The sequence below is a fragment of the Pristiophorus japonicus genome, chromosome 3 (assembly GCF_044704955.1).
Source record: "Pristiophorus japonicus isolate sPriJap1 chromosome 3, sPriJap1.hap1, whole genome shotgun sequence".
In the NCBI taxonomy this organism is placed as follows: Eukaryota; Metazoa; Chordata; class Chondrichthyes; family Pristiophoridae; genus Pristiophorus; species Pristiophorus japonicus.
The window spans coordinates 223,363,284-223,435,372 of NC_091979.1; positions in this window are offsets into that span (position 1 = coordinate 223,363,284).

Here is a 72,089-nt window from a genome sequence, read left to right on the forward strand (position 1 = left end):
CCATTGCCCGGTCACATGTATGGTGGCCGGGGATTGACTCAGACCTGGAACACTGGGTTCGCAGGTGCACGACATGTGCCCAGCTGGGCAATGCCCGCAGGGAGGCCCCACTCAGCCCGTGGCCCTGACCCACCAGGCCATGGTCACGTATTCACGTACATGGGGCATACTCGAAATGGATCGAGTGCATCATATTGAACTCGTGCACGACATCCATCACCGTGGAGAGTCTGCGTACGGTTTTCGCAATCCACGGCTTGCCGGACATCCTGGTCAGCGACAATGGCCCGTGTTTCACCAGCCATGAATTCCAGGAGTTTATGTCGGGCAATGGTATCAAACACGTCCGGACAACGCCGTTAAAGCCGGCTTCCAATGGCCAGGCGGAACGTGCGGTCCAAGTCATAAAACATGGCATGCTACGCATCTAAGGACCCTCCCTTCAGTACCGCTTATCGCGCCTCCTGCTGGCCTACAAGTCCCGCCCACACTCACTCATGGGAGTCCCGCCAGCAGAATTCCTCATGAAACGCACGCTTAAAACGCGGCTGTCCCTCATTCACCCAGCCCTGGCAGACATTGTCGAGGGCAAGCGCCAGTCCAAAACCGAGTTTCACGATCGAAACTCAAGGGTGAGGTGTATAGAAATGGATGACCCGGTATTTGTTCTTAACCATGCTTTGGGACCCAAGTGGCTTGAGGGCACAGTAATTGGCAAAGAAGGGAATAGGGTCATAGTGGTCAGACTAAACAATGGGCAGATATGTCGCAAACACTTGGACCAAGTAAAGAAAAGGTTCAGCATAGACACGGAGGAACCTGAAGAAGAGCATGAGATGTCACCCACACCACTGCCAGTGGACGAGCAACAAGGACAGTCCACAGCATACACAGTCCCTGTGGCCAGCCCGGACAGGCCGGAATCACCTCAGGTGACAGAGACGCATGCCGAGGCTCAGCCACCAGAGCCACAACTGCGGCGCTCCACGAGAGAGCGTCGACCACCTGAAAGACTTAACCTTTGACACAAAAAGATGTAAGGGGGGAGGTGATGTCATATGTTAGCGTTAGTGTTTTCTCTGAAGAATCACTCAACACTCAGAGTCGGTTCCAACGCCTGGCGGCCTTTATTACGCTCAGCGGGGAGGAAAAACTCAGGACCGTATCCAGGTTTCTCTCCACCGAACAAAAGGTTACATGCACCTTTATATGTTTCACAACAGTTACAAAACAGTTTACTACAGCTACACAGCCCATCACGGCTGGACACAAGCCAATCACAACGATTATAGATTACATATAGGTTCTTTTAACTCAATAGAATTCCCCTAGTATCCAGGGAACCATATGTTCGGTTATTGTCAGCTTGGGCTGATCGATGACTTTATAGGTTCTCTCCCTAGTTCTTTTATCTGGGAGAAATAATTGGTTTATAACCTTGTTTACAGGAGATGGTTTCCCTCTTATCTTTCTTCCTGGGGAATTAATTGGTTTATGACTTTGTTCACAGGAGATGGTTTCCTTCTTATCTCTGTCTTCCCGCATCCCAGGCATTCCTATAGTGGGCCTCACAGGGTTATTGCTTGGTCATTGAACGTTCAACAGTTCACAGCTTGACTACCTGATTTCCCATCATGCCTGGGCAGCCATTTTATGTGTGTGTCCATTTTAAGCTTATGTGAGTTTTAAATATCCAGCAGGTGCCTAATGCCTAGTTATATATATATGTTTCTACTCTCTACAACAATTCCCCCTTTCGGTAAAGGGACTAGTCCTAGTCCCCTTTTAACCGACCGTACTGCCTTTATCAGATATTTGTGCACGGCCCGGTATTCCTTGCCTCAACGTGCTGGCCAGTCACGCGGTTTCAGGAGTCCCGGTTGCTTAGATCAAATTAACAAAGGCTAACTCCTCCCGTCCCCTTATCAAACAGGCTTGTTTAATATCCGGGGAACGGTGATTGGTCCGTCTCCGCCGTTTGTGGCGCCTGCATACCTGGCAGGCCATCACGCCCCATGTTATTGCTAAGATCAATTGTATTCCGACCAGTATGTGTGAAATAATTCGAATCCATGGTGGATGTTCACATTTATTCCCCAGTCCCAGACCTTTCTCCACCAACTCTGACTTTGTAAGTCTACATATCTTCTTCCAGTTCTTTGATTTTAGTTTGCAGTTGGTGATAGAGTTTTACGGATTGACCCACTCTGAGCCTCAACTCTCGTAATACTTCGGTTAGATGTGGGATAGGGACCTGATCTGGCTCGTCATAATCCTGTAAATGATCATGGAGCTGATCAGTTACTTCAATAACTTCAGACTTCCGGCGCCTAACCTGGGTGATGTGCGCTTGCCCGATCGCGACAGGTCGTAGTGGTGTAAAGCAAAAGTTTGGCTGCGGTATAGGGCACTGCAGGTCATTATACGGTATGAACGCTCTGTGGTAGAGATGCAGTATCTTCCCCTCCCTCCGTAGCCTGCCCTCGCGAAGTGCATGTGTGCGGGCACTATTTCTAGTACACACCCGTCGGTTCGGTTAAACCCGCACTCGTCTAGCTCACCTCGGCCCACCGGGTGAGGGCATACTGTGATTTCCCCCCTTTGCTTGCAATCTGCTAGGGAAATCCCGGTAAGTATGTTGTTTCAACGAACGGCCGAGGTGGTGGTCAGGTAGTAGCGTATGGAGACATTTTCCCGTATTACTCCGATATTCTCTAGTTGGTATAGGGGGAACGGCCCTGAGTCCGGCGTGGCTATAGGGATCATCAGGACTATCCCTATCCCGGTAGTCCTACCCATCTGGCAATCTGGAATTGCTGGGTATACTCTGGTCAGTCCCTTCCGAGTACAATTATCCAGTGTCCCCCTTTGGTTAGCCAACTGAGCTAAATGTGAACTGTCTATCCAATCGGGTACTTCCCCGCGTTGGATCTGGTCGAGATTGTGGTGGATCTGTCCCACCATCCACAGACCATAAGCGTGACAGAGTTGCCCCTGTCTTTGCTTTCCCTGTATCTTCCTGTTCTCTATCAATGAGGTGATTGATGGTTCTGGCATGAGCTTCCAGGACTGAGATGCCATCCAGCTGGATTTTGGCACCCTCCTTTCCTAGGTTGGCTTGGTCTTCCTGGTTTTGCTCCACCCTCTCCAATAACCCCTTTATCACCTCTCTAAGCTGTTCCACCCTCTCATTTAATCCTTGTATGTCTATCGAGTTCACTACGGAGGTCCCTGTGTTGAAAATGGTAGCAACATCATTAACTATTTCCCTCTTCACCCTGGGGGCTAACCCCTGTCCCCGGAACTTACTGGCACCCATGGCATCGGCAGCCTGCTGCATTACGACTTTACTTATTACATTGCACATCTTCCTTGACTGTTCGGTACAATATTCCGGCATCTGGATGCCTGAAATATTGATCAGAACAGGCACAATTTCATGTTTAACATTATCATACAACAGTTCCCCCTCGTTGTACATTACAATCCCATTCTCTGGTCCCTTCGTAGTTATGGGGCAAGGCAGTTCCTCGGGCAATGTAGTGATTCTTATGGGGCGCGGTGTCGGAGGGGGTGAGAAACATACATACAATGATATTGCAGCCGCCCCCGCCTCCTCGTAATACCCACACAGCCCCACTCCCTTCTTGCGGATGACTGATTGCTGGGATTGTCCCGGAGGCGTGCAAATTATGCCGAAAGTACATTCATCAGGCCCTTTGACATCCCTCCGTTTAATGCATCTGCTCCTTATACCCGTGGAGCACTGTACACATACTCTTATTCTTATTAGGATTCTTATTAGGATTCACTTGTAACCATGCATTAAAATAAGTCCTGTTCTTGCTCCAGTCCTTGGCTGCTGGGATGCACATTCCGTCCGTTAAATTAAACAAGACTCCATAGTTCAGGTAGTTGTTTATTTCCAGCGTGCTCTGCTGTCTGTCGGTGTTGCCCAGGGTACGTGCATGTCGCAGGGCTATCCATATTGCGAGTAGCGCCTTTCGTATTCCCATTCCGGTAAGTATTATCTGTAATTTTAAACAGACGGCCTGGTCGTCACCAGGGGTTAAGTTTTTTGCTCTACGAGTGTCCTTGTCGCCCTGCAAAATCAGAAGCACAAGGTTATAATCGAACCATTTCGAGCTGAATCTGTAGGGCGTGCGCCCGTGTCTTTACCCACTTAAATATTACCCAAACTCCTATGACCAAGGCCAAAGCTATTCCTCCAAACATCGCTGTCTGCTTTACCGTTAGGTTGGGTTTGTGAACTACACCTACCCACCGTGGGGTACATTGGCTCTATTGCCAGAGGTGATGGTGCTATGGCTGCGCACTGCACTATCCGTCTAGTCCCGTTATCTCTTCCAGCCTGTTTATCTTAGCTTTTAACTCTTCAATTTGTTTTATTGAATATCTATTTCTTTATTGTATCAGGCAAGTATTATTACATAAGCTAGTTCTGTTTTTATTTTTGTTTCCTCTGTTAGGTGAGTTTTTTTTTCCTATTAAGAAATCCAAATTAATAATGTTCAGTATAAAACGGCTGTCAATGGAAAGGGTTAACTCCTTTCCAGGTGTGTAAGAAGACCTGATGTCATTACGTGACTTCACCTAATCATCTGAAAAAAAAAGTCTTTGTGCCTTCAAAACTGGCTTCGAAATTAGGAATCCGTTAAAAACAGCATAAATCATTCGAGTAAACTCCAATGTTTTCTGAACTTCTAATTCAAGTACTTGCCAAATAATTTTTTTTTAAATTGTTTTAAAACAAGACCACACATACAATAGCAATTTTGTTTACTGAAATTCAATTCTGTTTTTTTTAATTTCTCTCTTTCTCCTCGTTATCTTCAAAACCCTCCTGCTTGTTTAGACTGTTCGGGACATTTTTGATAAACACTGTCCATTTTGGAAATCTTTTCAAACTGCATTGAAACTTTTTCATAATTTAAAATTCGAATCCATGTCGAGTGTTTTTTACCTATTCCAATTTATTTTTTTTTCCTTCTAATTAAACCAATATCTTTTTCACAGCAAACATCAACTAGTATTTAGTAAGTTATGTCTTTTTCCATTTAGTCCGTTACATCTTTTTTTTCTTTCTTCAAATTAGGTTTTGTATTTTACACGGAGGGTTCGTAACTCCATAAAGTTGTTAATTTAAAATCATTTGTTTACTTTCAAAGTGGCGTCTTTATCTTTTTCTTTTTTTTCATAACTGGAATGGAGTCCAGCTTTGAGAGTTTGAGGGCTGCCTTTCGTTATCTCAAAATGCTCCAGTTTCAAAGACGTTACTAAAGCTTGCTGTTTTTTAACATTTTCCAAAAGTTCCTTTTACACCTTCGCAGATAGCTCACCACTCGCCCAGAAGTTTGACCTGATCAGATTTAATTTAATCTTTTTCTTTTTTTTAAATCCACCTCAGTATTTCCTGTGCCTTCTCTGAATATCTCAAAATCCCAATTCAAACTTTGTAATTTCAATCTTTATTTAAAACTTTTTTTTTTTGCTAGAAGCTCTTTTTTTTTAAAGCATTCTTTATCTCATTCCGAGACTAAATTTATGTCTTTCAACCCAATCAATCATTGCATGTTTTCTTTCGACAAGTAAGTGAGCGTGTCAAATAAATCTTTTGCTCAACAAACCTATCCTTTATACATTTGTTTACTTTCCTAGCTCCGTAACTTGTCATCCGAATAAATCCACACCTGCGTTTCTAACTTAAATGTCTTAAAACTTCCCACATACGGGACAACACTACAAAGGGTTAAAAAAGACTTTCACTCTGTTTCTAAAATAAACAGACACTTGCATTCCTCTTCCAACCAGGCTTTCGGAACATGAAAACATAAAAAATTCATTCCGCAGTCAAAAATCACACAGGCACTTCTCATTTAATACACACGTTCACAAAAGTCTCTCTTCTTTCCTATTAATCTTTTTCTTTGGCCGGTTCTATTCCTCTTCCATACTTCACTTAAGACAATCACCGTCAGTTTTTTTTAAATCTTAGTTTCCTATGTTAATTTACATGGGCTCGCAGTATCAAGACCACAGCCTTTTTTTTTCTTTTTGACTTTCCGTTCCTTCTCCCACCATTCCCTTTGCTTTGCTGGTAGTTCCTGAGGATTCCACACTGAGCTAATCATTTTTTTTTTCGATTAGCTTCTTTTGTTTTTTTTTCCGCCAGATGGCGGGTAATGGACCCTTCTGATCCCCACTCGAGGTTACTTGCTTTCATGGCCATTCCTAGGTAGGACTAGTACCGTTAGGAATCTACTCTCAGAGGTCCGCTTTCTACCTAGCGTAACTTGTAGTAAACCGTCTCCGAGCTACTGTCAGGTCACAAGTTCTGCTGTTACACAAACTTATACAATTCTTAAAACGCGTTTAAGCAATTCCCGCAGTGCTTACGTTAACCTTAACGACTACCTACCACCGCTCGGCCCGTTGGTCCGACCCTGTTCACAGGTTTGGATTCCGTTAGCCGCTGTACACCGCTTGGTTCTACCCCGGGGTATTTCAAATTACACTACTGGGTCCAGAAGATGTCTCTCGGTATCACGATCCCACGGTCTAAGTGTGTTCCCTACGCCTACTTGGTTCCTGGCCGTCACGTGGGACAAAAGTCCTCTTAATTCAGGCTCAGGCTAGGCGTTTGAGATATTAGACCGTCTCCTCGTGTCGATCAACCAGCTTCCACCTTCCGCACCCTTTATAATTAAACATTGTTTTTTATACTCACCCGGGTTTTTTCCAAGGGCGTCCAGCGACTCCGGGAAATCCCATCGACTACGCCATTGTTAGCGTTAGTGTTTTCTCTGAAGAATCACTCAACACTCAGAGTCGGTTCCAACGCCTGGCGGCCTTTATTACGCTCAGCGGGGAGGAAAAACTCAGGACCGTATCTAGGTTTCTCTCCACCGAACAAAGGGTTACATGCACCTTTATATGTTTCACAACAGTTACAAAACAGTTTACTACAGCTACACAGCCCATCACGGCTGGACACAAGCCAATCACAACGATTATAGATTACATATAGGTTCTTTTAACTCAATAGAATTCCCCTAGTATCCAGGGAACCATATGTTCGGTTATTGTCAGCTTGGGCTGATTGATGACTTTATAGGTTCTCTCCCTAGTTCTTTCATCTGGGAGAAATAATTGGTTTATAACCTTGTTTACAGGAGATGGTTTCCCTCTTATCTTTCTTCCTGGGGAATTAATTGGTTTATGACCTTGTTCACAGGAGATGGTTTCCTTCTTATCTCTGTCTTCCCGCATCCCAGGCATTCCTATAGTGGGCCTCACAGGGTTATTGCTTGGTCATTGAACGTTCAACAGTTCACAGCTTGACTACCTGATTTCCCATCATGCCTGGGCAGCCATTTTATGTGTGTGTCCATTTTAAGCTTATGTGAGTTTTAAATATCCAGCAGGTGCCTAATGCCTAGTTATATATATATGTTTCTACTCTCTACAACATCATATATGTAACCATCATGCAATGGTAATCTTCATGTAACTGTAACCTTCATGCAACTCCTGTACACTGTACTTATACCCTAGAAATGCACACCCTGACCACAGGGGGTGAACTTGTGGGAGACACTCCTCACCTGGGTTTCCAGGTGTAAAAGGGGAGGTCCCACCCAGGGTCAGCACTCCTTGGTCCTGGAAATAAAGGTTAAGGTCACGTAGTGACTGTGTCTACAGTACATGCCTTGTGTGAGTTTGTAGTAAGGTGCAGGGACACAACAGCTAGAGCCCCGGAGAACCCACGAGTGGAAGGTGGGAGACCAAGTAATGATCAGGACCGATGCCCGAGTAGGGGCATTCGAGCTACAGTGCATGGGGGCTTATAATATCACAGATAAGGTGAGCCCCATGGTATATGCAGTAAGACTCCTGAAATGTACAAAATGGTATCACATCAACCAGTGCAAATTGTTTAACCCCGAGGAGGGGAAGACAAAGGCAAAGAGAAACCAGGGCATGATAATGACCCAGGTAGATGTGGGTCTTCCTCCCATGGTGTGGGACGATGATGATGATGGCCTGGAGGATGGGACGGTAAGGAGAAGCAATCAGATACCACGGTCTAGGGTGCCACGGACGCCTCCTTACTCACCGACCACGAGTCGCAAGAGGCCCCGACAGGAGAGATTTTAACCAAGGGCACTCATAACGCAGAACAAACTGTATATAATATGTAAATAACGAAAGCCCGACCTGTGGAGGAAAAAAACACTCACAGAATTGTGGTGCTGTATCTGTTTGTCTTAATGTGGAAATCAGAAAAAAACAGAAATAAAATGGAGAGAACCCTAAGACTGAGCGTGCTCATAATTCTGGTCGAAATGGGACACATGGAAAGAGGGGAGACCGAGGTGTCCTTCCCCTACGGCTGCACAGGAGGAAATGGAACCACTGTGACACAGGGGAGTAGAACAGGGGACACAGACAGGATGGCTGTATACTTCCACGAGGGAAGGTGGCCGGGGTGGTTGGGGTCGAATTCGACTGGACACTCCAGTCACACCGGTTTCACATATGGGGAAGCATCCATACCATGTCCCAAGCTGCAGATCACAGCCACACGGGTTAGGGTGACTGAGGGGAAGTGTGTTTGCTTAGAATGTGAGGGACACATTCCCTTGGGAGGGTGGTGGTGGTTGAGAAAGATGAATCAGGCTAAGGGTAACAGATCCGCGGACTGGGAAACGACACGTACCGACAGATTACGGGGACGCAGGGGGGTGTGGAAGTGTGCTGGAACAAGTGGTGGAAGGAGTAGCAGGGCATTTACATGTGTGTGTGGGGGTCGGAACGGATCTGCCCGACGGGTGTGTCGATTGCCTTTTTGCGACAATGGCAGGATTACGGGGCTGGGATCGGATGGGATCGGAGTTTGGACTCCTGCATGATCCCAGACCCTCCCTAACAATAAATGCCACAGAATTTGTTGCACAGCAGAGGAAGCCCCTGCCCACAACCCCATAGGTACAGGGAACAGAGAAACAGGTTCGTGTTGGTCCCGACCAGAAAGATCTTGTATCAAGATGTACATTATGAGGTAGCGTCAGTCATTTTAAATTTAACTCGAGTGCAGCTGCCCCGGTGTCCAGTAGAAATTGAGAGACTTTATGAGACCTTGTTGAAAGAAATTTTCTGCCAGTTTTACAAGTTAAGTTAGGGGGAGGAGAGTCGGGAAGGTTTATATACATTAAATACAAACAGTCGCGTTGGTTCGGGGAGACAGAGGAGAGGGCTATTCACCGAGGCTGCCACAGCGTTTAGCACAGGAATGTCTCAAACAGTTTGGACGATGCACAGCTGCAGATCAATACTTTAAGGGACCAACTGCAAAAGATACTGGGGGAGGGAGGGTAACGAGCTCAAGGGGTCGGAGTTACGGGAGGACTAGGCTATGACCATACATTTAAAGGAGGTCATAGCCGAGCTGGAGGTGCATGCTCAGACGATCAATGGTTTGATGAGGGAGGATCGGAATGCATCAGCACAGGCAGCTAGAAATGGTGTGTGTGTAGTATGGTGCATGGTTGCTGAACAAAGGGCACAGTAATTTAGAGGACCTGCAGCAAGGTTGGGTTAGTAACCGGCACCTCACCGCACTGAGTCCGTATGATAATCTGATGAACTCGTGTCAACTCCAACTGGCCTCAGGCAATACCCGGTTCCAGTTGATTGTGTCCAGTCCAACCACACAGGGCCCAAGTTTCCAGATGATTCGCGCCTGATTTTTAGGAGCAACAGGTGGAGAACGGACTATTTTAGAAATCGCAATTCTCCACATTTTTTTTTCTGCAGTTCTAGTCAGGTAGAACAGTTCTAGTTTAGAACAGAATTTTTTCTTCAAAAGGGGGCGTGTCCGGCCACTGACGCCTGATTTGAAAGTTTCCACAGTGAAAACGTACTCCAAACTAAAGTAGAATGGAGCCAGTGAAGATTTTTGTAGAACTGAAAAAACCTGTTCTACACATTAAAAAATCAGGCGCAGGTTACAAATTAGGCGTCCAGAACGAGGTGGGGGGGGGAGGGGAAGGGAACTCGTTAAATTCGACAATAAATCTTTATTTATACTTCTACAAATATTATACAAATAAATCCAACCTGAATAAACATTTATAAGCCAAGAAAAGATTAAATAAACCATCTTCCTACCTGTGTGAAAGTGCTTCAGCCAGGGAGAATTCTGCAGCCGTTCGTGCCGCTGAGCGGGAGCGGGAGAGAGAGAGAGAGAGAGAGAGGGGGGGGGGAGAGAGAGAGGGGAGAGAGGGAGAGAGAGGGGGAGAGGGAGGGGGGGAGAGAGAGAGAGAGAGAGGGAGGGAGGGAGAGAGAGAGAGAGGGAGGGAGGGAGGGAGGGAGAGGGAGGGAGGGAGAGAGAGGGGGAGGGAGGGAGGGAGGGAGAGAGAGGGGGAGGGAGGGAGGGAGGGAGAGAGAGGGAGGGAGGGAGAGAGAGGGGGAGGGAGGGAGGGAGGGAGAGAGAGGGGGAGGGAGGGAGGGAGAGAGAGGGGGAGGGAGGGAGAGAGAGAGGGGGAGGGAGAGAGAGAGAGGGGAGGGAGGGAGAGAGAGAGCGGGGGGGGGAGAGAGTGAGGGGGAGAGAGGGGGGGGAGAGAGAGGGGGTTGGGATGGGGAAGGGAGAGGTCAGGTCGGATCGGATCCAGTCCGGGAGTCGGGTCCAGTGGGGGGGGGGGGGCGGGTTGGGTCGGGGAACAGGAGCGCGGGTCGGGTTGGATCTGGTCGGCGGGGGGGTGGGGGGGAGCGGGTGTCGGGTCTGGTCGGCGGGGGGGCGGGGAGTGGGTGTCGGGTCGGGTCTGGTCGGCGGGGAGCGAGTGTCGGGTCTTGTCGGGGGCGGGGAGCAGGAGCTGGCCGTGGGAGGAGCCTTATTCACGCAGCCCCAGTGAGGCCATTCAGCCAGGGCTAGGGGCTGCGTGCTTCGGGCCCCTCCCACACAGTTCGGCGCCTGGAGCTACTGCACTTGCGTGCCCACTGTAGCGCGCATGTGCAGAGGTCCCGGCACTGTTTTCAGCGCAGGGACCTGGCTCCGCCCCCCCACAGCTCGTGCTGGCTGCGCCGAGGGCCAGAGGACCTGTAAGTAGGTGGAGAATACCGAGGATTTTTTTAGGCGCCGTTTTAGGCGCGATAAACGGGCGCCCAGCTCGGAGGGGCGCCCGTTTTTTTTCTTGTGGAAACTTGGACCCAGTAATGGGGATTGTACTCCAGATGCCGGTAATGGGCAGGTTACTGCGGCCAGCACCAGCACACCGGATAGAAAACTTTGGCATCCTGAGGAACAGGGTGTACGTGCGGCATCATGGAGCCCCACCGTTTGTAATAAAGTGGGAGCACACGATGGCCGGGACTGACATCAAGGGGTGCCAGAGCAAGGGCGCACACATGGTGTTGTGTCCCCAGCACCTGAACGCGTTCGATTGACCAGGTGTGGGTTTGAATCGGAGAGTGCAGACCCCATCAATTGCACCATGGAGGTGATGGCCCAGAGCCACGTTCCACCCCAGGTAGCATACGCGGGCAATGGGACGTACTGCGTCACGATGAACATGGACCAGTATTGGGTACATAATGATACTTGGTGCCCTGTCGCTGACAAAACTTTCTGCTTCAAACCCCAAGGTTCAGGTGGCACAAAAGCGCATCATCCCCATTTCAGATTTCACCACGGTACACCTCACGGTGAACGACATGGCACAGGACCTGCAGCAATACGTAACACGGTTCGGGTATGAAATTCCTCCTCTGCCTCAAAACTAATAAGGAAAGTTGAACTCTATCAAAAACACGTCTACATCCTCGAGCAATGGAACAGGGAAGCGGGGGGAAGAAATAAAGGAAATGGCTTCCCCGCTCTGGCGGGACTTTGGTCTGAATGTCGAGATCCCTCCATGGATCCGAATAGTTTCACACACAATAGTAATAGTACAACTAATCATGGTGTTGTATCTGTTAAAATTATCCTGCAAAAAGGGAAGGAAAGTACTCCAAAATTGTTGGGAAGCCCGAATGAAAGGGTAACCAGGAGTTTTACTGTCTGCAAGTATGTTGACTTGAATTGTTTGTATGGTATAAGAAATGGGACCCCGGGTGTAATTGATAAGTAATGTACGGTTTGGTTGAGATCCGCAATGCACCTCCCACAGCAGAAGATGGCGAAATTCGTGATATTTCTGGTTTTGGTGATGAAATATCAAAGGGGGGAATGTAGCACCAGCTTTCTGGCCATTTTTATGAACAATGCTTTAAGTTCTTAAATCCAAATCCCCAAGAAAGAACTGAACTGCTTGGCATGCTTTTGGAGGTGGCACTAAGGTGCATTCATATACAAATGGTCATTTCACACTGATAGGCTGGGTGGAAGGGAATGCAGGCTGATTGATGTCATCACCATCTAAAGTGATTACTGGGAACAATACCCCAAGAGGTAACTCAGAGATACTGTGCCTTCGCATTATTAAAGCACAATGACGACTCAGTCCCAACCAAAACTGGTGCAAGGCAGGAAATGGCCAGGCCATTGTCTTCCAGGAGATAAGCCAGTTAAGCAAGATCGGTTTGAGATCGAAACCCATTACCTGCTAATGGGGGCCATCAACTCAGGAAACGACAGACATCCAATAATTAGCACCTAGTGTCTCCCTAGATGCAAGGCCTGGGAGCGGGAAAGCGAAATATCATTTTTCAAAAAGATTTCAAAGGCTACGAACCACTCCAGGCCACGGGGGCGGGGGGATGGGGGGAGTCCAGACAGTTTACCTGAGTCAGTATTAGCAGGAGAAAAGGTGGTGGGTTTTGAGGATTTAAGAAGCCGCTTTGCAACAAGCTGCAGCTCAGGAGGAAGAAACTCAGGAGAAAGAAAGTTCAGGAACAAAGCTCAGGAAAAAGCTCAGGAGCAAGACGTACAGGAAGAAGCTGCAAGCAAGACAACGGGCAATCAGGGTGAACATATTGCCTGCACCTACACATCCGCAAAACCACTTAGCTGTGTGAGGGGGTGATTGTAAGTCCCAACCAAACCCAAGGGGTTTAGTGCGGGGAGGGGTCCTGTGTTCATTTATTTCACGGGAGGATTCTTTTATTAAGCCGTGGTAACTTAGCACGGCAGGGCTTATTGGATAAGCCAGGGTTGTACTGTTTTGCACTGTTTATGAGTGGTGTTGTTAATCTTATTAAACACAATACGGTTGAGCCTGAAAAACGTGTGTCCGAGTCTGATCTGTTCATATAATCCCTATCATCCAGAACTTGTAGCAGGAGGTGTGCTTTCATATGCCCGAGAAAACCTTGATAGGACAGTGTAAAGGGAGCTGTACTCTGTATCTAACCCAAACTGCACCTGTCCCAGGAGTGTTGTATGGGACAGTGTAGAGGGAGCTCTACTTTGTATATGACCTGTGCTAGACCTGCCCTGGGAGTTTTTGATGGGACAGTTTTGACGAAGCTTTATTCTGTAACTCACCTGTGCTGTACCTGCCCTGGAAGTGCGGATCGGGCAGTGTAGAGGGAGCTTTATCCTGTATACAACCCATGCTGTACCTGCCCTGGTAGTGTTTGATGGGACAGTGTAGAGGGAGCTTTACTCTGTATCTGACCCTTACTGGACCTGCCTTGGGAGTGTTTAATGGAACAGTGTGGAGGGAACTTTACTCTCTGTATCTAACCCATTCTGCACGCATCCTGGGAGTGTTTGATGGGACTGTGCGGAGGGTGCATAACTCTGCATCTAACCTGTGCTGTACCTACCGTGGGAGTGTCGTATGGACCCATGCTGTACCTCTCCTGGAAATGTTTGATGAGACAATCTGGAGAGAGCTTTACACAGAAACATAGAATCATAGAAAATAGGTGCAGGAGTAGGCCATTCGGCCCTTCAAGCCTGCACTGCTATTCAAAAAGATCATGGCTGATCATTCCCTCAGTACCCCTTTCCTGCTTTCTCTCCATACCCCTTGATCCCCTTAGCCGTAAAGGCCATATCTAACTCCGTCTTGAATATATCCAATGAACTGGCATCAACAACTCTCTGCGGCAGGGAATTCCATAAGTTAACAACTCTCTGGGTGAAGAAGATTCTCCTCATCTCAGTCCTAAATGGCCTACCCCTTATCCTAAGACTATGTCCCCTGGTTCTGGACTTCCAAAAACATCGGGAACATTCTTCCCGCATCTAACTTGGTCCAGTCCCGTCAGAATCTTATACGTTTCTATGAGATCCCCTCTCATCCTTCTAAACTCCAGTGAATAAAGGCCCAGTTGATCCAGTCTCTCCTCATATGACAGTCCAGCCATCCCTGGAATCAGTCTGGTGAACCTTCGCTACACTCCCTCAATAGCAAGAACGTCCTTCCTCAGATTAGGAGACCAAAACTGAACACAATATTCCAGGTGAGGCCTCACTAAGGCCCTATACAACTGCAGTAAGACCTCCCTGCTCCTATATTCAAATCCCCTAGCTATGAAGGCCAGCATACCATTTTCCTTCTTCACCGCCTGCTATTCCTGCATGCCCACTTTCAGTGACTGATGAACCATGACACCCAGGTCTCGTTGCACCTCCCCCTTTCCTAATCTGCCGCCATTCAGATAATATTCTGCCTTCGTGTTTTTGCCCCCAAAATGGTTAACCTCACATTTATCCACATTATACTGCATCTGCCATGCATTTTCCCACTCATCTAACCTGTCCAAGTCACCCTGCAGCCTCTTAGCGTCCTCCTCACAGCTCACACCGCCACCCAGTTTAGTGTCATCCGCAAATTTGGAGATATTACACTCAATTCCTTCATCTAAATTGTTAATGTATATTGTAAATAGCTGGGGTCCCAGCACTGAGCCCTCCGGCACTCCACTAGTCACTGCCTGCCATTCTGAAAAGGACCCGTTTATCCCGACTCTCTGCTTCCTGTCTGCCAACCAGTTCTCTATCCACGTCAGTACATTACCTCCAATACCATGCACTTTAATTTTGCACACCAATCTCTAGTGCAGGACCTTGTCAAAAGCTTTTTGAAAGTCCAAATACACCACATCCACTGGTTCTCTCTTGTCCACTCTGCTAATTATATCCTCAAAAAATTCCAGAAGATTCGTCAAGCATGATTTCCCTTTCATAAATCCATGCTGACTTGGTCCGATCCTGTCACTGCTTTCCAAATGCGCTGCTATTTCATCCTTAATGATTGATTCCAACATTTTCCCCACTACTGATGTCAGGCTAACCAGTCTTTAATTACCCGTTTTCTCTCTCCCTCCTTTTTTAAAAAGTGGTGTTACATTAGCTACCCTCCAATCCATAGGAACTGATCCAGAGTCGATAGACTGTTGGAAAATGATCACCAATGCATCCACTATTTCTAGGGCCACTTCCTTAAGTACTCTGGGATGCAGACTATCAGGCCCCGGGGATTTATCGGCCTTCAATCCCATCAATTTCCCTAACACAATTTCCCGCCGAATAAGGATAACCTTCAGTTCCTCCTTCTCACTAGACCCACTGTCCCTAGTACATTCGGAAGGTTATTTGTGTCTTCCTTCGTGAAGACAGAACTGAAGTATTTGTTCAAAGGGTCTGCCATTTCTTGGTTCCCCATTATAAAGTCACCTGAATCCGACTGCAAGGGACCTAAGTTTGTCTTCACTAATCTTTTTCTCTTCACATATTTATAGAAGCTTTTGCAGTCAGTTTTTATGTTCCCTGCAAGCTTCCTCTCGTACTCTATTACCCCCCTCTTAATTAAACCCTTAGTCCTCCTCTGTTGAATTCTAAATTTCCCCCAGTCCTCAGGTTTGTTGCTTTTTCTAGCCAATTTATATGCCTCTTCCTTGGTTTTAACACTATCCTTAATTTCCCTTGTTAGCCATGGTTGAGCCACCTTCCCCGTTTTTACTCCAGTCAGGGATGTACAATTGCTGAAGTTCATCCATGTGATCTTTAAATGTTTGCCATTGCTTATTCACCGTCAACCCTTTAAGTATCCTTTGCCAGTCTATTCTAGCCAATTCACGGTCGAATTCTTGGGAAGAAGAATCGCAGCAAACAGCATCAGACTCACCGACGCCAAGATGGAGGCCATCAAGAACATGCCGCGACCACAGAATGTGACGGAGCTGCGGTCATTCCTGGGACTCCTTAACTATTTCGGTAATTTCCTACCCGGGTTAAGCACCCTGTTAGAACCCCTACATGTGTTACTGTGCAAGGGAGACGACTGGGTATGGGGGAATTCACAAGAGGCTGCGTTTAAGAAAGCCAGAAATCTGTTGTGTTCAAACAAACTGCTTGTCCTGTATGACCCTTTTAAACGATTAGTGCTAGCTTGTGATGCGTCGTCATACGGGATCGGGTGTGTGTTACAACAGGCTAACGAATTGGGGATTTTGCAATCGGTCGCCTATGCATCCAGGAGTTTGTCCAAGGCCGAAAGAGCCGACAGCATGATTGAAAAAGAGGCTATGGCGTGCGTTTACGGGGTAAAGAAAATGCACCAGTACTTATTTGGCCTCAAGTTTGAGCTTAAACTGACCACAAGCCACTCATATCGCTGTTCTCTGAGAGCAAAGGGATTAACACCAATGCCTCTGCCCGGATTCAAAAATGGGCGTTCTCGCTGTTGGCATACAACTATGTAAACCACCACAGACCGGGCACAGAGAACTGCGCAGATGCTCTCAGTCGGCTGCCATTGCCCACCACCGGGGTGGAAATGGCACAGCCAGTGGACTTGCTCATGGTAATGGATGTATTCGAAAACGAAAAGTCTCCCGTTACGACCCGCCAGATCACTACCTGGACTAGCCAGGATCCTTTACTGTCCTTGGTAAAAAACTGTGTCCTCCATGGGAGCTGCTCCAGCATCCCAGCGGAGATGCAGGAGGCAATTAAGCCATTCGACAGGCGCAAAAACGAAATGACCCTGCAGGCGGACTGTCTGTTGCGGGGGCAATCGTGTGGTCTTGCCCAAGAAAGGCAAAGATACGTTCATTTTTGAACAGATACAGCACCCACCCAAGCATTGTAATGCTGAAAGCCATAGCCAGATCCCATGTGTGGTGGCCCGTCATCGACTCAGATTTAGAATCATGTGTGCGCCAGTGCAACACTTGCTCTCAAAAAGGAGTTAGGTGCAGTCCTTACTACTAGGGGGATCAAGGGGTATGGCGAGAAAGCAGGAATGGGGTACTGAAGTTGCATGTTCAGCCATGAACTCATTGAATGGCGGTGCAGGCTCAAAGGGCCGAATGGCCTACTCCTTCACCTATTTTCTATGTTTCTATGTTTCTATGTTTCTCTCAGCTGAGCAATGCATCCAGAGAGGCACTGCTAAGTTTGTGGTCGTGGCCCTCCAAACCGTGGTCGAGGATCCACGTGGAATATACGGGTCCATTTCTAGGCAAAATGTTTTTGATTGTCGTGGACACTTACTCAAAATGGATTGAATGTGCAATAATGTCTGTAATCACGTCCATGGCCACTATTGAAAGCCCACGAACCATGTTTGCCATGCACGGTTTGCCTGATGTCCTAGTCAGTGACAGTGGGCCATGTTTCACCAGTGCTGAATTCAAGGAATTCATGACTCGCAATGGGATCAAGCACTTCACATCTGCCCCGTTCAAGCCCGCATCCAACGGCCAGGCAGAACGGGCAGTTCAGCCCATCAAGCAAAGCCTGAAACGTGTGTCGGAAGGCTCCCTGCAGACCCGGCTGTCCCGAGTGCTGCTCAGCTACTGCACCAGACCCCACTCAGTCACTGGGATTCCCCCAGCCAAGCTGCTCATGAAAAGGGCGCTCAAAACAAGGCTCTCTCTTGTCCACCCTGATCTCCATGATCACGTGGAGGGCAGACAGCATCAACAAAGTGAGTACCATGACCACGCAAATTTGTCACGCGATATTGAAGTCAATGATCCTGTGTTTGTATTCAATTATGGATATGGTCCCAAATGGCTCACTGGCACGGTCATATCCAAAGAGGGGAGTAGAGTGTTTCAGGCCAAATTGGCCAATGGACTAACGTGCAGAAAACATTTGGACCAAAGTAAATTGCAGTTCAACAACAGCTACGAACAACTCGAAGAAGGTCACCAACTTTGACCCTCCAACACACACACAAGTGGCAACTGACATCATGGTTGACCACGAAGCTGAACTCATCATCCCCAGCAGCCCGGCAAGGCCGGCTGCCCAACAGCCCAGTGAAGAACTAACCAACTCACCCACATCCGCATTTGTACTGAGACGATCGACAAGGGAGCGAAAAGCCCCAGATCGTCTTACCTTGTAAATAAGTGCACTATTGACTTCATGGGGGAGTGATGTTATATATTTAACGCCTTGTAACCTGTATTACACTACCACCAGAGGGCCTACCTGTTGGAGTCCCAAGGGATCCCAGTAACCCTTGGGAGCATAGTACATAAGTAGGTCACCCACGAGGTACCTGTACCCTGGAGTCTTATTAAAGGAGCTAAGGTCACACTTAATCATTGTACACAGTACTCAGTTTCATCCTTTATTTTAAACGTATCACAAAGGTCCTCCACCAACCTGTCCTCGCCGCATAGCACTACCCCCCAGTCATCAAGATTCACGGCGCGGCCCTGGACAATGTGTACCATTTTCCACATCTCGGAAGCCTTTTATCAATGAAAGCAGATATTGATGACTAGATTCAACACCACCTTCAGTGCGCCAACACAGCCTTCGGCCTCCTGAGGAAAAGAGTTTTCGAAGACCAGGCCCTGAAATCTACCACCAAACTCATGGTTTACAGGGCTGTAGTAATACCCACCCTCCTGTATGGCTCAGAGACATAGACCATGTACAGTAGACAACTCAAGTCGCTGGAGAAATACCACCAACGATGCCTCCGCAAGATCCTGCAAATCACCTGGGAGGACAGACGCACCAATATTAGTGTCCTCGTCTAGGCCAACATCCCCAGCATTGAAGCACTGACCACACTTGATCAGCTCCGGTGGGCAGGCCACATTGTCCGCATGCCAGACACGAGATTCCCAAAACAAGCACCCGACTCAGAACTCCTTCATGGCAAATGAGCCAAAGGTGGACAGAGGAAACATTACAAGGACACCCTCAAAGCTTCCCTGATAAAGTGCAACATCCCCACCGACACCTGGGAGTCCCTGGCCAAAGACCACCCTAAGTGGAGGAAGTGCATCCAGGAGGGCGCTGAGCTCCTCGAATCTCATCGCCGACTGCATGCAGAAGATAAGCGCAGGCAGCAGAAAGAACGTGAGACAAATCTGACCCACCCTCCCTTACCCTCAACACTTGTCTGTCCCACCTGTGGCAGGGACTGCGGCTCTCGTATTGGACTGTTCAGCCACCGAAGGACTCGTTCTAAGAGTGGAAGCAAGTCTTCCTCGATTCCGAGGGACTGCCTATGATGCTGATGATGAAACTAGCTTGGCAGAGGGATGGGAACCTGAGAACGAATTCAAAAGGGAAGGAAGTAAAGCAGAAATTGGATAGCAAGTATTATATTCCTAACACAGATGAGACTGCACACAGGGAGGTTAAAGTAACAGTGACATCAGTCTTTATTAAGACAGTCCAGAGTCAGGAGCAGGCCTCAGGGGCCGGCTTAAATACAGTGCTCCCAAGGGATGCTGGGATCCCTTGGGACTTTAGGGGATGTGCTCCCTGGTGACGGAACAGTGGGAGTGAGATAGAGGAGCAAATATGTCGGCAAATTGCTATGAAGTCCAAAAACCATAGGGTAGTAATAGTAGGGGATTTTAACTATCCAAATATTGATTGGGGCAAATATAGTGTGAAGGGTATAGAGGGTGCGGAATTCTTGAAATGCATTCAAGAGAACTTTTTTAGTCAGTATGTAGCAAGCCCAACACGAGAGGAGGCAGTCTTGGATTTAGTTTTGGGGAACAAAGCTAGGCACGTTGAAGGGGTATTAGTGGGAAAGCACTTGGGTACCAGTGACCATAATTTAGTCAGATTCAAGTTGGTTATGGATAAGGACAAGGATAGGCCTGGAATAAAAGTTCTAAAGTGGGAAAAAGCTAATTTTGCTAAGTTAACGAGTGATGTGGCCATAGTGGACTGGAAACAGCTACTTGTGGGTAAATGTGTCGGAACAGTGGGAGGTATTCAAGGAGGAGATCCGGAAGGCTCAGGCCAAACATGTGCCCTTAAAGAAAAAGGATGCGAATAATAATTCTAGAGCCCCCTGGATGTCTAGGGACTTAAAGGGGAGGATAAAGAAAGAAAGGAACGCTTATGTCATATACCAATGGCTAAATACTATAGAATCTTTAGAGGAATATAGAAAGTTAAGAGGCAAAATTAAAAAGGCTATTAGGAATGCTAAGAGAGAGCACGAGAACTTCTTGGCCAATAAAATTAAGGAAAACCCAAAGATGTTCTATAAATATATTAAAAGTAAGAAGGTAACTAAAGAAAGGTAACTATTAGAGACCATGAGGGTAATCTTTGTGTGAAGGCGGAAGATGTTGGTAAGGTTCTTAACAAATATTTTGCATCTGTTTTCATATAGGAAAGGGGCAATGCAGATATAGCTATCGAGGAGGAGTGTGATATGCTGGATGAAATAAATATAGTGAGAGAGGAAGTATTAAGGGGTTTAGCAGTTTTGAAAGCAGTTAAATCCCCAGGCTCAGATGAAATGCATCCCAGGCTGTTGAGCGAAGTAAAAGAGGAAATAGCAGAGGCCTTGACCATCATTTTCCAGTCCTCTTTGGATCTGGGCATGGTGCCGGAGGATTGGAGGACTGCTAATGTCGTACCCTTGTTTAAGAAGGGAAAAAGGGATAGGCCGAGTAATTACAGGCCTGTCAGCCTAACCTCAGTGATGGGAAAATTATTGGAAAAATCCTGAAAGACAGGATAAATCTACATTTGGAAAGACAAGGATTAATTCGGGACAGTCAGCATAGATTTCTTAAGGGAAGATAGTGTTTGTCTAACCTGATTGAATTTTTTGAGGAGGTAACCAAGAGGGTCGATGAGGGTAGTGCATACGATGTAGTATATATGGACTTTAGCAAAGCTTTTGATGAGGTCCCACATGGTCGACTGGTCACGAAGGTTAAAGCCCATGGGATCCAGGGCAAAGTGGCAAGTTGGATCCAAAATTGGCTTAGAGGTAAAGGATAATGTTGATGGATGTTTTTGTGACTGGAAGGATGTTTCCAGTGGGGTTCTGCTGGGCTCAGTACTGGGTCCCTTGCTTTTTGTGGTATATATCAACGATTTAGATTTGAATATAGGGAGTATGATTAAGAAGTTTGCAGACGACACTAAAATTGGCTGTGTGGTTGATAATGAAGAGGAAAGTCATGAACTGCAGGAGGATATCAATCTACTGGTCAGGTGGGTAGAGCAGTGGCAAATGGAATTTAATTCAGAGAAGTGTGATGTAATGCACTTTGGGAGGGCTAATAAGGAAAGGGTGTAGGCATTAAGCAGTAGGCCACTTAATAGTGTAGATGAACAAAGGGACCTTGGAGTGCTTGCCTTAGATCCTTGAAAGTAGCAGGCCAGGTGGATAAGGTTGTTAAGAAGGCATACGGAATGCTTGCCTTTATTGGCTGAGGCATAGAATATAAGAGCAGGGAGGTTATGCTTAAATTGTATAATACTTTGGTTAGGCCACAGCTGGAATACTGTGTGCATTTCTGGTCGCCATATTATAGGAAGGACATGATTGCACTAGAGAGGGTGCAGAGGAGATTTACTAGGATGCTGCCTGGAATGGAGAATCTTAGTTATGAGGACAGATTGGATAGGCTGGGTTTGTTCTCTTTGGAACAGAGGAGGTTGAGAGGAGACCTCATTTAGGTATATAACATTTTGAGGAGCCTGGATATAGTGGATAGCGAGGACCGATTTCGATTAGTGGAGGGGTTTATTATGAGGGGGCATAGTTTTAAGGTGGTTGGTGGAAGGTTTAGAGGGGATTTGAGGGGGGGCTTCTTTATGCAGAGGGTTGTGGGGATCTGGAACTCGCTGCCTGGAAGAGTGGTGGATGCAGAAACACTCACCACTTTTAACAGATGGTTGAATGGGCACTTAAAGTGCCGTAACCTGCAGGGTTACGGACCTAGAGCTGGTAATTGGGAATAGACTGGATAATCTCTTGGTGGACGGTGCAGATATAATGGTAAGTCCTGCAGGGAATAGAATACGGCCAGGGTGATCTCCTGGACTGGTTTCGATTGCCTGGATGGGTCGGAGAGGAATTTTCCCAGATTTTTTCTCCCTAAATTGACCTGGGTTTTTACCTGGTTTTTGCCTCTCCCAGGAGATCACATGGCTCTGATTGGGGTGGAGTGTAGAATGTTTCAGTATCAGGGGTGTCGTAGTTGTGTGGGGTGGAATGGTTGGGCTGGGTGCTCTTTGTCTTTCCGTCATTGTTCATAGGTTTATATGTAACCTTCAGGGCTGCTGACCGAGGGCTGTGCGGCTGTTTGTCGGTCGGCGCCGACACGTTCAGTCGAGATGGCCTCCTTCTGCGCTGTGAATTTCTATGTTTCTATGTTTCTATTTCCTTTAACAATTTTTCATATAACTTTTCCGTTTCTGGTGGGCACCACCGGGGTAATTGTAACTTTGTTAAATTTAGAATAACCGACGCTACTTCATAAAGATACAACATCTTCCCTGTTGGGATCAACACCAGCCCGTTCTTCGGCCTGGGTGTTAGGACAGGACATGGAATTTCTTGGTTTGGAATCTCCAGCATTTTAGAGAGAGGTTTTAATTTGCTCGCGATCAGTTCAGTTGCATTGACTGTTTTTGGAGGGTTCAAGGTCACACATATATCAAAACCCTGCGTCCAATTAATTCCTGACCCAGAATCCTGTCTTTCTTTCTCGAAACTGGCTACCTCGCCTTTTAACTTTTTATTCTCCTCCTTCAGCTTTCCTACCCTTTCTCTTAACAGTTGTGCCTGCAGGCACATGAACCAAACTGCCTTCTCTTTTGACCCTTTGTGGATACTACTAACTGCTCACTCTGCCGCTTTTTCCTGCGGCTTCCCAGAGTGCAGCATTTCCCGTGCCCATCGCTCTGAAATGTTCAATTTTTTGGCATATATATGCAGCTACTTTAACCTCCGTGGACTTTCTACGACTGTTCTTAGCTGCAGGCTCTATTGTGTTTTGCTGCGGTGAGTCCATTTCCAGTGCCTCTGGCTGAGAAATTCTTCCTGACGACCTTGGTCTCCCCTGAGACCACCTCGCAGTGACTTGTGGTTCCCGTTACTCAGGCTTCTCTCTGTGGCTACCCTATTCAACCCGAGACTACTCTGGCCTGTCAGAGACTGTTTCTCTCCTGGTCCTCTAGTCGCCCTTGAGATCACCCCTGGCTTCCCTGAGACCCCTTCGCAGAGCACCCGCGACTACTTCTCCCGGTGACTGCCCTGGTCAGCCGGAGCTCTTCGGCTAACCTAGTTGCCCTTCGGAGTACTTGGATCTCCCTGAGACCCCTTCGCAGACTACCTGCGGCTTTCTGGGTGGCCACTTTATTCAACCCGGGATTACTCCAGCCTACCCAAGACTGTTTCCTTCCTCTCCTGGTCTCCCTAGCTGCCCCTGAGAAGATAACTTTTGGACTTTCTCAGACCCCTGTGGAGACTACCTGCGACTTCTTTTCTCTGTGCCAACCTAGTCAGCCTGAGACTACTCTTGCCTGTCAGAGACTGTTTCACTCCTGGTCGCCCTAGCTGCCCTTGAGAAAATAACTTTCGACTACCTTACCTGACCTTAGACTTAACCAAGCCTCCCTCGGGGTTCTTGCCCTGGTTTTGTGTCTGTGATCCTATTCCCAATGCCGAGTTCCTGCCGCCAGTCGCCAATTTCTGTAGCGTGTTTGTTTTTCACTTTACTCTGATTCTTAGACCGGCGTCAGGAACTCGGCATTGGGAATAGGATCATGGACACAAATCCAAGGCAAGAACCCTGAGGGAGGCTTGGTTAAGTGGGAAAGGACAACACGTGGCACAAAATTTAGGATTAACCCAGTGTCAGTTTTATTACGCACAAAATCCGACTAAAATTACAGGACTAGACTTCTGAGAGAAACTGACTGAAGTCATACAATCACCATTCCTGGCTGTAGCTATTGTAGGTTCGTGGTCATTGATTCTGTGACCTGTTGGTTCTTCTTCCATCCATTCTGTTCCCATCCCTGTCCTTCTGTCTCTCTGTTTGTCCTTCTTCGTCATCTTTCTTCCTTCTTCTGTTCCTTCCTGCCCTTGTGTTTCTGTGTCCGTATATTTATATCCATAGTATGAATAAGTTTCCCGCTGGGCCGGGGTCCGATTAATGTGTCTGGATCGATGCGGTGATTTGTTTAACTGGCTGTGGTGATGAGTTTGAACGGCTACTAATTTGCACACGGCGTCGACTTACAAGGTTTACTCTGTATGTAACCCGTACTGTACCTGTGATGCAGGCTCGAAGGACCGAATGGCCTACCCCTGCACCTATTTTCTATTTTCTATGTTTCTGTCCTGGGAATGGTGTATGGGACAGTCTGGAAGGAGCTTTAGCCTGTATCTAACCCATGCTGTACCTACCCTGGAAGTGTTGGATGGGACAGTATAGTGGGAGCTTTACTCTGTATCTAACCTGTCCAGTCCCTGCCCTGGGAGTGTTTGATGGGACAGTGTCGAATGTGCTTTACTCTGTATCTAACCTGTGCTGTATCTACTCTGGGAGTGTTTGATGGGACAGTGTATACCGAGCTTTACTCTGTATCTAACCTGCATGCAAGATGGCCGCCAGTGTGGCAGCTCCCTAGGGAGCTCCTCTGCTGAACAACCACCATCTGCTACCATCCGGCAACTTTCCACCCTCAGACTCCCCCCTCCCACTGCTCCAAACTTCCCCTAGCCCTAATAGGCCCTAATAGGGGGTCTTAAACATATAAACCCCTACGCTAAACCCAGCCCTGCGAATCCCACGAGATCGGGCCTCCCTCAGACTTCCCACCACACCACCCATCAGCAATGACGACCGGGGTCCTCGATCCACGACGAAGCCCAATCAGCAGGTGAATTTCCAACCAGGCGACTGGGTCTTCACTCCTCCAGCAGCGGAGGGCCTTCACTCCTCCAGCGACGGCGGGGCCTTCACTCCTCCAGCGGCGATCAGGCCTTCACTCCTCCAGCGGCGATCAGGCCTTCACTCCTCCAGCGACGATCAGGCCTTCACTCCTCCAGCGGCGATCAGGCCTTCACTCCTCCAGCGGCGATCAGGCCTTCACTCCTCCAGCGGCGATCAGGCCTTCACTCCTCCAGCGGCGATCAGGCCTTCACTCCTCCAGCGGCGATCAGGCCTTCACTCCTCCAGCGGCGATCAGGCCTTCACTCCTCCAGCGGCGATCAGGCCTTCACTCCTCCAGCGGCGATCAGGCCTTCACTCCTCCAGCGGCGATCAGGCCTTCACTCCTCCAGCGGCGATCAGGCCTTCAATCCTCCAGCGGCGATCAGGCCTTCACTCCTCCAGCAGCGATCAGACCTTCACTCCTCCAGCGGCGATCAGGCCTTCACTCCTCCAGCAGCGATCAGGCCTTCACTCCTCCAGCGGCGATCAGGCCTTCACTCCTCCAGCGGCGATCAGGCCTTCACTCCTCCAGCGACGATCAGGCCTTCACTCCTCCAGCAGCGATCAGGCTTTCACTCCTCCAGCGGCGGGCCTTCACTCCTCCAGCAGTGGTGGACCTTCACTCCCCCAGCGGCGATTGGGCTTCTCCTCGGCGACGGCTGGACCTCTCCTTCCCCGCAGGTGACCTCCTTCTTCAGCAATGACTGGAGCTCTCCTTCTCCTCCCCCAGCACATGGTGAGCATCATGGCTGTGATCCCCCAGCTCTTGCCCCACTCTGAACCCCAGTGGGCCACTGACCCTCCCAATGCCTGTCCCCAGCCAAGCCTCGGACCACCTACCATCAAGGTGGACTCAGCACCGAGCCTGCGGCCAACATCTCGCCGTAGGCAACTAGGCCCAGTCATCTTGGACCTCCTTGTCACTGGATCAAGACCTTGCTCAGCTAAGCCTGTGTGATAGCCGGTGTGCAATGACCACCCCACATTAAAAGAACTCACGCACAGGCACCTGCCACTCCTCTAATATAAAGGTCAGGACCTGGAACTTCAGGACCCTCATGGACAACCACAGCAGCGACAGACTGCACTGCACCGCCATAATTGCCCAGGAACTTAGATGCTTTGATATCGACATCGCCGCCCTAAGCGAGACCCGGCAGGGTGGGGAAAGCCAGCTCAAGGAACAAGGTGGAGGCTACACGTTCTTCTGGAAAGGGAAACAAGAGGAAGAACGCCGCCGCCACGAAGTCGGCTTCGCCATCAAAAATGAGCTGGTTGACCACCTCAAAGACTCCCCTGTGGGGTTAATGAACACCTCATGACTCTTCGACTCACTCTATTCTGGTATCAATGCCCACAGTCATGAGTGTTTATGCCCCAACTCTCGATGCAACAGATGAGACAAAAGAGGGTTTCTATTCCAACCTCGAAAAATCCCTGTCCCGCGTCCCCGCGACGGACAAACTGATCCTCCTCGGTGACTTCAATGCCAGGGTCGGCAAGGACACAGCCCTCTGGTGAGGTGTTATTGGCAGAGAGCAGGTGGGAAAGCCAACTCCAGCGGTACCCTACTCCTGACAAAATGTCTAGAACATGAACTCCTCATCACCAACACCTTGTTCCACCAGAGGGACAAATACAAGACATCGTGGCAACACCCTCGCTCCAAACACTGGCACCTGCTCGACTATGTCATCGTCCGAGCCAGGGATTGCAAGGATGTGCGCATCACCCGCGCCATGACAGGAGCTGACGACTGCTGGACGGACCAACGCCTAATCCGATCCATCATCGACATTAACATTGCCCCAAAGCGGAGGGAGCAGCAGAAGCAGTGCCGCAAAAAAGTCAATGCCGGAGCACTTAAAGACCCAGCTAAGAGAGCCCTATACAGCCAGCACCTCACAGCTAACCTGGCGTGTCTTGATAAACACAAGATGCAGAATGCCCACAGCGCTTGGTCTGCCCTCTAGGCCTCCAGAACCAGTGTCTGCAAGGAGACGCTCGGTCACTCAACCAGGAAACACCAGGACTGGTTCTATGAAAATGATCAGGAGATCCAAGAGCTAATAGATCGCAAGCGAAGGGCATTTCTGAGCCTTAAGCAACAACCCAACTACATAGAGCAGCAAAGCAACATTACAGACGCCTCAAGGCTGAGGTTCAACAAAAAAAAACGGGACCTACAAAACAGGTGGTGGATGGAGAAAGCACAGGAGATACAGCAGCTGGCCAACAGCCATGATGTACGAGGATTCTTCATCGCAGTCAAGGCCACCTATGGTCCAAACACCAAGGCCCCACCCCACTGCTGGCCAAGAACGGGGAAACACTCATTAAAGACACCAAGGCAGTCAGGGCCCGCTGGAAGGAGCACTTCGAAGATCTCCTCAACCGAGACTCTGCCTTTGACTCGAGTGTTCTCGACTGAAACCGCAGCATGCTGCTTGCCACCACCTCAGTAAAACCCCAACACTGCATGAGGTAGAAAAAGCCAAAAGACAGCTTAAGAACAACAAGGCTTTGGGAGCAGATGGAATCCCTGCTGACGCACTGAAGTATGGTGGTGAGGCACTACTGGCGCGAATACATGATCTCATCTCCCACACCTGGAGGGAGTAGAGCATGCCGGGAGATCTCAGAGATGGAGTGATCGTGACCATCTTTAAAAAAGGGGACAAGTCCGACTGCGGCAACTACAGAGGAATCTCCCTGTAATCAGCCACTGGGAAAGTTGTCGCTAGAGTCCCCCTCAACCGTCTTCTCCCTGTGGCTGAGGAGCTCCACCCGGAGTCACAGTGTGAATTTTTTCCACTACGGGACACAACGGACATGATTTTTGCAGCGCGACAGCTGCAGGAAAAATGCAGGGAACAGCGCCAGCCCTTATACATGGCCTTCTTCGACCTTACACCCTAAAAGTCTCCCTGATAAAGTGCAACATTCCCACTGACACCTGGGAGACCCTGGCCTAAGTGGAGGAAGCGCATCCAGGAGGGCGCTGAGCACCTCGAGTCTTGGCGCCAAGAGCATGCAGAAATCAAGTGCAGGCAGCGGAAAGAATGTGCAGCAAACCTGTCACACCCTTCCCTCAACAACTATCTGTCCCACCTGTGACAGAGACTGTGGTTCTCCTATTGGACTGTACAGCCACCTAAGAACTCATGTTAAGAGTGGAAGCAAGTCTTCCTTGATTCCAAGGGTCTGCCTATGAAGAAGTATCTAACCTGTGCTGTCTCAGCCATGGGAGGGTTTGATGGGACAGTGTAGAATGAGCTTTACTCTGTATGTAACCCGTGCTGTACCTGTCCTGGGAAAGTTGTATGGGACAATCTCGAAGGAACTTTACCTTGTATCTGTTGTGTATCTGTAAAGCATGCACTCCCATGTTCCACCACCAGGGAACTCATCCCCTGAAGTCCCAAGGGCTCCCAGCATCCCTTGCGAGCACTGTATATAAGCCGGCCCCGAAGGCCTGTTCCTCACTCTGGAGTGTCTTATTAAAGACTGAGGTTACTTTAACCTCCCTGTGTGCAGCCTCATCTGTGTTAGGAACACAATAACTGGCGACGAGAATAAGAATCCAACACAAAGATGCAGCAAACTGTGAGCATCCTGGAGAAGTTCTTGGAGGGTGAGGACTGGGAAGCCTATGTCGAATGGCTAGACCGGTACTTTGTAGCCAATGAGCTGGATGGAGAAGGAAGCGCTGCAAAAAGGAGAGCGGTCCTCCTCACAGACCTACAGCCTCATGAAGAATCTTCTGGTTCTGGTGAAACCCACAGATAAGTCATATGAGGAGCTGTGTACACTGGTCCGGGAGTATCTTAACCCGAGGGAGAGCGTGCTGATGGCGAGGTATCGGTTCTACACGTGCCAGCGATCTTAAAGTCAGGAAGTGGCGAGCTATGTCGCCAAGCTAAGGCGACTTGCAGGACAATGTGAGTTAGATGGCTACCTGGAGCAAATGCTCAGAGACTTTTTTGTACTGTGCATTGGCCACAAGATCATCCTACGAAAACTTTTGACTGTAGAGACACCGACCCTCAGTAAGGCCATTGCGATAGCACAGGCGTTTATGTCCACCAGTGATAACACCAAACAAATCTCTCAGTACACAAGTGCTAGCAATGTTCATAAATTAACTGGAACTGTGTTTGCGAACAGAAATGTACAGGGCAGAACCCATGAGTCTGCAACTGCCAGCAGGCCTCAGATGACCCAGATGACTCAGAGTCCTCAACAAAGAATGAATGCAGGCCAATTCACACCTTGTTGGCGTTGTAGAGGCTTCCATTCAGCCTATTCATGCCGCTTCAAAGGGTATGTTTGCAAGAGCTGTGGAACAATGGGGCACCTCCAAAGAGCTTGCAAACGAGCTGCAAGCCCTGCAAAACCTGCTAACCACCACATGGTAGAGGAAGATCGGTCATGGTGGATCAAAGCAATTTCGAGCCTCAGAGGAGGAGGCAGATGCTGAAGTACACGGGGTGCACACATTTTCGATGAAATGTCTACCTATAATGCTAAACGTAAAATTGAATGGCTTACCCATAGCCATGGAACTGGACACTGGCACTAGCCAATCCACCATGAGTAAAAAGATGTTTGAGAAACTATGGTGCAACAAGGCATTCAGACCAGCCCTGAGCTCCATCCACACGAAACTGAGAACGTACACCAAAGAGCTTATCACTATCCTGGGCAGCACCATGGTCAAGGTCACCTACGAGGGCACGGTGCACGAACTGCCACTCTGGATTGTCCCGGGCGATGGCCCCACACTGCTTCGAAGGAGCTGGCTGGGCAAAATCCATTGGAACTGCGATGACATCCGAGCGCTATCACATGTCAATGAGGCCTCATGTACCCAGGTTCTTAACAAATTTCCTTTCCTTTTTGAGCCAGGCATTGGAAACTTTTCCAGGGCAAAGGTGCGGATCCACTTGATTCCAGAGGCATGACCCATTCACCACAAGGCGCGAGTGGTACCTCACATGATGAGTGAGAGAGTGGAAATCGAGCTGGATTGGCTGCAACGTGAGGGCATCATCTCCCCAGTGGAATTCAGCGAGTGGGCCAGCCCGATCGTTCCAGTACTCAAAAGCGATGGCACGGTCAGGATTTGCGGCAATTATTAAGTAACTATTAATTGTTTCTCGCTGCAGGACCAATACCCGCTACCTAAGGCAGACGACCTATTTGCAACACTGGCAGGGGGCAAGCTCAACGTGACTTCGGCCTACATGACGCAGGAGCTGAAGGAGTCTTCGAAGAGCCTCACCTGCATCAACACGCACAAGGGACTGTTCATCTAGAACAGAAGCTCGTTTGGAATTCGGTTGGCTGCAGTGATCTTCCAGAGAAACATGGAGAGCCTGCTCAAGTTTGTACCACACACGGTGGTCTTTCAGGACGACATATTGGTCATGGATCGGGACACCACCGAGCACCTACAAGACCTGGAGGAGGTCCTCCAGCGACTGGATTGCGTAGGGCTGCAGCTGAAGAGTTCGCAATGCATCTTCACGGCAACAGAAGTGGAGTTTTTGGGGAAAACAATCGTGGCGGACGGCATTCGGCCCACGGACGTCAAGACAGAGGCTATCAGGAATGCGCCCAGGCCACAGAACGTCACGGAGCTGCGTTCGTTCCTGGGACTCCTCAACTATTTTGGTAACTTTCTACCAGGGTTAAGCACCCTTTTAGAGCCCCTACATGTGTTATTGCGCAAAGGTGAGAACTGGGTATGGGGAACAAAACAAGTAATTGCTTTTGAGAAAGCCAGAAACATTTTATGCTCCAACAAGCTGCTTGTATTGTATAACCCATGTAAAAGACTTGTGCTAGCATGTGACGCATCGTCGTACGGAGTCTGGTGTGTATTACAACAAGCTAACGTTGCGGGGAAGTTGCAACCTGTTGCCTTAGCTTCCAGGAGCTTGTTTAAGGCCGAGAGACCCTACAGCATGATTAAGAAAGAGGCATTAGCGTGTGTGTTTGGTGTAAAGAAAATGCATCAGTACCTGTTTGGCCTCAAATTTGAGTTGGAAACCGATCACAAGCCCCTCACATCCCTGTTCGCTGAAAATAAGGGGATAAATACTAATGCCTCAGCCCGCATACAAAGGTGGGCACTCGCGCTATCAGCGTACCTAACTATACCATCCTCCACAGGCCAGGCACCAAGAACTGTGCAGATGCTCTCAGTCGGCTACCATTGCCCACCATGGGGGTGGAAATGGCGCAGCCTGCAAACTTTTGATGGTGGCGCAGCCCGCAGACTTGTTGATGGTCATGGAAGCGTTTGAAAATAATAAATCACCTGTCACGGTCCGCCAGATTTGGACTTGGACCAGCCAAGATCCTCTGCTGTCCCGAGTAAAAAACTGTGTACTGCATGCGAGCTGGGCCAGCATCCCCGTTGAAATGCAAGAGCCAATCAAGCCGTTCCAGCGGTGAAAGGACGAGCTGTCCATTCAGGCAGACTGCCTGTTGTGGGGTAACTGCGCAGTGCTACCAAAAAAGGTCAGGGAGACGTTCATCTTGGATCTCCACAGCACAGTTAGAGAGCAGGCGGCAGCAACAAAATGTAAACGATGGTCCCGCCACTGTGTCACGGGAAATTGATCTGAATGACCCTGTGTATGTGCTAAACTATGGACATAGTCGCAAGTGGATCGCAGGCACGGTGATAGCTAAAGAAGAGAATCGGGTGTTTATGGTCAAACTAGACAATGGACAAATTTGCAGAAAGCACCTGGACCAAATGAGGCTGCAGTTCACAGACTGCCCTGAACAACCCACAGCAGACACCACCTTTTTCGAGCCCACAACACACACCAAAGGATCAATGACACCACGCCGGACCAGCAAATCGAACCCATCACGCCCAATAGCCCAGTAAGGCCAGGCTCACCCAGCAGCCCTGCAGGGCCAACAACACACCAGTCCAGCGAGGGCACAGCCAACACACCAGAACAGACACTTGTACCGAGGCGGCCCACCAGGGAAAGAAAGGCTCCCGACCGCCTCACCTTGTTAATAGTTTTCACTTTTACTTTGGGGGGGAGTGAAGTTGTGTATCTGTAAAGCATGCACTCCCATGTTCCACCACCAGGGAGCTCATCCTCTGAAGTCCCAAGGGCTCCCAGCATCCCTTGGGAGCATTGTATATAAGCCAGCCCCTAAGGCATGTTCCTCACTCTGGAGTGTCTTATTAAAGACCGAGGTCACTGTTCCTTTAATCTCCCTGTGTGCAGCCTCATCTGTGTTAGGAACACAATATAACCCATGCTGTACCTGCCCTAGAAGTGTTTGATGGGACAGTGTAGAGGGAGCTTTACTCTGTATTTAACCGGTACAGTGCTTGTCGTGGGTAGAAACATAGACACATAGAAAATAGGTCGAGGGGTAGCCATTCAGCCCTTCGAGCCTGCACCACCATTCAATATGATCATGGCTGATCATGCAACTTCAATGTCCCATTCCTGCTTTCTCTCCATACCCCTTGATCCCTTTAGCCATAAGAGGCACATCTACCTCACTTTTGAATATATCTAACGAACTGGCCTCAACAGCTTTCTGTGGTAGAAAATTCCACAGATTCACAATTCTCTGAGTGAAGAAATTTCCCCTCATCTTGGTCCTAAATGGCTTACCCCTTATCCTTAGACTGTGACCTCTGGTTCTGGACTTCCCCAACATCGGGAACATTCTTCCTGCATCTAACCTATCCAATCCTGTCAGAATTGTATATGTGTCTATGAGATCCCCTCTCATTCTTCTAAATTCTAGTGAATATAAGCCTAGTCGATCCAGTCTTTCTTGATATGTCAGTTCTGCCATCCCGGGAATCAGTCTGGTGAACCTTCGCTGCACTCCCTCAATAGCAAGAATGTCCTTCCTCAGATTAGGAGACCAAAACTGGACACAATATTCAAGGTGTCTCACCAAGGCCCTGTACAACTGCAGTAAGACCTCCCTGCTCCTGTACTCAAATCCTCTCACTATTAAGGCCAACATGCCATTTGCCTTCTTCACTGTCTGCTGTACCTGCATGCCTACTTTCAATGACTGATGTACCATGGCACCCAGGTCTCATTGCACCGCCCCTTTTCATAATCTGTTACCATTCAGATAATATTCTGCCTTCCTGTTTTTGCCACCAAAGCGGATACTCTCATATTTATCTACATTATACTGCATCTGCCAAGCATTTGCCATTCATCTAACCTATCCAAGTCACCCTGCAACCTCTTAGCTTCCTCCTCACAGCTCACACTGTCACCCAGCTTAGTGTCATCTGCAAACTTGGAGATATTACATTCAATTCCTTTGTCTAAATCTTTCATGTATATTGTAAATAGCTGGTATCCCAGTACTGAACCTTGTGGTACCCCACTAGTCACTGCCTGCCATTCTGAAAAGGACCCATTTATTCCTACCCTTTGCTTCCTGTCTGCCAACCAGTTCTCTATCCACGTCAATACATTACCCCTAATACCATGTGCTATAATTTTGCACACTAATCTCTTGTGTGGGATCTTGTCAAAAGCCTTTTGAAAGTCCAAATACACCACATCCACTGGTTCTCCCTTGTCCAATCTACTAGTTACATCCTCAAAAAATTCTGGAAGATTTGTCAAGCATGATTTCTCTTTCATGAATCCATGCTGACTTGGACCGATCCTGTTACTGCTTTCCAAATGCGCTGCTATTACATCTTTAATAATTGATTCCAACATTTTCCCCACTACTGATGTCAGGCTAACCGGTCTATAATTCCCTGTTTTCTCTCTCCCTCCTTTTTTTAAAAAGTGGTGTTACATTAGCTACCCTCCAATCCATAGGAACTGATCCAGAGTCTATAGAATATTGGAAAATGACCACCAATGCATCCACTATTTCGAGGTCCAATTCCTTAAGTACTCTGGGATGCAGACTATCAGGCCTTGGGGATTTATCAGCCTTCAATTCCATCAATTTCCCTAACATAATTTCCTGACTAATAAGGATTTCCTTCAGTTCCTCCTTCTCGCTAGACCCACTGTCCCCTAGTATTTCCGGAAGGTTATTTGTGCTTTCCTGAGTGAAGACAGAACCAAAGTATATGTTCAATTGGTCTGCCATTTCTTTGTTCGCCATTATAAATTCACCTGATTCTGACTGCAAGGGACCTACATTTGTCTTCACTAATCTTTTTCTCTTCACATATCTATAGAAGCTTTTGCAGTTTTTATGTTCCCAACAAGCTTCCTCTCATACTCTATTTTCCCCCTACTAATTAAACCCTTAGTCCTCCTCTACTGAATTCTAAATTCCTCCCAGTCCTCAGGTTTGCTCCTTTTTCTGGCCAATTTATATGCCTCTCCCTTGGATTTAACACTATCACTAATTTCCCTTGTTAGCCACGGTGAGCCACCTTCCCCGTTTTATTTTTACGCCAGACAGGGATGTACAATTGTTGAAGTTCATCCATGTGATCTTTAACTGTCTGCCATTGCCATTGCCATTGTCAACCCTTTAAGTATCATTCGCCAGTCTATCCTAGCCAAGTCTCGTCTCATGCATCGAAGTTATCTTTCTTTAAGTTCAGGACCTAGTCTCTGAATTAACTGTGTCACTCTCCATCTTAATAAAGAATTCGACCATATTATGGTCACTCTTCCCCAAGGGGCCTCACACAACAAGATTGCTAATTAATCCTCTCTCATTACACAACACCCAGTCTTGGATGGCCAGCTCTCTAGTTGGTTCCTCGACATACTGGTCTCAAAAACCATCCCTTATATACTCCAGGAAATCCTCCTCCACCATATTGCTACCAGGTTAGTTAGCCCAATCTATATGTAGATTAAAGTCACCCATGATAACTGCTGTACCTTTATTGAACATGTCCCTAATTTCCTGTTTGATGCCATCCCCAACCTCACTACTACTGTTTGGTGGTCTGTACACAACTCCCACTAGCGTTTTCTGCCCTTTAGTGTTCCGCAGTTCTACCCATACAGATTCCACATCATCCAAGCTAATGTCCTTCCTTACTATTGCGTTAATCTCCTCTTTAACTAGCAACGCTACCCCACCTCCTTTTCCTTTCTGTCTATCCTTTCTGAATATTGAATACCCCTGGATGTTGTGTTCCTAGCCTTGGTCACCCTGGAGCCATGTTTCCGTAATCCCAATTACATCATATCCGTTAACAGCTATCTGTACAGTGTGATGGATGGTACAGAGCAGAGGGAGCATTACTCTGTATCTAACCCGTGCTACACCTGCCCTGGAAATGTTTGATGGGACAGTGTAGAGGAAGTTTCACTCTGTATCTAACCCATACTGTACTTGTCCTAGGAATGCTTGATGCAACAGTGTAGAGACAGCTATATTCTGTATCTAACCCGTGCTGTACCTACCCTGGCAGTGTTGTATGGGACAGTCCGGATGACACTAAGTTGGGTGGCAGTGTGAGCTGCGAGGAGGATGCTGTGAGGCTGCAGAGCGACTTGGATAGGTTAGGTGAGTGGGCAAATGCATGGCAGATGAAGTATAATGTGGATAAATGTGAGGTTATCCACTTTGGTGGTAAAAACAGAGAGACAGACTATTATCTGAATGGTGACAGATTAGGAAAAGGGGAGGTGCAAAGAGACCTGGGTGTCATGGTACATCAGTCATTGAAGGTTGGCATGCAGGTGCAGCAGGCGGTTAAGAAAGCAAATGGCATGTTGGCCTTCATAGCAAGGGGATTTGAGTACAGGGGCAGGGAGGTGTTGCTACAGTTGTACAGGGCATTGGTGAGGCCACACCTGGAGTATTGTGTACAGTTTTGGTCTCCTAACCTGAGGAAGGACATTCTTGCTATTGAGGGAGTGCAGCGAAGGTTCACCAGACTGATTCCCGGGATGGCGGGACTGACCTATCAAGAAAGACTGGATCAACTGGGCTTGTATTCACTGGAGTTCAGAAGAATGAGAGGGGACCTCATAGAAACATATAAAATTCTGACGGGGTTAGACAGGTTAGATGCAGGAAGAATGTTCCCAATGTTGGGGAAGTCCAGAACCAGGGGTCACAGTCTAAGGATAAGGGGTAAGCCATTTAGGACCGAGATGCGGAGGAACTTCTTCACCCAGAGAGTGGTGAACCTGTGGAATTCTCTACCACAGAAAGTTGTTGAGGCCAATTCACTAAATATATTCAAAAAGGAGTTAGATGAGGTCCTTACTGCTAGGGGGATCAAGGGGTATGGCGAGAAAGCAGGAATGGGGTACTGAAGTTGAATGTTCAGCCATGAACTCATTGAATGGCGGTGCAGGCTAGAAGGGCCGAATGGCCTACTCCTGCACCTATTTTCTATGTTTCTATGTTTCTATGTTTCTATGAGCTTTACCCTTTATCTAACCTGTGCTCTCCTTGCCCTGGTATGATGGATGCGACAGTGTAGCAGGAGCTTTACTCTGTATCTAACCCATTCTGTACCTCTCCTGGGATTGTTTGATGGGACAGTGTTGAGGGTGCTTAACTCTGTATCAAACCCGTTCTGTACCTGCCGTACGAATGCTGTATGGGACAATCTGGAGGGAGCTTCACGCTGTATCTAACTCATGCTGTTCCTGTCCCTGGAATGCTTGATGTGACAGTCTGGAGGGAGCTTTACCCTCGAACTGACCCATGCTCTACCTGTCCTGGTAGTGTTTAATGGGACATTGTAGAGGAAGCTTTACTCTGTATCTCACCTGTGCTGTACCTGGCTTGGGAATGTTTAATGGGACAGTGTCGAGGGAGCATTACTCTGAATCTGACCTGTGCTGTACCTATACTGGAAGTGTTCGATATGACAATGTAGACAAATCTTTACTCTATGTCTAACCCATGCTGTCCCTGCCCTGGGAGTGTTTGATGGGACAGTGTCGAAGGAGCTTTACTCTGTATATAACCGGTGCTGTTTCTGTCATGCAATTGTTTGATGGGACAGTGTAGAGAGAGCGTTACTCTGTATCTAACCCATGCTGTACCTGCTCTGGAAGTGTTGTTTGGGACAGTGTTGAGGGAGTATTACTCTGTATCTGACCCATGCTGTACCTGCCCTGGGAATATTTGATTGGACAGTCTTGTAAGTGGTCAGTCTATGGTAATTTTGCGATGTTTTCGAGGCCTCGCCGTAGGGTCCAAATACGTAAGGGTGTTTACCTGGCAGTGACCGGTGCCAAATCGGCCCTGCCTTACTTGCTGTGCTACGGGTTGGTTTTCTGCATAGACCGGTGTAAATAGGTCTCTCACAGTTATCCAATCTGCTGTTTATGATTTAACACCCGCTTATAGCAAGCAATCTAACCCTGTCCTTATGTTCAGGCGAAAAGTATTACAACAGGTTGTCTTATAGTGAGACATGGACCAACGTTTCGAATTCAAACTCACACAAGGTTTATTACAACAGAGCAACACCTCCACTCCACTCGCCAGATACTTGTGAAGTAGAACCACTCAGTGCGGTAATACCCAGTAAAACAGTGCACTTCCCTTGTTAGCCTTACAACAGACCAACCCTTCCCGTGGGCTAAACCCTCCTGGGACCCACCTAACTCTAAACCCTCCTCTGCTTTGGTTAGGGCACACTGACACCCCCTCACGCACTTTCATGGATTGGTTGGTGAGCGTACAACTATTGAGTTCTCACCCAATCCGCCCTTCCTAGCTCGCTGGTCCTTCCTCAGCGGTTCGACTCCACGGCCCCGTGCTTGGCTGAAGATTGCGAGATCCAGGTTGAAGTTGAAGTCCGTCGGGTTGAGAAGCGAGGCTTCGCTCTCGGTCCTTCTTCTCGAGGGGTGAGCAAACGTGCCTTCACGTAGGATGCGATAGAAGGAAGATCGAGCTTCCAAAACACTCAACAGTTATACTCCTGTAATCCACAATTCTGGCTGGGTTTGGATGGTTCTGTTGCCTCTAGGGAACCTTTCTGGCTCCTTCAAGTCTTATCTGACGCTATCTGAGCTGTGCTGGGGCCTGAACAAAACCAGCCGGTCGATTTCTGCACCGAGACAGTCAGGGCCTGTTGGAAGGAGCACTTCGAAGAGCTCCTCAATCGAGACTCTGCCTTTGACTCGAGTGTTCTCGACTCCATCCCGCAGCATGCTACTCGCCACCACCTCAGTGAAACCCCAACACGGCACGAGGTAGGAAAAGCCATAAGACAGCTCAAGAACAACAAGGCTACGGGAGTGGATGGAATCCCTGTTGAGGCACTAAAGTGTGGCGGAGAGGTGCTGTTGGCGCGGATACATGACCTCATCTCTCTCATCTGGAGGGAGGAGAGCATGACGGGAGATCTCAGAGATGCAGTGATCGTGACCATCTTTAAAAAAGGGGACAAGTCCGACTGCGGCAACTACAGAGGAATCTCCCTGTTATCAGCCACTGGGAAAGTCGTCGCTAGAATCCTCCTCAACCGGCTTCTCCCTGTGGCTGAGGAGCTCCTCCCAGAGTCTCAGTGCAGATTTTTTCCATTACGGGGCACAACGGACATGATTTTTTCAGCGCGACACCTGCAGGAAAAATGCAGGGAACAGCACCAGCCCTTATACGTGGCCTTCTTCGACCTTACAAAGGCCTTTGACACTGTCTACCTCAAGGGTCTATGGAGTGTCCTCTTTTTTGGATGCCCCCAAAAGTTTGTCACCATCCTCCATGCTCCACGACGACATGCAGGCCGTAATCCTTACCAACGGATCCATTACAGACCCAATCCACATCCGGACCGGGGTCAAACAGGGCTGCGTCATCGCCTCAACTCTCTTCTCAAACTTCCTCGCTGCCATGCTCCACCTCACAGTTGACAAATTCCCCGCTGGAGTGGAACTAAACTACAGAACCAGTGGGAAGCTGTTCAACCTTCACCGTCTCCAGGCCAGGTCCAAGACCACCCCAACCTGGACAACGCCTGCGTCTGTGCATATATAGACGCTGAACACCAGGACATAGTCAACATATTTACTGAGGCGTACGAAAGCATGAGATTTACGCTAAACATACGTAAGACAAAGATCTTCCACCAGCCTGTCCTCACCGCACAGCACTGTACCCCAGTCACCAAGATTCATGGCGCGTCCCTAGACAACGTGGACCACTTCCCATATCTCGGGAGCCTCCTATCAACAAGAGCAGGCAGGCATTGACGACGAGATCCAACATTGCCTCCAGCACCCTAGTGCAGCTTTCGGCCACCTGAGGAAAAGAGTGTTTGAAGACCAGGCCCTCAAAACTGCCACCAAGCTCATGGTCTACAGGGCTGTAGTGATACCCGCCTTCCTGTATGGCTCAGAGAAGTGGACCATATACAGCAGTCACCACAAATCGCTGGAGAAATACAACCAACGAAGTTTCCACAAGATCCTATAAATCCCCTGGGAGGACAGAGGCACCAACATTAGCGTCCTCGACCAGGAAACATCAGGACTGATGAAAATGATCAGGAGATCCAAGAGCTAATTGATCGCAAGCGAAGGGCATTTCTGAACCTTAAGCAACAACCCAACTCGGGAGCAGCAAAGCAGCATTACAGACGCCTCAAGGCTGAGGTCCAACAAAAAACCCGGGACCTAAAGAACAGGTAGTGGATGGAGAAAGCACAGGAGATACAGCAGCTGGCCAACAGCCATGATGTGCGAGGATTCTTCATCGTAGTCAAGGCCACCTACGGGCCAAACACCCAAGGTCCCACTCCACTGCTGGCCAAGAACGGGGAAACACTCATCAAGGTCACCGAGGCAGTCAGGGCCCGCTGGAAGGTGCACTTCGAAGATCTCCTCAATCGAGACTCTGCCTTTGGCTCAAGTGTTCTCGACTCCATCCCGCAGCATGTTGCTTGCCACCACCTCAGTAAAACCCCAACACTGCATGAGGTAGAAAAAGCTATAAGACAGCTTAAGAACAACAAGGCTTCGGGAGCAGATGGAATTCCTGCTGAGGCACTGAAGTATGGCGGAGAGACATTACTGGCACGAATATAGGAGAACATGCCGGGAGATCTCAGAGATGTAGTGTTCGTGACCATATTTAATAAAGGGGACAAGTCCGACTGCGGTAACTACAGAGGAATCTCTCTGCTATCAACCAGTCGGAAAGTTGTTGCTAGAGTCCTCCTCAACCGTCTTCTCCCTATGGCCGAGGAGCGCCTCCCGGAGTCACAGTGTGGATTTCGTTCCCTAACGGGCACAACGGACATGTGGCTAAATCCTCCACTTTTGTGGTTATTGCCCAAAAATGTGCGATATTTCGGCATGGGTGTTAAAAAAGGTTTTTTAGATCGCCGGCTTCTCGCCCATTCTCAAACCACCTAGTTTCCACTTTTGAAAATGGCCGTTATCGCGAGCGATATAAAATGGGTGGTAGCATTACATTTTTTTGACCTTCTGCCGTAAAGTGTGGCCGTCCTTAGCAATGGCATGGCAATGCTCGATTCCCGCGATTCTGGAGGTCAAGGGTCATCATGACATGCACAAAAGAGGAGACAGAGAGAGAGGGAGCTCAGAGAGACTGAAGGTGTGTCTGAGTGTGGTGTGGCTGCTTAGTGAGGAAGTTGGGAGACTTTAGAGCTTCACAGCAAGTAGGCAAACAAAAAGTACCAGGCACATATTTGACCGAATTTGGCCTATAATGGAGAGAGAGGAGGAGGCATCACAGCACGCTGTGGAGACTGATGCTGGAGAGAGCAGTGAGTGGGAGAGGAGCACATTGGAAGGCACAAAAGAGCCAGGAGGTTCTCGGACGAGGAAAATGCCTCCCTCCTGAAGGAGGTCAAGTTACGCTGGGGTGATTTGACCCAGGGAGGGTGTGGGAAGCCCACCTCAAAGGCATACCAGAAGATATGGACTGAGATAGCAGAGCTGGTCTTGTCGGCGACCAACGAGGTGCGTGAGGGCAAGCAATGCCACAAACGATGGAACGACCTTGTGGGATCTGCAAGATTAAGTATTATATTGATGTACTTATGTATTTATATAATTTGATTTGTAACAGTCATGAGTGATTATCATCAGATGTGAGGTCTTTCACTTTTACCGGGAATGATTTACTCAAAGCCTGCGGTCACGGTGCACGTCTTTAGGTAAAGAAGGATAATTTTCATAATAATGATGATTACATCTGTCAGTTATGTGTTGTATCAGTGTCTGTGACAGTACCTAGCAATGATATCACGCAATGATCTCATGCCATGTCGTCCTGTTACCTTTTACAGAAGAAGCTATCGATGATGAGGTCCGTGCAGAGACGAACAGGTAGTCCCCCAGACATCACTAACATGGAGGAACGCGTGCTCACAATCGTAGGGAAGCATCCCCGGACAGCCACGGATGCATCTGCAGACCCTGAAGTGATGCCACGTGAGTAAAGCTTACACCATTGCCTGATGTAAAGTCAATACATGCCACATCCACTCATATCCGAATAATCATATATGAAAAATGATTTCCAAAATTATCATAGAAATAATGCTGGCCTAATGAAAATCATTGGAATGCAAATGTGTTGAGGGTCATGAAATGTGATGTCTGTGATGATTTTGATAGCAGTGGTGCTTTTGTCATGCATATGCTGTGTGTAGCGCTGGACTCACCTTGTGACCCTAGCACCCTCTTCTCCTCCAATAACCTCATTTGTATTTTTCAGCTCAGCCAGCAGCATGTCCCAAGGCAAGACCACAGAGGCCAGAAGGTGGGGGTGCGGGGCCGGAGTCGAAGATAATCCTACATCTGGTGCTGAGGAGCTCCGATTCTCTCCCGTCAATCCGCTGGGTCTATTCTCCACGGATGAGAGTGCGGATTTCAAGGAACCTGCATCGCCATGCTCCAGAAGCCATTCCACCCCAAAGCCATCTAGTGGTCTTCCGGTCATTCCCGCCTCCACTCTAGAGCTACCGGCCCCAAGTATCTCGACACAGGGCACCCCATTTGTTCCCAGGATGGCACTGACCTCGTGGCAGTCCCGTGGAAACAGCAGGTTTGTTCCATGAGCGCCACATGACTGAAAATATGGTAAAATTGTCCAGAAGGACTGTAGACATTGGTGACCAGCTCATCGAAGCATTGGGGGTCATGTCCCGACAGCTGGCCACCATGACCGAGTACATGCCGCACATGACGGCGGCCCTGGATGCAATAGCCAGGAACACTGCTGCCACAGGCCTCCCAGTGGTCCCCAAGTGCGGCACTCCACCCCTAGGTTCCGTACCAACACTGCGAACGACAGATGAGAGAAAGGAGCAAGATCAGAGAATGTTGTCCCCTCAGCAGCCCCCGCTCCCGTACCCGTGCAACGACCGCATCTGCCTTCATCCCCCTCCCCCCCAACAAATGAGGCACCGCCTGAGGAGATCCTCGGCCAGGCGCCGTGGAGCGAGGAGGGGAAGGGGTAGACGTGGGGAGAAGAAGGGGAGGGGGAAGGAAAGTGAGGTGCATGTGCGCAGGTGATGGCTGTGTTATATCTGGGCGAATGCAATTTGTTGCAATGTATGGGGGCTGGGGACCACGCTCCTGCTTTGCCTTTGTATTCTGTGTTGCTGGACATATTGAACATGTGATTGATGTCAATGGTGAAAAAAGTGGGTTGTGGGCGGGGGTTGGGTGTTATTGGCTGTGATATTTAGGATTTAGAAACATAGGGCCCAAGTTTCGGGCCACGCCTAGAACGGCGCAGCCCCGACCTGGACGCCAGTTTTTCGCGCCACAATGTGCACCTAAAAAAAACTTGCCAATTCTCTGGCTCCCTGCAGGCCCTCTGGAGCCGGGCGTGGCGCAGTATGAACTGTAGGGGTGGAGCCAGGTCCCTGCGCTGAAATCAGTGCCGGGACCTCTGCACATGTGCGCTACAGTGGGCGCGCATGTGCAGTAGCTCCAAGTGCCCAAAGCTGTGTGGGAGGGGCCCGAAGCACGCAGCCCCTAGCCCTGGCCGAATGGCCTCACTGGGGCTGCGTGAATAAGGCTCCTCCCACGCCCAGCTCCTGCTTCCTCCGGACCGGGGCCCGACCCGATTTGACTCCCGCTCCACGCCCCTCCCCGACCTCCGCTTCCCCCGCTCCCGACCTCCCTCCCCCCCCCCCGACCTCCGCTACCGACCCCCCGCTCCCGATGCCCCCAACCTCCGCCGACCGACTTCCGCTTCTGACCTGACCTCCGCTCCCGACCTCCCCCGACCGACCTCCGTTCCCTCCCCCCGCCCCGCCCCCGACCGACCTCCCCCGACCGACCTCCGCTCCCGACCTGACCTCCCCCCGCCCCCGACCGACCTCCGCTCCCGACCCCCGCCCTGCCCCGCCCCCGACCGACCTCCCCCGACTGACCTGACCTCCCCCTGCCCCCGACGACCTCCGCTCCCGACCCCCACCCCGCCCCCGACCGACCGACCTCCCCCGACCGACCTCCGCTCCCGACCTCCCCTCCGCCCCCCCACCGACCGACCGACCTGCGCTCCCCCCGATCAGCCCTCATGACCCCCCCGGACCCGACGCCACTTACCTGTCAATCCGGTAAGTCTAAGCTCGAAGTCTTGGGCCGGCCCGTTCAGCCTCCGTCTCCTTTCTTTCTTTCTCTCTCTCTCTCTCCCTTCTCTCTTTCTCTCCCCCCTCCCCTTCTCTCCCCCCCTCCCCCCCCTCTCCACCCCCTCACACCACCCCCCCTCTCCACCCTCTCACACCCCCCCACACCCCCCTTCTCCATCCCCTCACACCACCCCCCCTCTCCACCCCCTCACACCCCCCCACGCCCCCCCCTCTCCATCCCCTCACGGCCCCCCCTCTCCATCCCCTCACAACCCCCCCCTCTCCACCCCCTCACACCCCCCCACACCCCCCTCCTGTCCTCCTCCCCTCCACCCCTCTCCCCTCCAACCCCCTCCACCCCTCGCTGTCAGAAACACAGACACTGACAGACAGAGAGTGAGAGACACACACAGACAGACAGAGAGATGGAGACACTGACAGAGACACACTGGGAGGGGCCGTCCCAGCACGCTGTTGGAGGACTCCCGGTGCTGCAGTCAGTAAGTAGAGAATGTTTTATTTATTGATTTAAAAAAATATATTTTGTATAAATTTTTTTTGATTGATTTATTGGTTGATTTATTGATGTATTTATCATTTATTATTGATGATGGCTCTTTTTGTAAAACTGAAGTGTTTAATGTTTGTAAACTTCCCTTTAAACACCACCCCCCCCCCACATTCCCTAAGCCTGATTTGTAACTGACGCCTGATTTTCTAAGTGTAGACAAGGTTTTTCTGAGCGTACAAAAATCTACACTTACTCCATTCTAAGTTAGTTTGGAGTAAGTTTTCACTGTCTAAACTTTCAAAACGGGCATAAGTGGCCGGACATGCCCTCTTAAAAAAAAAATCTGTTCCAAACTGAAACTGTTCTAACTGACTAGAACTGGAACAACCTAAATGCTGAGAATTGCAATTTCTAAGATACTCCATTCTAAACCAGTTGCTCCAAAAAAGCAGGAGCAACTCAGGCCGAAACTTGGCCCCATAGAAACATAGAAACATAGAAAATAGGTGCAGGAGTAGGTCATTCAGCCCTTTGAGCCTGCACTACCATTCAATAAGATCATGGCTGATCATTCACCTCAGTACCCCTTTCCTGCTTTCTCTCCATACCCCTTGATCCCTCCAGCAGTCAGGGCCATATCTAACTCCCTCTTGAATATATCTAACGAACTGGCATCAACATCTCCCGTAGAGAATTCCACAGGTTCACAACTCTCTGAGTGAAGAAGTTTCTCCTCATCTCGGTCCTAAATGGTTTACCCCTTATTCTTAGAATGTGACCCCTGGTTCTGGACTTCCCCAACATCGGAAACATTTTCCTGCATCTTACCAGCTAGTCCCATCAGAATTTTATATGCTTCTATGAGATCCCCTCTCATTCTTTTAAACTCCAGTGAATACAGGCCCAGTCGATCCAGTCTCTCCTCATATGTCAGTCGTGCCATCCCAGGAATCAGTCTGGTGAACCTTCGCTGCACTCCCTCAATAGCAAGAATGTCCTTCCTCAGATTAGGAGACCAAAACAGAACACAATACTCCAGGTGAGGCCTCACCAAGACCCTATACAACTGCATCAAGACCTCCCTGCTCCTGTAGTCAAATCACTAGCTATGAAGGCCAACATGCCATTTGCTTTCTTCACCGTACCTGCATGCCAATTTTCAATGACTGACGTACTATGACACCCAGGTCTCGTTGCACCTTCCCTTTTCCTAATCTACCGCCATTCAGATAATATTCTGCCTTCATGTTTTTGCCACCAAAGTGGATAACCTCAAATTTATCCACATTATACTGCATCTGCCATGCATTTGCCCACTCACCGAACCTGTCCAAGTCACCCTGCAGCCTCTTAGCATCCTCCTCACAGCTCACACCACCACCCAGCTTAGTGTCATCTGCAAACTTGGAGATATTACATTCAATTCCTTCATCTAAATCATTGATGTATATTGTAAATAGCTGGGCCCGGCGGCATCCCACTAGTCACTGCCTGCCATTCTGAAAAGGAACCGTTTATCCCGACTCTCTGCTTCCTGTCTGCCAACCAGTTCTCTATCCACGTCAATACATTACCCCCAATACCATGTGCTTTAATTTTGAACACCAATCTCTTGTGTGGGACCTTGTCAAAAGCCTTTTGAAAGTCCAAATACACCACATCCACTGGTCCTCCCTTGTGTACTCTACTAGTTACATCCTCAAAAAATTCTAGAAGATTTGTCAAGCATGATTTCCCTTTCATAAATCCATGCTGACTTGGACCAATTCTATCACTGCTTTCCAAATGCGCTGCTATTACATCTTTAATAATTGATTCCAACATTTTCCCCACTACCGATGTCAGGCTAACCAGTCTATAATTCCCCATTTTCTCTCTCCCTCCTTTTTTAAAAAGTGGTGTTACATTAGCTACCCTCCAATCCATAGGAACTGATCCAGAGTCGATAGACTGTTGGAAAATGATCACCAATGCATCCACTATTTCTAGGGCCACTTCCTTAAGTACTCTGAGATGCAGCCTGTCAGGCCCTGGGGATTTATCGGCCTTCAATCCCAACAATTTCCCGAACACAATTTCCTGACTAATAAGGATTTCCTTCAGTTCCTCCTTCTTGCTAGACCTTCGGCCCCCTAGTATTTCTGGAAGGTTATATGTGTCTTCCTTCATGAAGACAGAACCAAAGTATTTGTTCAATTTGTCTGCCATTTCTTTGTTCCCCATTATAAATTCATCTGAATCTGACTGCAAGGGACCTACATTAGTCTTCACTAATCTTTTTCTCTTCACCTATCTATAAAACGTTTTGCAGTCAGTTTTTATGTTCCCAACAAGCTTCCTCTCATACTCTATTTTCCTCCTCCTAATTAAACCCTTTGTCCTCCTTTTTCTCCAAGTCCTCAGGTTTGCTTTTTTTTCTGGCCAATTTATATGCCTCTTCCTTGGATTTAACACTATCCTTAATTTCCCTTGTTAGCCACAGTTGAGCCACCTGCCCCGTTTTATTTTTACTCCAGACAGGGATTTACAATTGTTGAAGTTCATCCATGTGATCTTTAAATGCTTGTCATTGCCTATCCACTGTCAACCCTTTAAGTATTATTCGCCAGTTTATTCTAGCCAATTCACATGTCACACCATTGAAGTTATCTTTCCTTAAGTTCAGGACCCTTGTCTCTGAATTAACTGTGTCACTCTCCATCGTAATAACGAATTCTACCATACTATGGTCACTCTTCCCCAAGGGGCCTCGAATAACAAGATTGCTAGTTAGTCCTTTCTCATTACACATCACCCAGTCTAGCCTCTCGTTGGTTTCTCGACACATTGGTCTAGAAAACCATCCCTAATACACTCCAGGAAATCCTCCTCCACCGTATTGCTACCAGTTTGGTTCGCCTAATCTATTTGTAGATTAAAGTTGCTCATGATAACTGCTGTACCTTTATTGCATGCATCCCTAATTTCTTGTTTGATGCTGTCTCCAACCTCCACCAGTTCTCCCTTGTCCATTCTATCAGTTACATCCTCAAAAATTTTTAGAAGATTTGTCAAGCAGGATTTCCCTTTCATAAATCCATGCTGACTTGGACCGATCCCGTCACTGCTTTCCAAATGTGCTGCTATTTCATCTTTAATAATTGATTCGAACATTTTCCCCAGTACTGATGTCAGGCTAACTGGTCTATAATTACATGCCTTCATTCTCCCTCCCTTCTTAAAAAATGGTGTTACATTAGCTACCCTCAAGTCCATAGGAACCGATCCAGAGTCAATAGACTGTTGGAAAATCATCACCAATGTATCCACTATTTCAAGCGCTACTTCCTTAAGTACTCTGGGATGCAGACTATCAGGCCCTGGAGATTTATCGGCCTTCAATTCCATCAAGTTCCCTAACACAATTTCCCGCCTAATAAGGATTTCCTTCAGTTCCTCCTTCTCACTAGATCCTCGGTCCCTTAGTATTTCTGGAACGTTATTTGTGTCTTCCTTCATGAAGACAGAACCAAAGTGTTTGTTTAACTGGCCCGCCACTTCTTTGTTCCCCATTATAAATTCACCTGAATCTGACTGCAAGGGACCTACATTTGTCTTCACTAATCTTTTTCGCTTCACATATCTATGGAAGATTTTGCAGTCAATTTTTATGTTCCCAGCAAGCTTCCTCTCATACTCTATTTTCCCCCTCCTAATTAAACCCTTTGTCCTCCTCTGCTGTATTATAAAATTCTCCCAGTCCTCAGGTTTGCTGTTTTTTCTGGCCAATTTAAATGCCTCTTCCTTGAATTTAACACTATCCTTAATTTCCCTTGTTAGCCACAGTTGAGCCACCTTCCCCGTTTTATTTTTACTCAAGACAGGGATGTACAATTGTTGAAGTGCATCCGTGTGATCTTTAAATGTTTGCCATTGCCTATCCACCGTCAACCCTTTAAGTATCACTCGCCAGTCTATTCTAGCCAATTCACGTCTCATACCATCGAAGTTACCTTTCCTTAAGTTCAGGACCTTAGTCTCTGAATTAACTGTGTCACCCTCCATCTTAATAAAGAATTCTACCATATTATGGTCACTCTTCCCCAAGGGGCCTCGCACAAATTTCCTCTTTAACAGCAATGCTACCCTTTTCCTTTTCCTTTCTGTCTATCCTTCCTGAATGTTGAATACCCCTGGATGTTGAATTCCCAGCCTTGGTCACGCTGGAGCCTTGTCTCTGTAATCCCAATTATATCATATTCGTTAATAGCTGCCTGCACAGTTAATTTGTCCACCTTACTACGAATACTTCTCGCATTGAGGCACAGAGCCTTCAGGCTTGTCTTTTTAACACACTTTGCCCCTTTAGAATTTTGCTGTAATGTGTCCCTTTTTGATTTTTGCCTTGGGTTTCTCTGCCCTCCACTTTTACTTTTCTTCTTTCTATCTTTTGCTGCTGCCCCCATTTTACTTCCCTCTGTCTCCCTGCATAGGTTCCCATCTCCCTGCCATATTAGTTTAATCCCTCCCCAACAGCACTAGAAAACACTCCCCCCAAGACATTGGTTCAAGTCCTGCCCAGGTGCAGACCATCCGGTTTGTACTGGTCCCACATCCCTCAGACCAATGTTGGTATAAAATTTTTGTCATTGTACATAACCTTGTTGTGCATTGTCTCAGATAGCTGCACCATTACACACTTTTGATTTCTTAACATGAAAGGGTTAAATACAAATTAACATCAATCAACGTAAACTTTAACTGGTACCAAGCTGATGGGCACCATTGAGCTGCACACACACAGCAGTGTCAGCGTTGTCACTCACATCAACGCTCTTTCAGGCAAATTGTTCAGATTTCAGCTCCTCACGCAAGAGTGGGATTTTAAAAATGCCAGCCACATCGCTGGCGTTCGTTCAGAATAGTTCCACTTTTTGTGGGCGGTTTTTTGAGTGAGTGATATTGTGGGCGATATGTGTGCGAGGTGCGGAAAGTGATGTTGGGCGACCTCCTGGGTGTTAGTTTCGGCATGCTCTTTATGACAAAAAAAGTGAGCGGGTGGCATTATTGAATTTCGACGTTAATTCCATGCGGAAAGTAACGCTAGGCGATATTATGGGTGTTGATTTCACCCATTCTGACAATTCTGCCTAAAAAAAGTGGCCGGGCAGTAATATTTTTTCTCGGCATTAAGCACATGGGGAAAGTAACGCTTCGCAATAAGATTTCTAAAAATGCCCGTCAGTTTCCATTTTGTGCCAAAATGGGCGATATATGGGCATTATACGTCATTTCAGCGTTAAAATGGGCATTAAGTGGGCGTTAAGCATGCAAAAAAAGTGGAGATTAGTCTAGCCCATGATCTTTGCAGCGTGACAGCTGCCAGGAAAAATGCAGGGAGCAGCACCAGCCCTTATACATGGCCTTCTTCGACCTTACAAAGGCCTTTGACACTGTCAACCGCGAGGGTCTATGGAGCGTCTTCCTCCGTTTCGGATGCGCCCAAAAGTTCTTCACCATCCTCTGCCTGCTTCACGACGACAAGCAGGCCGTGATCCTTACCAATGGATCCATCACAGACCCAATCCACGTCCGGACCGGGGTCAAACAGGGCTGCGTCATCATCCCAACCCTCTTCTCAATCTTCCTCGCTGCCATGTTCCACCTCACAGTCAACAAGCTCCCCGCTGGAGTGAAACTAAACTACAGAACCAGTGGAATGCTATTCAACCTTCGCCGTCTCCAGACCAGGTCCAAGACCAACCCGACCTCTGTCGTCGAGCTACAGTACGCGGACGACGCCTGCGCCTGCGCACATACAGGACATAGTCGACATATTTACTGAGGCGTACGAAAACATGGGCCTTACGCTAAACATCTGTAAGACAAAGGTCCTCCACCAGCCTATCCTCGCAGCACAGCACTGCCCCCCAGTCATCAAGATCCATGGCACAGCCCTGGAAAACGTGGACCATTTCCCATATCTCGGGAGCCTCTTATCAACAAAAGCAGACATTGATGCGGAGATTCAGCATCGCCTCCAGTGCGCCAGCGCAGCCTTCGGCTGCCTGAGGTAAAGAGCGTTCGAAGACTAGGTCCTCAAATCTACTTCCAAGCTCATGGTCTACAGGGCTGTAGTAATACCTGCCCTCCTGTATGGCTCAGAGACATGGACCATGTACATTAGATACCTCAAGTCGCTGAAGAAATAACACCAACGATGTCTCCGCAAGATCTTACAAATCCCCTGGGAGGACAGATGCACCAACATTAGTGTCCTCGACCAGGCCAACATTCCCAGCTTTGAAGCATTGTCCACACTTGATCAGCTTCGTTGGACAGGCCACGTTGTCCGCATGCCAGACACGAGATTCCCAAAGCAAGCACTCTACTCGGAACTCCTTCATGGCAAACGAGCCAAAGGTGGGCAGAGGAAACATTACAAGGACACCCTCAAAGCCTCCCTGATGAAGTGCAACATCTCCACCGATATCTGGGAGTCCCTGGCCAAAGACCGTCCTGAGTGGAGGAAGTGCATCTGGGAGGGCGCTGAGCACCTCGAGTCTCATTGCCAAGAGCATGCAGAAAACAAGCGCAGGCAGCGGAAAAAGCATGCGGCAAACCTGTCCCACCCTCCCTTACCCGCAATGACTGTCTGTCCCACCTGTGGCAGGGACTGTGGCTCTCGTATTGAACTGTTCAGCCACCTAAGGAATCATTCTAAGAGTGGAAGCAAGTCTTCCTCGATTCCGAGGGGCTGCCTATTGTAAAGTCCTGTCCCCTCAGTACAGATTCACACGAGGCATGTAATGAAGTCAAGGTCACTCTGGACCTGCACCTTTATTTCACAGTTCTCGAATGCTGCACTTGCCTGAGACCGGTGCTTATATACCTGTCTCTTGCAAGTGCACCCCTGGTGGTAAGGTATGCTGGTGGTTACAGGTCATATCTTATTACTGTCATGTATAGCATGTTGGGATACAGTTATATATAATAATGTAAGATATATGACATTACCTTCCCCCAAGGTCTTATTGTCTTTATAGGTTCAGTCTCTCAGGTGATCTACGCTCTCGCGTGGAGCGTCTGAGTTGTGGTTCAGTTGTTTGCATTGGTGTCTGTTTTTCTTTGGGTGTGGTTGCTGGTATCTCGTCTGGGCTGTCTGTTTTAATTGGTGTGATTGTTGTTGACTCGCCTGGGCTGTTTGTTGGGGTTGCCCTTTCCTCAGGTTGTTCCCTCTGTCTGTCCACTAGGTGTGGTGCGAGTTCCACATTATAGTCTGCCTCTGGTTCCGCAGTGTTGTTGGTAAATCTGCTTTTGACTTGGTCTACATGCCTCCGGCAGGTTTTGCCATTGTCCATTTGTACTACCAGTAGCCTGTTTCCTTCCTTGCCCGTTACTGTCCCTGCAAGCCATTTGGGACCCCTGCCATAGTTTAGTACAAACACTTTGTCTCCTATCTCATTCCATCTCCCCCTCGAATTTCTGTCATGGTACTCAGTCAGCTTACGGCACTTTGCCTCAACGATTTTGTGCATGTCTGGGAGGATTAATGAGAGCCTTGTTTTTAAAGTCCTTTTCATCAACAGTTGCGCGGGGGGGGATCCCAGTCAGTGAGTGCGGACGAGATCTGTATGCCAACAGCAATCGCGACAGGCGACCCTGCAGCGTGGGACCTTGGATTTTAAGCATACCTTGTTTAATGATTTGCACTGCTCTCTCCGTCTGGCTGTTGGAGGCCGGCTTGAACGGTGCTGTCTTGACGTGATTTATGCCGTGGTCAATTGTAAAGTCTTGGAATTCTGCGCTGATGAAGCACGGACCATTGTCACTGATTAATATGTCAGAGATTCCGTGCGTTACAAACATGGTTGCGAGGCGCTCCACAGTGGTGGAGGTTGTGCTCGAGTTTAATGGTGCATTCGATCCACTTTGAAAATGCATCTACAACTACGAGGAACATTTTGCCCATGAATGGGCCTGCATAGTCTACGTGCACCAGCGACCACGGTTTGGTAGGCCACGGCCAGGGGCTCAATGGAGCCTCCCTGAGGGCATTGCTGAGTTGGGCACAAATGTGCACCTTCGGATGCAGAGCTCCAAGTCCGCGTCAATAGCAGGCCACCAGACGTGGGATCTGGCTATGGCCTTCATGAGAACGATCCCCGGGTGCTCGCGGTGGAGCTCCCGGACAAATGCCTCTCTGCCTCGCAGAGGCATGACTACTCGGCTGCCCCACATCAGGCAGTCTGCTTGTAGTGATAGCTCATGCATGCGCCTGTGAAAGGGTTTTAATTCCTCGGGGCAGGCATCGCGAGCCTCTGCCCAGTCACCGGTTAGGACACATCTTTTTACGAAGAATAACGTGGGGTCACTGGCCGTCCAGGCTCTGATTTGGCGAGCCGTCATGGGCGAACCTGTGGACTCAAAGGCATTGATTGCCATGACTATCTCACAGTCCTGTTCGTCAGACCCTTCAGTGGTTGCCAGGGGTAGCCTGCTGAGCGCGTCGGCACAGTTCTCTGTGCCTGGTCTGTGCCTTATGGTATCGTCGTAGGACGCCAGCATGAGTGCCCACCGTTGCATTCGCGCCGAGGCGTTGGCGTTTATTGCCTTGCTCTCGGATAGGAGGGACGTGAGGGGCTTGTGGTTGGTTTCTAATGCGAACTTGGCCCCGAAAAGGTATTGGTGCATCTTTTTGACACCGTACACGCATGCGAGCGCCTCCTTCTCTACCATTCTGTACCCGCGCTCCACCCGCGAAAGTGCACTGGAGGCATAAGCTATGGGTTGTAATTTGCTCGCACTATTGACATGTTGCAAAACGCACCCGACCCCATACGCTGACGCATCGCATGTGAGAACTAACTTTTTACCTGGGTCAAAGAAAGTCAAAATACTGTTGGAACACAGAAGGTTGCGTGCCTTATTGAAGCCGCGTTCCTGGGCGTCCCCCCAAAACCAATCGCACCCCTTCCTGAGTAGCACGTGGAGAGGGTGCAGCAGCGTGCTTAAGTTCTGCATAAAGTTCCCAAAGTAATTGAGTAGCCCGAGAAAGGCGTGCAGTTCTGAGACATTCCGGGGCCTGGGTGCGAGGTGAATTGCTTCTGTTTTGGACTCTGTTGGGCGGATTCCATCAGCGGCAATCCTTCTGCCCAAAAATTCAACCTCAGGTGCGAGAAACAGGCACTTGGATTTCTTGACTTGTAGGCCTACCCGATCCAACCGCTTTAGTACTTCCTCCAAATTACGGAGATGGGAGTCGGTGTCCCTGCCCGTGATAAGTATGTCGTCTTGAAATACAACCATCCCCGGGATGGACTTGAGCAGACTCTCCATGTTGCGCTGGAATATGGCAGCTGCCGACCTGATGCCGAATGGGCATCGATTGTACATGAAAAGGCCTTGATGTGTGTTGATGGTGGTGAGTAGCTTGGATTCCTCGGTCAATTCTTGCGTCATATATGCAGATGTGCGGTCTAATTTTGAGAAAAGTTTACCTCCAGCCAATGTGGCAAATAAGTCCTCCGCTCTGGGCAGTGGGTACTGGTCCTGAAGGGAGACTCTGTTTATGGTAGATTTGTAGTCCCCACAGATTCGTACGGATCCATCAGGCTTCATGACTGGGACGATGGGACTTGCCCAGTCGCGAAATTCCACAGGTGATATAATGCCTTCCCGCAGAAGCCTGTCTAGTTCGTGTTCAATCTTTTCCCTCATCACATAGGATACAGCTCTGGCCTTGTGATGGACCGGTCTTGCATCCTGTGTGATGTAGATTTTGACTTTGGCCCCTTTGAAAGTGCCCACACCTGGCTGAAAGAGATGTTCAAATCGCTTTATAATTGTTGAGCAGGAGGTCTGTTCCTCTAATGACATGGCATGGACATCATCCCATTTCCAGTTTAGTTTTGCCAGCCAGCTTCTCCCCAGCAATGCTGGGGGGTCTCCAGGGACAATCCACAGGGGAAGTCGGTTCACTGTCCCTTTGTGTGTGACAGAGAGCATGGCGCTGCCGAGGACTGGTACGATTTCTTTGGTATAGGTCCTTAGTTTGGTGTCGACCCTTGTGAGTTTTGGTCTGTCTCTTTTATGCGGCCACAGTTGTTCAAATTGTTGAGCGCCCATGAGAGATTGACTCGCTCCCGTATCCAGCTCCATGTTGACAGATATCCCGTTGAGTAGGACCCTCATCATTATAGGAGGTGTCCTGTTGTAGGAGCAGCGGCCATTGATCGTGTTGACCCGCTATACATCGGTGTCCCGGGTACTGTCCCCACCATCTTCTGGTCCGCTTTCCGACCCATCCGATTCGTATACCAGTCGAGCTGCCGTTTTTTTGCACATGCGGGCCAAATGCCCTGTATATTCATAGTTCCTGCAAACAGCCTGCTAAAATCGACATCCCCTTGATGAATGCCCACCTCCACACTTCCAGCACAGACCTGTTCCATTGTTCAAAGAGTTTCCAATGAATGAGCTGCGTCTGGCTGATATCTCTTGAGCTTCTCTCAGTTTGTAGTTGATTGCTTGCATTGTGGGTTGATGAGGTGTGAACGGCCGTTCCTGTGACCCTTGATGGCTTCTGTTGCCACTGCTTGCTGTCGAAAGCCTCTTCTGCCGGTTTTGTCTGTGTGTGGGGGTAGCAGCTTTTCTAATGCTGTGAACTCCTTGTTCCATTATTTCGTTAGTTGTCGTATCTGCACTGTAAATCAACCTCGTTTCTTCTTTCCCTACCAAGAATGTCTGTGCAACCAGTGCTGCCGCCTCTAAGGTCAGGTTCTTGGTCTCTATGAGCTTTCGGAATATGCCTGTGTGGCCTATTCCTTCAATGAAAAAGTCTCATAGAAACATAGAAACATAGAAAATAGGTGCAGGAGTAGGCCATTCAGCCCTTCTAGCCTGCACCGCCATTCAATGAGTTCATGGCTGAACATGCAACTTCAGTACCCCATTCCTGCTTTCTCACCATACCCCTTGATTCCCCTAGTAGTAAGGACTTCATCTAACTCCTTTTTGAATATATTTAGTGAATTGGCCTCAACAACTTTCTGTGGTAGAGAATTCCACAGGTTCACCACTCTCTGGGTGAAGAAATTCCTCCTCATCTCGGTCCTAAATGGCCTCCCCCTTATCCTTAGACTGTGTCCCCTGGTTCTGGACTTCGCCAACATTGGGAACATTCTTCCTGCATCTAACCTGTCTAACCCCGTCAGAATTTTAAACGTTTCTATGAGGTCCCCTCTCATTCTTCTGAACTCCAGTGAATACAAGCCCAGTTGATCCAGTCTTTCTTGATAGGTCAGTCCCGCCATCCCGGGAATCAGTCTGGTGAACCTTCGCTGCACTCCCTCAATAGCAAGAATGTCCTTCCTCAGGTTAGGAGACCAAAACTGTACACAATACTCCAGGTGTGGCCTCACCAAGGCCCTGTACAACTGTAGCAACACCTCCCTGTCCCTGTACTCAAATCCCCTCGCTATGAAGGCCAACATGCCATTTGCTTTCTTAACCGCCTGCTGTACCTGCATGCCAACCTTCAATGACTGATGTACCATGACACCCAGGTCTCTTTGCACCTCCCCTTTTCCTAATCTGTCACCATTCAGATAATAGTCTCTCTGTTTTTACCACCAAAGTGGATAACCTCACATTTATCCACATTATACTTCATCTGCCATGCATTTGCCCACTCACCTAACCTATCCAAGTCGCTCTGCAGCCTCATAGAATCCTCCTTGCAGCTCACACTGCCACCCAACTTAGTGTAATCCGCAAATTTGGAGATACTACATTTAATCCCCTCGTCTAAATCATTAATGTACAGTGTAAACAGCTGGGGCCCCAGCACAGAACCTTGCGGTACCCCACTAGTCACTGCCTGCCATTCTGAAAAGTCCCCATTTACTCCTACTCTTTGCTTTCTGTCTGACAACCAGTTCTCAATCCATGTCAGCACACTATCCCCAATCCCATGTGCTTTAACTTTGCACATTAATCTCTTGTGTGGGACCTTGTCGAAAGCCTTCTGAAAGTCCAAATATACCACATCAACTGGTTCTCCCTTGTCCACTCTACTGGAAACATCCTCAAAAAATTCCAGAAGATTTGTCAAGCATGATTTCCCTTTCACAAATCCATGCTGACTTGGACCTATCATATTACCTCTTTCCAAATGCACTGCTATGACATCCTTAATAATTGATTCCATCATTTTACCCACTACCGATGTCAGGCTGACCGGTCTGTAATTCCCTGTTTTCTCTCTCCTTTTCTAAAAAGTGCGGTTACATTGGCTACCCTCCACTCCATAGGAACTGATCCAGAGTCAATGGAATGTTGGAAAATGACTGTCAATGCATCCACTATTTCCAAGGCCACCTCCTTAAGTACTCTGGGATGCAGTCCATCAGGCCCTGGGGATTTATCGGCCTTCAATCCCATCAATTTCCCCAACACAATTTCCCGACTAATAAGGATTTCCCTCAGTTCCTCCTCCTTACTAGACCCTCCGACCCCTTTTATATCCGGAAGGTTGTTTCTGTCCTCCTCAGTGAATACCGAACCAAAGTACTTGTTCAATTGGTCCGCCATTTCTTTGTTCCCCGTTATGACTTCCCCTGATTCTGACTGCAGGGGACCTACGTTTGTCTTTACTAACCTTTTTCTCTTTACATATCTATAGAAACTTTTGCAATCCGTCTTAATGTTCCCTGCAAGTTTCTTCTCGTACTCCATTTTCCCTGCCCTAATCAAACCCTTTGTCCTCCTCTGCTGAGTTCTAAATTTCTCCCAGTCCCCGGGTTCGCTGCTATCTCTGGCCAATTTGTATGCCACTTCCTTGGCTTTAATGCTATCCCTGATTTCCCTTGATAGCCACGGTTGAGCCACCTTCCCTTTTTTATTTTTACGACAGACAGGAATGTACAATTGTTGTAGTTCATCCATGCGGTCTCTAAATGTCTGCCATTGCCCATCCACAGTCAACCCCTTCAGTATCATTCGCCAATCTATCCTAGCCAATTCACGCCTCATACCTTCAAAGTTACCCTTCTTTAAGTTCTGGACCATGGTCTCTGAATTAACTATTTCATTCTCCATCCTAATGCAGAATTCCACCATATTATGGTCACTCTTCCCCAAGGGGCCTCGCACAACGAGATTGCTAATTAATCCTCTCTCATTACACAACACCCAGTCTAAGATGGCCTCCCCCCTAGTTGGTTCCTCGACATATTGGTCTAAAAAACCATCCCTTATGCACTCCAGGAAATCCTCCTCTACCGTATTGCTTCCAGTTTGGTTAACCCAATCTATGTGCATATTAAAGTCACCCATTATAACTGCTGCACCTTTATTGCACGCACCCCTAATTTCATGTTTGATGCCCTCCCCAACATCACTACTACTGTTTGGAGGTCTGTACACAACTCCCACTAACGTTTTTTGTCCTTTGGTATTCTGCAGCTCTACCCATATAGATTCCACATCATCCAAGCTAATGTCCTTCCGAACTATTGCCTTAATTTGCTCCTTAACCAGCAATGCTACCCCACCTCCTTTTCCTTTTATTCTATCTTTCCTGAATGTTGAATACCCCTGGATGTTGAGTTCCCAGCCCTGATCATCCTGGAGCCACGTCTCCGTAATCCCAATCACATCATATTTGTTAACATCTATTTGCACAGTTAATTCATCCACTTTATTGCGGATACTCCTTGCATTAAGACACAAAGCCTTCAGGCTTGTTCTTTTAACACCCTTTGTCCTTTTAGAATTTTGCTGTACAGTGGCCCTTTTTGTTCTTTGCCTTGGGTTTCTCTGCCCTCCACTTTTCCTCATCTCCTTTCTGTCTTTTGCTTTTGCCTCCTTTTTGTTTCCCTCTGTCTCCCTGCATTGGTTCCCATCCCCCTGCCATATCAGTTTAAATCCTCCTCAACAGCACTAGCAAACACTCCCCCTAGGACATTGGTTCCGGTCCTGCCCAGGTGCAGACCGTCCGGTTTGTACTGGTCCCACCTGCCCCAGAACCAGTTCCAATGCCCCAGGAATTTGAATCCCTCCCTGTTGCACCACTGCTCAAGCCATGTATTCATCTGCGCTATCCTGCGATTCCTACTCTGACTATCACGTGGCACTGGTAGCAATCCCGAGATTACTACTTTTGAGGTCCTACTTTTTAATTTAGCTCCTAGCTCCTTAAATTTGTTTCGTAGGACCTCATCCCTTTTTTTACCTATGTCGTTGGTACCAATGTGCACCACGACAACTGGCTGTTCTCCCTCCCTTTTTAGAATGTCTTGCACCCGCTCCGAGACATCCTTGACCCTTGCACCAGGGAGGCAACATACCATCCTGGAGTCTCGGTTGCGGCCGCAGAAACGCCTATCTATTCCCCTCACCATTGAATCCCCAATCACTATTGCTCTCCCACTCTTTTTCCTGCCCTCCTGTGCAGCAGAGCCAGCCATGGTGCCATGAACTTGGCTGCTGCTGCCCTCCCCTGATGAGTCATCCCTCTCAACAGTACCCAAAGCAGTGTATCTGTTTTGCAGGGGGATGACCACAGGGGACTCCTGCACTACCTTCCTTGCACTGCTCTTCCTGTTGGTCTTCCATTCCCTATCTGGCTGTGGACCCTTTCCCTGCGGTACGACCAACTCGCTACACGTGATACTCACGTCATTCTCAGCATCGTGGATGCTCCAGAGTGAATCCACCCTCAGCTCCAACTTCGCAACGCGGACCGTCAGGAGCTTGAGGTGGACACACTTCCCGCAGATGTAGTCGTCAGGGACACTGGTGTCGTCCCTGAGTTCCAACATGGTACAGGAGGAGCATAACACCCGACCGAGCTCTCCTGCCATGACTTAACCCTTAGATACACTTAAATTGGCAACAACAATGGTAAAAGTTACTCACTGATATAGAAGAGAAAAAAGAAAAACTACTCACCAATCACCAGCCAATCACTTACCCTCTTGGCTTTGACGTCACCTTTTGATTTCTTTCTACTTCTTTTTTGCCTTCTCCCTGTAGCTGCACAAGTCACGCCTTTTATAGGCCTCTCCAACGGACCTCCTCGACGCTGCTCCCGACTGCCGCCGACGCTGGGCCCCGGACTCCCTGCTGTGCCTTTTATAGGCCTCTCCACGCACCTCCTCGACGCTGGGCCCCGGACTCCCTGCTGTGCCTTTTATAGGCCTCTCCACGCACCTCCTCGACGCTGCTCCCGACTGCCGCCGACGCTGGGCCCCAGACTCCCTGCTGTGCCTTTTATAGGCCTCTCCACGCACCTCCTCGACGCTGCTCCCGACTGCCGCCGACGCTGGGCCCTGGACTCCCTGCTGTGCCTTTTATAGGCCTATCCACGCACCTACTCGATGCTGGGCCCCAGACTCCCTGCTGTGCCTTTTATAGGCCTCTCCACGCACCTCCTCGACGCTGCTCCCGACTGCCGCCGACGCTAGCCCCGGACTCCCTGCTGTGCCTTTTATAGGCCTCTCCACGCACCTCCTCGACGCTGCTCCCGACTGCCGCCGACGCTAGCCCCGGACTCCCTGCTGTGCCTTTTATAGGCCTCTCCACACACCTCCTCGACGCTGCTCCCGACTGCCAACAGCATTTCTCTCCTCAGTTCATCGGAGAATCACATAAACTAGCCAACCTCCGAAGTTCCGCCACGAAGTCGTGCATGCTCTGGCCCACACAGCGTCTGTAGTTGTAGCCATGTGTAGGCTGCTCGCTGGCTTCAGGTGTTCTCTTACCAGTGTGCTCAATTCTTCAAACGACTTGCTTGCTGGTTTCTTGGGTGCCAACAGATCCTTCATTAAAGCGTATGTTTTCGAGCCACAGCTGGTCAAGAGATGGGCTCTTCTCTTGTCTGCCTTATCGTCACCTAACCAGTCTTTGGTTACAAAGCTTTGCTGGAGCCTTTCTATAAAGTCCTCCCAATTGTCTCCCGCATTGTACTTTTCATCTGATCCATTGTTCGCCATTCTGTGGATTCTGTAATCCCGTAACCCGTCGCCACTGCAAAGTCCTGTCGCCGCAGTACAGATTCACACGAGGCATGTAATGAAGTCAAGGTCACTCTGGACCTGCACCTTTATTTCACAGTTCTTGAATGCTGCACTTGCCTGAGATCTGTGCTTAAATACCTGTCTCTTGCAAGTGCACTCCTGGTGGTAAGCTTTGCTGGTGGTTACAGGTCATATCTTATTACAGTCATGTATAGCATGTTGGGATACAGTTATATATAATAATGTAAGATACATGACACCTATGATGATGACTCATAAGATGCTTATGAAGTCGAACCACTCAGTGCGGTAATACCCAGTAAAACAGTGCACTTCCCTTCTTAGCGTTACAACAGACCAACCCTTCCCATGGGCTAATCCCTCCCAGGACCCACCTAACTCTAAACCCCCGCCACCCACCCCCCCTCCTCTGGTTTGGGTCGGGCACACTGACACCCCCTCACGCACTTTCATGGATCGGTTGGTGAGCGTGCAACTATTGAGTTCTCACCCAATCCGCCCTTCCTTGCGCGCTGGTCCTTCCTCAGCGGTTCGACTCCACGGCCCCGTGCTTGGCTGAAGATTGCGAGATCCAGGTTGAAGTTGAAGTCCATCAGATTGGAGAAGCGAGGCTTCGGTCTCGGTCCTTATCCTTGAGGGGTGAGCAAACGTGCCTTCACGTAGGATGCGATAGAACGAAGGTCGAGCTTCCAAAACGCTCGACAGTTATACTCCTGTAATCCACAATTCTGGCTGGGTTTGGATGGTTCTGTTGCCTCTAGGGAACCTTTCTGGCTCCTTCAAGTCTTATCTGACGCTATCTGAGATATGCTGGAGTCTGAACAAAACCAGCTGATCGATGTCCGAAGGCTTCCCGAGTGAGTATTAAATGGCCTATTGCTGGACCATTGTGGAGACAATGCAGGTGTCGGTCTTGTCCTAGGACCTTGTTCTCTTCCCTAGACAGCCTGGCTCCACACACAAAAGAGTCGCTTGGTTTTCCTAAGAGCACCCAGCTCTGACGTCACTGGCCGCTGGCAGGCCAGAACAGACCCAGCTTCTCTCACCAGTTTCTGTGGGAGACATCCGCCTCCATGTGTTTCTCCCAGCAACAGGTTTCTTCTTAATCCAGACCAGCCATCTTGTGTCACAGTATTTCAAAAGTTATTTTCAGGGTGTATAGCCAACAGGGATATAAACACAACAATCCAGAGTTGACTTTGTCGACTTACAATCTGGAGGGAGATTTACTCTGTGTGTAACCCGTGCTATACCTGCCCTTGGAGTGTTTGATGGGACAGTTTTCAGGGAGATTTACTTTGTATCTAACCCGTGTTGTACCTGACCTGGGAGTTTTTAACGGACAGTGTAGGGGGAGCTTTACTCTGTATCGAAGCCACGCTGTACCTGCCCTGTGAGTGTTTGATGGGACAGTTTTGAGGGAGCTTCACTCTGTATCTCACCTGAGATGTACTTGACGTAGTTGTGATGGATGGGACTGTGTAGAGGGAGCTTTACTCTGCATCTAACATATGCTGTACCTGCCCTGGGAGTCTTTGATGGGACAGTGTGGAGGGAGCTTTACTCTGTATCTAACCTGTACTGTACCTGCCCTGGGAGGGTTTGATGGGACAGTGTAGGGGGAGCTTTACTCTGTATTGAACCGTACTATACCTTCCCTGGGAGTGTTTGATGGGACAGTGTAGAGGGAGCTTTACTCTGTATTGAACCGTACTATACCTTCCCTGGGAGTGTTTGATGGGACAGTGTTGAGAGAGCTTTACTCTGTATCTAATCTGTACTGTACCTGCCCTGGGAGTGTTTGATGGGACAGTGTAGAGGGAGCTTTACTCTATATCTAAACCATCATCTACTTGCCCTGGGTAATGGATGGAACAGTGCAGATGGAGCTTTATCCTGTATCTGACCTGTGCTGGACTTTCCCTGGGAGTGTTTAATGGAAAGTGAAGAGGAAGTTTTACTCTGTATCGAAGACGAGCTGTACCTGCCCTGGGAGTGTTGTATGGGACAGTCTGAAAGGAGCTTTACCCTGTATTTAACCCAGGCTGTACCTGCCCTGGAAATGTTTGATAGGACAGTGTAGAGAGAGCTTCACTCTGTATCTCACCCGTGTTCAACTTGCCCTGGAAGTGTTTTATGCAACAGTGTAGAGGGAGCTTTACTCTGCATCTAACCCATGAAGTACCTGCCCTGGGAGTTTTTAATGGACAGTGTAGAGGGATTTTTATTCAGTATTGAAGCCATGCTGTACCTGCCCTGGAAGTGTTTGATGGGACAGTGTAGAGGGAGCTTCACTCTGTATCTAACCTGTGCTGTACCTATTCTGGGAGTGTTCGATGTGACAGCATAGACAATGCTTTACTCTATGTTTAACCCATGCTGTCCCTGCCCTGGGAGTGTTTGATGGGACAGTGTCGAAGGTGCTTTACACTGTATATAACTGGTGCTGTTCCTGTCATGCAATTGTTTGATTGTGTAGAGGGAGCTTTACTCTGTATCTGACCTGTGCTGTATCTAACCATCTTGATTCCAGATGCTTCGCCTCGTGGTGCGGGCACCATCTTCTTTCTCTCCATGAGGTAGGCTGCGGTGATCCTTTTCTCCCCAGGTTCTGCCACGGACGCCGGGAATCTACCTTCTGCGCCGATCTTCTTCCCTTGGAGGCCTGCCACTGGAGCCCGGAAGGTGAGGTCTGGTCGTTCAGGTTAGATCATCTCGCTGTTGAGTTGTGCACTCTGTGTCGTCGCCGTGCAGTCGAGTTGGACGGTAGGATTTTCAGGTACTGCGATAGATCCAAGTTTGGGGCCGCATAGGACATTGATCGCTGGGCCCCGGAGGCCTTCATCGCTTCGACAGATTTGGACTTGCTTCATCCATCTTTTACCCAGCAGCGTTGGACCATCACTGGCAGCGATCCACAGGGGAAGCTTGTACATCGCATCGCCACGGGACACCTGGACCTCCACGCTGCCAACGACTTGGATGGTGCCTTTTGTGTAGGTGAGCAGCTTTGCCTGGATTTTCGGTCGTTTGGCGGGGTTGTCCCAGAGTTTCTCAAAGGCCTTCTGATTCATCAACGATTGACTCGCCCCTGTGTCGATCTCCATCAAGACTGGAACCCCGTTGATTTCTACTTCCATTTTCCACGGGGAACTCTCGGTGGAGCAGGTATATATTCCGTACTCCTCTTCCAGGGGCTGAGCAGCTTCATCTTCATCAGCGCTGGAGCCTGGGTGATCGGCCAGCTCTTCAGCGACTCGGTGAGTAAAACTTTTTCAACACATTCGCTGAAGGTGACCTTTAGTGTTGCAGCCTTTGCCGGTATAGACTTTATATCGGAATTGGTGGGCCCTGTAGTTTCCTCCACAGCGCCAGCACGGGGCTAGCCGGTTGGCCCCATGTGGCGGACTCAGGGTTGCGGGACTCACCATGCTTGACTGAAGCATGCAAGATCCAGGTTGGAGAAGCAAGGTTTCGCTCTTGGTCCTTGACCTTGAGGAGTGAGCAAACATGCCTTCATGTAGGATGTGATAGAATGAAGATCGAGCTTCCAAAACGCTCGACAGTTATACTCCTGTTAATCCATAATTCTGGCTAGGTTTGGATGGTTCTGTTGCCTTTGGGGAACCTTTCCATGGCTGCTTCAGGTCTTATCTGACAATATCTGAGATGTGCTGTGGTCTGAACAAAACCAGCCGATCGATGTCCGAAGGCTTCCCGAGTGAGTATTAAATGGCCTATTGCTAGATCGTTGTGGAGAAAATGCAGGTGTCGATTTTGTCCTAGGACCTTGCTCTCTTCCCTAGACAACTTGGCTCTAGACACAAGAGTCCCTTGGTTTTCCTAAGAACACCCACCTCTGACATCAATGGCTGCTGGCAGGCCAGAACAGACCCAGCTTCTCTCACCAGTTTCTGTGGGAGAGGTCTGCCCGCACGTGTTTCTCCCAGTAACATGTTTCTTCCTAATCCAGACCAGCCATCTTGTGTCACGGTATTTCAAAAGTCCTTTTCAGGGTGTATAGCCAACAGGGATATAAACACAACAGTCCAAAGTTGACTTTGTCGACTTACAGTCTGGAGGGAGCTTTAGTCTCTATCTAACCTGTGCTGTACCTGCCCTGGGAGTTTTTAATGGACAGTGTCGAGGGAGCTTTTCTCTGTATCTAACTCGTGCTATACCTGTTCTGGGAGTATTTGATGGGACAGTGTAGAGGGAGCTTTACTCTGTCTCTAACCCATGCTGTACCTGCCCAGGAAGTGTTTGATGGGACAGTGTATGGGGAGCTTTACTCTGTATCTAACCTGTGCTGTACCTGCCCAGGAAGTGTTTGATGGGACAGTGTATGGGGAGCTTTACTCTGTATCTAACTTGTGCTGTACCTGCCCTGGGAATGTTTGATGGGACAGTTTAGAGTGAGATATAATCTGTATCTAACACAAGCTCTACTTGCCTTGGGTGTGATGGAGGGGACAGTGTAGATGGAGCTTTATCCTGTATCTAACCCGTGCTGTACTTGCCCTGGGAGTGTTTGATGGGACAGTGTAGTGAAAGCTTTACTCTGTATCTAACGCATGCTGTACCTGGCCTGGAAGTTTTTGATTGGACAGTGTAGAGGGAGCTTTACTCTGCACCTAACCCATGCTGTACCTGTCCCGGGAGGGTTTGAAGGGACAGTGTAGAGGGAGCTTTACTCTGTATCTAACCCGTGCTGTACCTGCCCTGGGAGTGTTTGATGGGACAGTGTACAGAGTTTCTGCTATCTCCACCCTTGCTTCACTCAGCAACCTCGAATGCATTACATCGGGACCGGGTGACTTGTTAACTTGAAGCGAAGCCAACCTATTTAGCATCTCCTTTCAATTTTGAGCTGATCCAATATTTCAACTGCCTCTCCTCTCCTGCAACATTAACTTCATTCTCTTCTTTTGTCAAGACAGAAGCAAAGTAATCATTCAGTACCTCAGTCGTGCCCTCTGCCTCCACACAATGTTTTCCTTTTTGTCTCTAATCGGCCCCACATTTATGACGGGTGAAAAGGGATTGGGGTGTAGCAGACACCAGGGGGTCGATTTTTACCAAATACTTTGGGAGGTAAAGAGCTGGTCAAGGTAGGATCTTAAGCTGATGTGCCCGTTTGGCCCACATTTAGCATAAGATGCAATCTTGGTAAAGGAGTTGGACAGCGCTCGGAAAGGCTGCCCGGAGGCATGTTGAACTGACTGCCACTTAAAATGCCTGATAGCACTCATTAAAGAGGCTGCACGGCATTCTGGTGGCTAGCGCTTCAACTAACATCCGCTCCTAACAGCAACCAGCTGTTTGGGAGAAAAAACGGTGTTTGTGTCGATTTCAAGTGCTACATAAAGGGATACTCACCACTTAAAGGGGAACTCACCAATTCATGGTCATTGCTGCTGGAGCTGTGAAGAGGATCTCTGAAACACATCGAGTGACTTTCTGGGACATTTTGTTGACTTCAACACTCGAGCAACATTTATTCCAGAAATTCTCTGAAGACTTCCCCTAAGTGCTGTGCTTCTCCACCTTATTGGACACTTAATAAGAGTCACCAGGAGAAAGGGAGTGCTTGGTCCTGGCCATCTTGGCAGGGACTCCCCTTGGTCTGGATGAGTAAGGGGAGGAGGACATGAGGCCAGGCACAGCAGTACCAACTGCTGCAGGAGAGAGGGACAGGAGGCCGAGGTGGCGTCCCTTGTGGTAAGGGTGGAGGGGGTCAGGGGAGAGGAGTTTAAGAAGACAGTTGGTAGAGCAGAAGAGAAGTCGGGGCTTATCTATTCATTCTGGGATGCTCAGTTTTGACAGAGGAGAGTAGGACCTAATATTGCTTGAAGTGATCCAGCCAGATCTGGCAATGAATGGCTAAACCAGTTGTGTATCAGAGATGCTTAAGTCTATGCCTCATGGAATTGGAGGGCTGATGATGGGGAAACAAGTAGGGTGGATGAGAGTAAGGATTTTTTGGCACCAAAGGCATTCAACAGGATATAATATTAAAATTAGAGCCAGCACATTCAGGGGTGAAATCAGGAAACACTTTATCACACAAAGAGTAGTGGAAATTGGAAACTCTCTCCCCCAAAGGGCTGTGGATTCTAGGACCATTAGAGCTTTGAATACTGAGATAGATAGAATTTTAATAGGTTAGGAAATCAAGGGATATAGAGCACAGGTGGGTAAATGGAGTTGAGGTGCAAATCAGCCGTGATCTCAGTTAATTACAGCGAAAACCTTAGGGGCTAAATGTCCTCCTTCTATTCCTATGAAAGAGAACTTTTTGTAGGGGTGGATACAGAAGGAAGTGGGGTTGGAACGAGATTGTGGGTGATACAAAGAATTGGCCAGAGATGGCTTTGTCAGTGATTGAGACCATGGAGATATGAAGCCAGTGGAGAAGACAAAGTTGAGCGAGTAGCCGTAAATATGAGTAGGAGAGTTTAAAGGACGACAGGCGGGCAGTAAAATCAGAGGAGAGGGAGCAAGGAAAATTGAAATGGAGATTGAAATGACCAAGGATGAGGAGTCACTGAGTCCAGAGGCTGAAGGAGGAAATCAGGGAGGATATGTGGATGAGAAACTAGAGTGGTAGGAGGTGGGGAACACAGATTTTAAAGGGGAGAAGAGTGGAACAAGTGCTCTGATGTCACAACAATTTCATGACATCGTGAAGCAGCTTCAATCCCTTTAGAGTTTACTTCTTGTCAAGGCACAACAACAACAACTTTCATTTATATAGCACCGTTAATGTAGTAACACATCCCAAGGTGCTTCACAGGAGTGTTATAAAACATAATTTGATATCGAGCCACATTAGAAGATATTAGGGCAGAAGACCAAAAGCTTGGTCAAAGAGGTAGGTTTTAAGGAGTGTCTTAAATGAGGAAAGAGACATAGAGAAGCCGAGAGGTTCAGGGAGGGCATTCCAAAGCTTAGGGCATTGGCAGCTGAAGGCACGGCCACCAATGTGGAGCGATTAAAATCGGGGATGGTCAAGAGGCCAGAATTAGAGGAGCGGAGATAAAGTCAGTGGAATCATTTGTTTAGACGGTGATGAACGTACAAACATGCAACTGTATTTACTCATCCTTTCGAGACCGATTCCGTATTATTTGAGAGTATCCTACTGGAGTGAAGGAGCCTTTTGTTCTCCTGTATTACCTGGGCTGGAAATGATTTTTTCTCATTCCAACACTGGAATCATCTCATGACGTCAGATCTTTTATTTATAGTGTATTTAAAATTGATTTCATATGAACATTCCAATTTGGGGCAAATCTGCTAGAAATGTATATCCTATACCCTCGATTTCTACATCTTTTGTTGCGTGTACTTTGAGAGTCTGTGGTGCGCTGGGTTCTTTATTAGGAACAAACAACTGCTCAATCCAATATGGCTGCCAAGGGTTGTGAATGATGCCTTGACCATATGGTCTGTATCTCAGGTCTGGGCCTTCACCACCCATCACCCACCTTAAACTGACACAAACAGCTGGCAGGACTTATATGGGTATATGACCCAGGGCCACATCACAACTGAGGGGTTATGTAACCTGGCCTTACAATGAACACCATGACAACCCAGAAACCACAGGGGTGACAAAATACAGCAAAGTGGTTGAAACTGTGCATTTGTTCGTGAGGAAGCAAAGAGATGAGAGCTTTAAAACAAGTGCATTCATCAAATCTATTTAAATCCTGGAAGATCACAAAGAACAAATTGAAAACACTGGAAAGGAACAGTGTTCATCATCGGAGTGAAAGAAGTCAGGGAACAGAGTGTTATCTGATTTCAAACTGAGTGAGTGAACAAAGCCAATCTATACTCACAAATTATTTGGTTAAAACCTTTATTCATATTGAAGAATTGTAGAACTTGACTACGAAAATGTCCGTCAATGTGGAAACTTTCTCAGTTGCCTTCGTGAAAATGACAGCCGAGGAAGATGAAAGTTATCAGGAGAAAATATCAAACACCCTCCTGACACTGGGACGTCAGCACCCAGAAATAATATTAACGAGCTGCCATGACTATCTGTGCCATGGCACCATGCGGACAGCTCACACGGTGCTGTAATATTGGAGAGCATGGTGATGATTATCAAGGACTACCTTGATCAAATCAGCCAAGCACTAGCCGAGAAAGTTATCTCTTTGGCTGAAATTTGGATGCCGATGTTAATAGGAGCACAAGCTGAGAGCCAGCTGCCAGCAATCTCCTGGTTGCCATGAGCTTCAGGTTCAGGAATGAATTTGTCCAGTTGATGAAAAAGAGTTTCGAACAAGGGCACCTTCCAGATGTGTACGTGGCCAAGACCTTAACAAAACTGGCAATGGAAAATGTTCACGGCCTGGTGCCTTTACTAAAATCCATCTTAGAGACCGTGATTCCAGTATTCGTTGGTGTTGAACAGGCTGAGCTGAAGTCTTCATTTGTTGCAGCGGTAGGAAGTTTTGGCAAAGCATCCTGATCTATCTGGAAAATGTGGAGGAAGCCTTAGACTCTAACTTGACTAAAGATTCTTTCTCCACCGAGTTCAACTCTGTCTATAGTCTGTTACTCAAGGTGTGGCTCGAGAAGGAGTTCTCTGAATTGAAGATCCCAATAGTGGAAGCTCTAGGCTATGTCATCTCCCTGCTGCCCAAGGATACACTGGAGGAGGAGCTTCCCAGGTTATTTCCAAGCATCCTATCTCTCTACGAGAAGGAACCAGGGCATTTTTCCATCACAGCGTGTCTGTGCCGGGTACTGGATGTTGCCAAAGAGATGAGGTATCTGGGGCTGAAAGCACAGGTGAACAATCTGCTTAAAAGTCTCCACCAGCAGATGTGTGTTTTGGCTGGGTATGATAACCATTTTGCTGCGAAGAAATGCAATAAGATCCATTGCTGTCTTGAAGTTCCGGCCCCAGCTTATGGAGACTCAATACTCAAACTTATCCTCTCGCAGTTAAAGAACACAACAAAAAATGAGAGTAGGAACACTCAATGTACTGAGGCAGCTCATCATATCGTTCTCCCCACAATCTGAGAGCAAGGCTCAGATTGTGGCCACCTTAAAACCACTTCTCCAAAGCAAGAGCAGCAATCAGGAGAAGAAGCTCGTTGCCCAGGTAATCTGTGCCATGGCCCAGCAAGGTTACCTTGAGCCAGAAGGAGGAACGGCAATGGTAGAATTTGTCATCCAAGAGTGTGCTGAATCCATTGATTCAAGGACCTTGGTACCATCCAATAATCAACCAGACCAGGTTACAGATGAGGAAGTAGTGACTGTATGTGAAACAGTAATGTGCGTAATCACAACTGCAGTTAAGATGGAGGATGTCCTTTGGCCATTTTACTGCAGTTCGTCACTATGACCCAATACACCATCGCTTCAACAATAATATGTAACTGTGCTGCACATCTTGGCAAGCCAGCAGTGAAAGATATTTCCTCACTTGCAATGAAGATGCCAATCTCCCTAAAGCCCAAGCATTGCTGACCCGGCTCCTCGTCGTGTCTTGTTGCCCATATCAGGGAGGAAGCCGAGGAGCTGCGGCACTGAGGCTAATGCAAGTCCTGAGCTTCAATATCCACCCAGCAACAGTGAGGGGGGGGGGGAAGAGGAGCTTCCTTCATTGGTAGAGGAACTGCTGGCAAATTCAAAGGAGTCTCTGGCCCAAAGGAAATGGGAGGAGAAATTATTGCTGGGCTTGTCCACATCTCTCAATGCCATTGATGATGAGGAATGGACATGTCAGCTCGCTGATCAAAAACACAAAGGGATAGGCACCAGCAATCTCTCCCCACAAGAGAAGAGCTTTCTCTATTGCAGAATTTACCAATATTTTGCAAAGATTCCTGGTACCTTTCCCCTGCAGAGGTGAAGAATCCCTTTCTGGACTTTTAAAATGAGTTTAAAGGGGCAGACGGCACCTGCAGGGGATAAAAGGGGATGCATTCATGGAGAACCCCCCCCCCCCCAGTGTTTGGACTCATAGGAAAAGGAATTTAACTTGGAACTCGATGAACATTTTGATATCCTAGGAAAAACTCTGAGGAAGATACCTAAGAGCTTTACAAGTTTAAGATCTCTAAAGGAGCATTTTGGAACAGATTGCCAAAACAGGGGGGGGTGGGACTTCACTCAGTTTGGACATTGGAGCTAATCAAATTGTCTGGGAACTGTTCACCTTCAAAACTTGCCCCGAGAAAACATTAGCATTTAAACAATCGACCATGGAAGAAACAGTATTACCCCACCCAGAGGATCCAAATGTCATATACATATTTCAACACCTTTTCAACAGGCATAGAAATATCTGGCTCAGGCCAGACTAGCACAATGGACGAGAGCTCACCAACTTCGAAAAGTCTATTAACGCCAGATTAAAACCACTTAATCAAGTTTCAGTTAGCTGGGCTGCACAATTGAAACAAAGAGCTGGGCAAGATTTGGGGGGGGAGATAAGAAAGCCTTTTTGGGGTATATCTATCCCCCAGTTTTACAAGGAGAAACTTACAGAACACAGACTCGAAAAGACACAGACTCGAACACAGACAGACACAAGCAGCCGGAGCTGGGAAGTGAAGAAATGGAGTAGTGAAGGAAACTACAAGAAATCGTCAAAGACTGACTCAGCACGAGGCCCACGAAATGGAAGGTTGTCAGCAACCAAATTGACAAACCCGGGCTACCACAACCAGCGAAACGACCAACCAAAACCAACTCAGCAAAAACCGAAGAATCGACATTTATTTCCACTCTACAATCTACTTCTGATGATCCAACGGGTGAGAAATTACCAAAAAGGACTAACTAAAACTATTCCTAACCAAAGAAAGTGGGTACTTACCCCATACATCCAAAACGCAACTTACCGCATCAATGGACACACCCCAACCGAAGACTACGCAGTCCGAAGTCCTCTCCTCCGTCCGGGGTACGGCTCGCCTAGAAGGCCAAGTGCAGCGAACCCCGAAACCGCAATTCACCGGCAACTGTCTAAAGGGATTGGTGAGCATAGCCCCTGAACCCCCAGAGTTATAACTTAGTTAGTTAGGGGAATTGGGAGGGGGGAGGCTGGGATAACTTGTGTAAATGTATCTGCATTCTCCTCTTTACCCCATTTAGAGTTTAAGCTGTATTATTTTCCCCACAGGCTGTAATTTGACATTGTAGTCAATGTGTTGTACCCCTCAGTGTGTATTGGTATTACTATTCTGTGTGTGTTATTAAAGGTGTGCCTTTTACTTCTTTTTAAACACAATAAAGCCATACCTGCTTCCTACCTTGAAACAGATTGTCTGTCCAAGTCTGTCACAGTCCCTTCATAATTCCAGTGTCTAGAACCAAGGGTGTGGGAGCGATTCAGAACCGCTCATATAAGGACAGAAGGGAAAGCTGACCCCCTGAAAACCACCCCTTACATAATGGCGACCCAGATGGGACACTGGTACAAGGGACGTGATAAGAGAGAGACTGGTTTCATGAAAAGAAGCAAAATGGAAGAGGGGATTTCCTTGTATGTGTTTAAGAGGGTAAATGTGGCTAAGGAGTGGGTACTCGATCTATTGTATGCTGAGCATCCAGAAGATGCTGCAGCTCAATGGACCGAGAGCAAGGACCATAAAAGGTCACTAGAGAAGGCCGTTTGGCTAATTTGCCTTCAGTAACAGATCCGGCTTCTAGATGAGGAGAATTAGAAATTAAAGGAAGTATTGAGGCAGGCAGAAGAGAGGTCCAGTGCAAAGGCCACAGCCGGGAAAAGGCCGTGGACAGAGATGGGACAGTTAAAGGAAAGTAGAGAGCTCACTAAAGAAAGGCACAAAACCCAACTGGACCTTTTACAGTGTCAGATTATTGA